The 66,224-nt window shown below is 52.3% G+C and overlaps 1 protein-coding gene and 2 pseudogenes across 2 annotated transcripts; all 3 read right to left on the bottom strand.

Moving 5' to 3' along the window:
* Positions 1 to 21,890: 21,890 nt before the first annotated feature.
* On the bottom strand, positions 21,891 to 22,763 carry LOC149338715 (uncharacterized). The gene has a single exon (XM_089550782.1). It carries the CDS (start codon positions 22,761 to 22,763, stop codon positions 21,891 to 21,893), a length of 873 nt encoding a protein of 290 aa, XP_089406908.1.
* Positions 22,764 to 24,139: 1,376 nt separating this feature from the next.
* LOC149338714 (uncharacterized) lies at positions 24,140 to 27,624 on the bottom strand (annotated as a pseudogene). The gene is made up of 2 exons (XR_016283450.1): positions 27,123 to 27,624; positions 24,140 to 26,952 (listed from the first exon to the last, which is right to left on the bottom strand). The product of XR_016283450.1 is annotated as an uncharacterized LOC149338714 (transcript).
* A 16,068-nt stretch (positions 27,625 to 43,692) lies between these two features.
* LOC149338713 (uncharacterized) lies at positions 43,693 to 44,644 on the bottom strand (annotated as a pseudogene).
* Positions 44,645 to 66,224: the final 21,580 nt, after the last annotated feature.

Genomic DNA, 66,224 nt, shown 5'->3' with positions numbered 1-66,224 from the left:
TGCTTCGGGACATTTTAAAGGGTAATGAGCGGCTGAAAAAAGAAGAGATGGCCTCCCTATAGTCGGAAGGACCATAAATAGTACTGCCGGGGCGAGAACGGATCGCTATGCGGCAGCACAACCCAGCGTAGGGCCGAGCCCCCGCACAGCGCTTACGGTCCGAAGCGTCATCGCCAGCCGCGGGGGGGTTAGCCCCAGGTAGGAAAGCTGGCGAGGATCGGACGGATCGCTATGCGGGGGAACACGGTCCACCCAAGGGTCGCGACGCCGCACAGCTTACGGTCCGGGACACGTCGGCAGCACAGGCTGGCAGTCAAGGCGTGGCGCCCGGCAAGGGCGTTCCCAAGCCGGGACACTCAGGCCAAGGGCGTGCACCAGCCTTCCCCAAACCCTAAAGGTCGCTCCGCATGAACCACCTTTAAAAGAACAGATACCAAACTAACTAAGCTCGCTCATCCCGTCCCTCTGGAGAACCGGTTCGACTCATAGTGTAGCCATTACCAGCCTCAAAGTGTAGAATTAACTACACCTTGATCTTAGCCAAAAGGCCGATACTACACAAAGAGAAGTTTATTCACATACTTCACTTGAAATACATCGCTGTCAGACATACCATCTGATCACAGCAACACAAATGCATCTTGTATAACAAATGCGTCAATAACGCAACAAAATAGCAACAATAGCGCAACAAAAGGATCTTCAAACCAATCACAGGCCGAGAGCCCAAATTGCTCTCTACAACAAACGAACAGAGAAACAATTGTACAACACTGTTACATCAAAGCTGTGAAAGGCCAGAAATGGAGGGGGGGGGGGGGGTACAGGCTAATAAGGCAGAGCCTTCAGTTCCAGCCTGCCGTTGGCCACAACAAAGAATCTCGTGTGCCAGCGCCGCAGGAACAGCGGCTCTCCATTATTTGCTAACTGGTCAGACAAGTATTCCCAGATGACGACGCGCAGGTTCTGCAGAGCTGGATACATGGCGCGGGCAGGGGTTCGACGAGCCTCTGCGAGACACCGTCGTCTCCACAGCACAAACATGGTGGCGGCCACCACTAAACGAGCGAAGCGGCCGCGTGTACGCCTGTCTCCTCGACCACTGCTCACCTGAAACATGCGCTGGATAAGGCGCACATTGTTTGAGCGACAACACTGATAGAAAACATGTTGCACAGTTTCCTGGGCGCCACAGTTGCCGCACAGCACGATGCCCCATGTTGCCAGGCGCTGGCGTGTGGGAAGGACACCCCAACCCCTGTGCCAATCAAAATCCCGAACCTCACTTGGGAGCCTGGCGGACGCCTAGGCCCTCCATTTGGACACAGAGGTCCTGAGCTGATCGTCACGAGTGAGGCAGCTGCAGCCAATCATCTCACTCAGCCTAGAGGCGGGCGTTTCACGCAGATCGACGTCTGGAGCGTCGGTGCCCAGAGCCAAATTTAAACCCGCCACCGCCCTGTAATATGGAGCGGGCCGCTCAGCTTGCGAACCCGTATACCGGACAGGCGAAAAGGCGCTACGAGCCGTGCCCATCCAGTACAGCAAGAGAACCCGACCTGGATAGGTCTCTGACTCCAGAAGGCTGGAAACGAGCCTAGCACCAAGTGCCCGAGCGACTGTCGGAATGCATGGGTGGCCAGCCTCCCTTACTGGGCGGGAGTTCAAGAAAGCGGCGGGCGACAAGCTCTGGGCCGCCGTCCCACACAAAGGTAACGATGAGGAATGCGAGGCGCCCCGCGGTACGGTGCGTGATTGTCACAACCCGCGCGACATAAAAAGCAAAAGCGCAAACACAGGTCTTAACCGCGACAGCTTTCGAGCTGAGGGAGAGGGGGTAGGGCGTGGCTTCCGCGAGAGCTCGCGTCGCCTGCGACAGAACCTCCTCCAAGGCGCGGGGCGAGACACCACCGGGTTCGAAGAGGACCCCGAGTACCCGGACGGCATCCACGAAGGGCACCGCGGCGGGCAGGGGACCACGAAAGCAGCCGAACGTGAGGGCGCGGCTCTTGGTTGGGTTCAGCTCCGCACCCGAGAGCGAAGCACACTCCTCAAACTTACGCAAGAAAGCTAGGAAGCTGTCTGCATCCCGGACAAAGAGAGAAATGTCATCCGCAGAGGCAGAGACGACAACAGTTTCCTGGGCGACCATCGGGAAACCGCGGATGCGGTGGTCCGAAGCAGTGGGTCGAGTGACAGGACAAACAGGGCCGGCGAGAGCGGACACCCCTGCCGCACTCCCCGCGTCGCAGAAAACTCGCCGGCGACCGCGCCGTTCAGACAAAGCTGGCTTGTCGGGCCACTGTAAAGCTCCAGGATAACTGCCACAAACTCTGCAGGCAGGCCAAAGCAGCACAGCACGGCGAAAAGGTAGTCGTGCTCTATGCTGTCGAACGCTTTGGTCTGGTCAACCAAAACAAATGCTCCACTGACCTGTTTCGCGCACGTGTCAGCGTGAGCGAGGCGAAAACAGATCGCCCCGATACGGCTCAAGACTGAAATGGGCTGACCAAGTCGCCTAGGAAAGCCTGCAACCGCCTGACAAGTAGTGTGGCGACCAGCTTGTAGTCGCTGTTGAGGAGAGTGATGGGCCTCCAGTACCCGGGCTGCAATGGTGACATGCCGTCCTTCAACAACAACACAATCCGGCCCACACTGAAAGAGGCCGGTTTCTGCCGTGACACCAAGAGTCCGTTCACCAGCCGGAGCAGCAGGCTCCCGAGGGTGTCAAAGAAAACGGAATAAAAACCTGCCACTAGACTGTCAGGACCCGGGGCGGTGGACTAATCCATAGCCCGCAGGGCTTCACGGACTTCCTCCAACATCGCCAGAGAATAAAGTGCACTGCAGGCCTCGTCTGAGAGCTGTGAAAGCGGACGGCAGAAAGCTGCGACCGCATCTTCAAAGTCGCCACGCGCTGCCAAGCTGCGTGTCGACCAAAGGGCCGCAAAGTGCGAAACGAAAACGCGCCAGACCTCGGAAGGCACCGTAGAAGACACTTCCTCGATACGAGGCGGCCGGCCGTTCCTCTCATTAAGCGAGCGTGCGTAGCCAAGATCAGCGGCATCATCAAGTGAGATGCTCTCGCTAAACGCGATGGGCGCGCGCTCTCCTGTAACACGCGGTGATACCTGACCTGCAATGTGTCGAGGTACTCGCGCATTGCAAAGGTCAACTCGCCTCCCTCCTTTACTATGCACATACAGCGCATTATGTCTTTGAGCGCACCGGTCAAGCAGACACGGCGCGCTTTCCCTGCACTGATAAGCACCTCGCGCCATGAAACCTTCAACGCGTTCCACACTCCAGGAGAAAAGTCTCTAATACCAGCAACAGAAGCCGCCAGTTGGACACAGACTTCTGCGAGGCACAAGTCATCGTGCAACACGGAGAGGTTCATGCACCACGTGAGGGGCGCATGGGCCACGTGACTTCCTCTGTCCTGCAGAGAAACTTCATTCCGCGACCCCCAAACATGACGGTAGACGACTTGTCGTCACTGTCCTCCTCCGCATCCGGGGAGAGCTCCACAGGACCGCCAGGCGCCTCAGGGTTCTCACGCGGCCCGGGTTCCTCACCAGGGCCCTACGACGACTTGGCAGCCACGGACGCAGCGGCCGCCGCGTATGACCGTGGCCCCACGCAGTCCGCCGTGGAGTGGCCTCCCCTGCAGCGCTTGCAAACGGGCCGGCAGCTCGCGGCGTCGTGCCCGTAGGCGCCGCACTTGGTGTAGCGCACCGCCGTGCAGGTTGCCCCGAAGTGCCCCTCCGCACTGCACTTCGAGAAGACGCGCCGCATGCCGCGGTACTCGAGCATAGCCCGAGTCCCGGCCACCACGAGGAAGTTCGGGGGAGGGCGGGTCATTTCCAGCTTCACCAGGCGGGTCCCATTTCCAATATGCTTCTTGCACTGGAAGGCCACCTCGGTAATCGAGTGTACCTTTCCATACGGCGAAAATGCAGCGGCGAGGGCATCGTCGCTCACGCACGGCGGAAGACGGTAGACCGTCACTTAAACCAAGGGAGCTCCTATCTGCTCCAAAGTACTTCTTTTCCGGCGATCAGCAGGGTGCCTCTCGCCACCAACTTGTTCGCGTGGGCCATGGAGGACACGGCTGCCAGGAACCGCACACCACCGAGGTGCTACAAATAGGACAGCCCCCCGACTCCGACCACCTCCTCGAGCAAGTCGATCAGGTGGTCAGCCGGAACAGGTTCCGGCACGTTGAATGTGAAGCACTGCGCCTTGGTAGGGCGCCCTGCAGGGCAGGGTCGCTCCATGCTTGCGACGGGGCCCGGGACATCGCGGCAGGAACCTGGCGCCTGGGCAGCACGACGGCAGGCAGGACCTCCGGGAACGCTGGAACACGAGGCGGTGGCCGAAAGCGGGGCGCCCGCCGGGACCAGCACACACGAAGATAACTATCGCGAGCGGAGCAGCAGCGCGATACAACCGCTCAGCCAAAAGGCCGAGAAGTAAGCCCAGGCCTGAAAACCCTCTGGATTGGCAGCAGAAGTGGCGCCACATCCCGGCGGACACCGAAACAGCAAGTTCTGTGGCAAGTGCGGGTGGCATCGAGGGCCGTCTGTCACGCCTGCTGGAAGATGTAGCTTGGCAGGAAGTACTTTCATAGATAACACTCATTATCTTCCTAACACCAGCTTAAACCCATGCTTTCCAAAATATTCACACATGCTTTTATTGATACTGTAGCATTCTGAAAGTGGTTTGGCCACGGATCACAGAGTTGCCACGGCCGCAAAACTTGCGCAAAATGCGCGTCAAAGGACCACCATTCTGAGGAATGCGACGCAGCTCTACGCTGCGCTAATTGTGAAGGAGACCACGCTGCGTACTCCAGGGCGTGTCCGTCCTGGAAGAAGGAAAAAGAAATAATCACCATAAAGACAAAGGAAAATATATCATTTCGAGAAGCAAGAAAGCGGTTCGCACTCACGAACACTTTCTCTTTCACAGCAAAATCCAACTTCGCTGACGTGGTGCGCAGGGGCGGTGCACCACGCAGCACTCCGGCACCTGCCGCGGCCACTTCCACCGCGCCTGTGGCAGGGCCATCCACGCCCCAGGCAGGGACAGCGAAGGCTGCTCTGCCAACCCCAAAGCAGGGAATGCCGGCCCATGGGCCAGCATCCCGCAGGACTTCCCCCCGTCGGGGGAGGCCTGAAACCCACACGCCCGTGGCTTCACCGCGGTCTTCCAGCGCCTCTGACGAGGTGATGGATTTAACCCCCAGCCTGCCTGCTTTACAGCGGCGGAACAGCTCTCTTGAGCGAAAAAAAGATAGGGCCCTTATAACGGGTCCAGAAAATAAGTAAACCCCAAACATAAACATGGCTTTTCTAGTTCAATGGAACTGTAGAGGACTGTTGAAGAATTACAATGATATAACAGTTATTTTAGCGTCAATGTTGCCGGTAGCTCTATGTCTACAGGAAACAAATCTTGGTCCACAACACATGAATATCCTGAAACATTATAAAACATTTAGACGAGATCGCGAGCTGGCAAATAGACTCTCAGGAGGCGTCGCGATTGTCGTTCAACGCGGCGTCCCTGCTCAAGAGATCAGACTCAAAACAAAACTGGAGGCAGTTGCGGTCAGCATTGTCAGCTACAAAACTATAACTATCTGTTCTGTATATCTTCCTCCACATATAACATTAACAGTCCGTGACCTACAGGAACTCATCAATGAACTGCCAGAACCATACCTTGTAGTCGGGGATTTTAACGCTCACTCCCCTTTTTGGGGCAGCGAACGCTGTGACGCTAGGGGTCAGATGATCGAAGATTTTATTCTCACAAATAATATGTCTTTTAAATACAGAAAAGGCTACGTACTATTCCCCAACGTCTGGAAGAATGAGCTGTTTAGACTTGTCTTTTAGTTCACCATCTGTTTTTAACGATTTTAAATGGGATGTTTTAGACAACCCGTATGGGAGTGATCACCTACCAGTTTTTATTAGCCTATCATCCTCACCTGCCATCCTCCCATCTAAACCACGACGATGGAAGCTCCATTTAGCTGACTGGGCATTATTCAGCGAAAAAGTCAGTTTACAAAGCATTTTCGCAAAGACACTTAGCGTAGACGAACTGAATGAAATTCTCACGAAGTGTATCATCGAAGCTGCACGCCTAGCTATTCCCCAGTCCACAGGAATGGTGCGCCAGAACCACAAGGCTTGGTGGACTCAAGAATGTAGGATAGCGAAAAAACATCAAAAAAAGCCTGGGGTGTTTTTCGAAGGTATCCAAGTCACGAGAATCTCGTCAGTTTCAAAAAGGCAAAAGCTAAAGCCCGATACATACGTCTTAACGCTGAAAAAACTTCTTGGCAAAGTTACGTGTCCTCCATAAACAGCACAATAACATCTAAAAAAATGTGGGAGCAGGTTAGAAAAATAAATGGCACCTACTCCCCATTCACAGTTCCTCTTCTAACAGACCCCTCTGTACAGACGAGCATTAAAGAACAAGCAGACATTATGGGCCAACATTTTTCAACAGTTTCCAGTTCGTCACATTACACACAGTCATTCTTAGCGTACAAAAACGCAATCGAAAAACAAAGGCTCCCTACGGCAGGCAGCACAAAGGAACCCTACAATGATTTGATTACACTTCAGGAAATTCAGAGAGTACTGTCTATAGGTAAACAAACTGCACCAGGTCCCGATGAAATTCATTATGAAATGCTGTCTCATCTATCTGGACCCTCTGTAGAAGTTCTGCTACAATTTTTTAACAAAATATGGGTGGAAGGAAAAATACCAGCAGCTTGGAAAAAAGCTATTGTTGTTCCATTCCTAAAAGCAGGAAAACCACCAACCTCCCCTGGCAGCTACAGGCCAATAACTCTTACAAGCTGTCTAGCCAAATCTTTTGAAAGTGTTCTCAATATTAGGTTAATGTTTATTTTAGAATCTCGTGAGCTTCTTGATGTCCACCAGTGCGGTTTTAGAAAAGCTTGCTCCACAGTTGATCATCTCGTCCGCCTTGAAAACACGGTCCGAGAGGCGTTTATACACAGACAACACTGCCTTGCTGTCTTCTTCGATATGGAGAAGGCATATGACACAACATGGAGGTTCGGGATTCTTCGTGACTTGGCAGAGCTTGGCATGCGCGGGAGAATGCTAAAATGTTTAAGCGACTTTGTGTCGAACCGTTCATTCCAAGTTCGTCTCGGTTCTACCCTCTCGAAGAATTTCATCCAGGAGAATGGAGTGCCTCAGGGATGCATTTTAAGTACTACATTGTTCATAGTAAAGATGAATTCTTTATCCAAAATAATTCCACAGTCCATTATGTACTCAGTCTACGTCGATGACCTCCAAATTTCGTGCACATCATCTAGTTTATCAACTTGTGAAAGACAAATACAGCTTACCATAAACAAATTAGCAATCTGGGCTGACAGAAATGGTTTTAGGTTTTCCCCGCAAAAAACAGTTGCCGTTCTTTTCTCACTCCAAAGAGGACTGCAGATTGATCCCACCCTCCGCTTAAATGGAGCCGTACTTCCAGTAAAACAAGAACACAAATTTTTAGGCCTAACTTTCGACAAAAAGCTCACGTTCCTACCGCACATAAACACCCTAAAAAAAGAAAGCAACGCAATCCCTGAATATACTTAAAGTGCTGTCACGAAAACGCTGGGGTTCTGATAGGATGTGCCTATTGCACATCTATCGGTCAGTAGTGCGCTCGTCCTTAGACTATGGATGTATAGTATACGGGTCTGCGAGGCCATCGTACCTTAAAAAGCTAGATCCAGTACAGAACCTTGGTTTGCGCCTCGCAACTGGGGCGTACAGAACATCCCCTGTAAATAGTCTTCATGTAGAAGCAAATGAGCCACCCCTCAACATAAGGAGAACAATGCTTACCTGTGCTTATGTACTTAAAATAAGGTCGTTGCCAAAGCATCTGTGTTACGCCATAGTTACCAAATGCCCATCCAGAATACTCTTTACCAATAAACCTCAAGTTGTCAGACCACTCCTGCTCCGCTTCGAGGAAAAATGTCAAGAAATAAACATACTAGACGCACTTCCCGATCCTGCATGGAGACCTGAGCCGTTGCCACCTTGGTACACATTTCCTGATGTATGCGATTTCACACTAACACACATTCACAAGAGGCATACCCCACAGGAATACATACAGCAAGAGTTTTGTGCAGTACAAGAAAAATACAGGAATTATGCCGATTTCTACACGGACGGTTCTAAAACAGCACTATATGTAGGGAGTTCGATAGTACAAGGTAAATGGGAGAAAGTAGTCAGGCTGCCCCAGTGCGCTTCAATTTTCACAGCAGAATGCTTCGCCATTGCTGTAGCAGTAGATCACATAATCAAGAAAAACATAAAGAACAGTGTTATCTACACTGACTCCCTCAGCGCAATTACAGCAATAAACCCCAAGAATGCAGTCGAACCCATAATAGGAAACATAATACACAATACGATAAAAGCTCACACACAAGAACGTACAATAAAGCTCTGCTGGGTTCCTAGTCACGTCGGAATCAGCGGAAACGAGAGAGCTGATGCATGTGCCGCACTTGCCTGCAATCGTGAAATAAAACAAGTAAACATACCGCATAGGGACTGCATGAGGTTGGTTCTAAATAAACTTAGAGGGAAATGGCAAGCTTCATGGGACAACGAGGTTAACAACAAGCTGCACTTGGTAAAGCCCGTCTTGTGTGAATGGAAGACCTGCAGGCACCAGGAACGGTTTATGGAAATAATTTTATGTCGTCTCCGCATTGGTCACACACACATTACACATAATTTCTTACTAACGAAACAAGACAAACCACTCTGTGAAAGATGTGGAGGCGAGCTCACAATAAATCATATTTTACTCTCATGTTCATACCTCGGAAAACTAAGGAAAAAACACTTTATTAAGTTTTATAAAGAATGCATTCCTTTACACCCTGCGTTGCTCTTAGGTGAAACTGCCATTGTTAACCCGTCTTGTGTTTTTAGCTTTTTAAAAGAAGCAGGTCTTCTTGAGAAACTGTAAATTTTAATCGATTGTTTCGCTTTTTATACAATACACTTCAGCCTTGTTCTCTTCCTCGAGAAGAAGTCTGAGGTCTTTATTTGATTGGCTGGGAACCTCAATTTCCTTGCCCAGCCAAGGACCGCTGATGAGGTTACCCGGCCTCCTTAAAAGCTTTTACTTGTAGATCTAAAATTTCTTCTCTCTCTTATTACTCGGTACAAGAAGAAATATCCTATACCTTGAGCTTGGCGCATGATAGCCTTAGCTGCTTATGCGCCATTAAACCCAACACAACACAACATACTTATGCGTGTGACTTCTATATATTCAGGATAGTGTTAACAGGACTGCTGGTTCATCTTAAACACCAAAGCTGTCAACTTTAAGTTACAGTATAGAGATGCCAGAAATGACAAAAGCCATCACTGCTTTTCTGTTTTCCTTCGGCATTCTTCGGCCTAACTTCAGATTGGTCTTTTCCAAATTTCTGTTGCCGGTCAATGCCTCAGTTAATTTCTTTCTTTGAAAGCAGACTGGCAGTGATGTAGGTATGTTTTACTGAACATGTTGATAGTCAGCAACAAATAGCACTCTAAAATTCAGCATAAGCTGAGTGGTATGAACATCAGTTAACTGTTAGCAATGCTCACTTTTGCTTGCTACCTTGGGAACTGGTCGTCGTTACATTCAGTTATCCTACATTTTACTTATCAGTGAAAATAACTTCAGACATTGCTTTAAAGGGTCAGTCTACTCACCGAGATGAGTGTATAAATAATGGCATATTCTGATAGTTGGCACCCTATAACATCAATAACGAGGGGTCTGCGCCCGGTTTAGGCAGGAATTTATATTTTATTTCGGCGTTAAAAGTCGCGTAAAAAAGCATGGTGGCGACCCCAGATGTTCATTTTGTTCAAGAAAGTGGTAGTCTTTTTTTGTAGAAGCATAAGTGAATATACTACGTACCATTTTTATGCCCCAATGTCAGAGAAACGCAAGTTTTTTTCTAGTAAACTGTAGAAGGCGTACCGCTCGCTTTTTCTGTAAATCACATGAATATTTATAGTTGCACGTACGCAAAACGCAGGCACATTCCCACTTTTAGTTCAGCGTATGCTAGCAGAGACGCAAAAATAAACAGCCTATAGTGGCGCCATCTGGTCGTCAGGACGGGAACCATTGCTGTAAACAAACCGACTCTCCACTTAAGCCTAGAAGGGGCAGAATCGTCACTCTAATTATTAAAATAAAGCAAATTTATCTCTTATATGTTTTCTTATAGGCGAGATGAGACGAAGCGAAAGACAGGCGCCCCATTTATGGCCAGTGAACGCACTGAAAAAGGCAGCAACAACGAGAATTCAGTCCGAAGCGAGAGGTCCGGCTTCGACGGGCGCCGCCATGTTTGTCGCCGCGCGGCGGGAATCCAGATGGTTGCCAGATGAGACTACCATCTCATACAGATGTGTTCCCACATTAATAAATTCTATTTTAAAATGTTCTACCGCTCTCCTTGGCACCACAGCTGGCTAAACGGTAATTTGAGTAAAGAGCTATGGGTTGCCGCAAAGAAAATATGGTCGATAAAATTCAGTAGACTGACCCTTTAAGGCTGTATCAGAGAACATATGCATTTATAACTGTCACACACTTAAACGGCTTATTTTTAATTTCATTTTATTGCACGACATCATAGCTCCTTACTAGAAATTCAATTTTACAAATTTTGCTTGAGATGTTAGCATTTGCTCGAGATAAAAGCCGGGAGCCGTGGCCATGTAAACCCTCCAAATTGGTTCTTGCATTTACTCTGCCTGTAATCCAGTTTACTGGCTCCGATATCTCATTATATTTATATTAATGAGAATGGCATGTACAGGCTTTTATGCAATACAAAGGCACCCACTTTGTTTTGTATTCACAGCAATATTTGAGAATGCTTTGGAGTTGCACAGAGTATATGCCAGCTTGTTTTGTACATGGCAACAATGACATGGCCTTCAGGAGAACTTCCCATGCTTGTTTTCAACGCTGCATTCTGGCTTGTGCAACTGCAATATGAGCTCAGGAAGGAATGCTAAACCACACCTTGATGGCCCGCTGTCACTGTGCAGAACAAAGCCATGCACTTTTAGCCCAGTGATTCACGTCTTAAGCCCCTTTGTAGCCACATAGTGCTTTTTCTATTTTGGCTTTAATAATGGCCTGAAAAACATAACAAAAATAAATCGCTATTGTTGCATTTTTACTGTTCTGTGAAATGCAGAACTGCTTTAATTACAACTGATTTTACCTGTTCCAATTAACTGGAGACATAATTTCTCATGTCCATTAGCATTTGTGTTTGACAGCTGTGTTGTGCTAAATTGTGAATGTTAAATGCATGCACAATTCACACACATGCCTTATATATTGAAGAGGTAAGCATGCCTTTTGCAATAACAGTATGGGAGCCAAGGAGAAAGCCGTTTACATATTACAGTGACTGTGCAAAATTCTTGAGAACAGCTGGAAGTCCAATTATTGCTCGCTTTCAGTCCAAGCGGACTGAAAGCGAGCAGTCCGCTCGCTGGCGGATCCGCCCAAAAAACGGTCATACAACGGCCTTAACACGCCCAGAGCGAGCGAGCCAAGGACGAAAGAGAGAGAGGGAGAGGGGCAGCTGCCAGGGGCGGTAGAGTAAAGTAGGTCGAGGAGAGAGTCTCGTCGGACAGAGCGCCCGGTGAGACGAGAAGAAAGGAGGGACGGTGAAAAAGGTGACAAAAAAATTACATGCACACTTCTCGTCGGAAAGGACGAGCCAAATAAAGACAAACCCCAAAAAATAAAATATATCATGCACACTTCTCGTCAAGCGACAAGCCAAATGAGGAAAGAGAAAAAGACACAGAACAATAGCATGCACACTTGATCATGCAACAATAAGCATGCAGCATGCAACGATGGTCCGCGCAGGCAGCACGAACCGTATCGCCAGGTGACGGCCAACCTCGCAAAGAACCAGCGAGTCCTCGGCGGGCCCAGTCAGGCTGCACCCGGCAACGACTAAAAAAACATACAAAAAATGCAAAAAAACACAACAAAAGGCGCAGCACGAAGAACAGATACGCAAAAGTGCAGCCTGGCGTGCACCCAGACTACACTTTGATCTTTACTGCATACATAAAGGGAAGTTTATTGTAACGCCAAACATTACACAAACAAATGAGACATTGCAATTCGAAACAAACAGCAAAGAGCCATAAAAACCTCCCGATACAAGTACACTCGAGTAAAATCGAAAACTACACATAAGCACATATACACATACCGGGTATCCCTGTCACCAAGTAAACTATGAAGCTAACAAATAGTAATTAAATGGGGGGGGGGGGTTCGGCCCCCTAAACTATGTCTTGGTTAAACATCACATCAGCGGGGGAAAGAGAGCTCGGCATGAGACCTCTTGTCCCTGGTACAAGCATCGTGGCACAAAACAAACAAGCATTACTCTAATAAAGCAGAGCTGGCAGGCCAACTCTGCCATCTCGTACAACATAAAACCTTGTATGCCAGCGCTGCAGAAACCGCTCCTCTCCGTCTAGTGCGAGTCGGTCAGACAAGTATTGCCACAAGAGGAGGCGGAGGTTCTGCAGCGCTGAATACATTGCTCTCGCCTACATTGCCTGCGGGCTTTGGCCAGGCAGCGACGTCGCCACAGCACAAACAATGCGCAAACAAATACCAACTTGCCAAAGTGGCTCCGCGGTTGTCGGACCCCTGGGCCGACCCGTACAGAAAACATTCGCTGCATCAGCCGCCACATTACTTTGGCGACTGGGCACTGGAAGAAAGTGTGGCGCGCCGTTTCAGGGGCGCCATAGTTCGGACAACGGTTGTCCGGCACGACCCCCCAGGAAGCGAGTCGCGATCGGGTGGGCCACTCATAGGCGCAGACCTGCGCGGGCAGTCGACTTGTAGGCCACGTTCGCCACTTGCTTACTGCTGTGTGGCGTTGGTCGTCGGGACCCAGCCTCGCGCAGGCGGTTAGCTCACTGAGGCTCGACGGGGATGTCTCCATGAGGTCTACGTCGGGCAGGTCGGCCTCGACTGCCCTCTTGAAACCGGCCGCGGCTCTGTATAAAGGTAGCGGTCGCTCTGCTTGCGGGCCTGAATGGTGACCCGGGGTGAAAGCGCGTCGCGCTGTGCTGAGCCAGTACAGCAACAGCGAATGCCCCGGGTACGCCTTGTCGTCAACGAGCGCTGCGACTAACTTGGCACTGAAAGCGCGGGCGACTGTCGCCACGCAAGGTAGCCCCAGTCCGCCCCGAGACATTGGGAGTTGGCAGAGGTTGCGGGCGACCTGTGTGGTGCCGCCGTCCCAGATGAAAGCGTCCACAAGGGTCGCGAGGCGGGCCGCTGTGCAGCGCGGCATGTCCACGATGCGCGCAACATAATAGGTGTAAGCGCAGGCCTGGCTTTTAACTAAGGCTAGCTTCGCCTCCATCGAGAGATCGAAGCGCGCGGCCCTCGAAAGTGCCTGTGTTGTCCGATGTACCGCCTCGTCCCACGTCCGAGGCGATACCCCACCGCTGTCAAAGAGAGCGCCCAGAACACGGACGCCGTCCACAAAGGGAATGCGAACTGGGAGCGGGTCCAGAAAATGTCCAAAGCGAAGACCATGGCTCTTCTCGGCGTTAAGCTGGGCGCCTGACAAAGACGCGTAGCCGTCGAAAGTAGCGAGGAAGCATGCCAGGCTCGACGTGTCCCGCAGAAACAAAGAAATGTCGTCGGCGTAAGCCGAGACGACAACCGTCTCTTGCCCTGCCATGGGGAAGCCACAGATGCGATGGTTAGTGGCCACGCTTCGCGGCAACGGGTCCAGCGAGAGAGCGAACAGCGCCGGAGACAAGGGGCACCCCTGGCGCACACCGCGTGTCACCTGCAAAGGTGCGCAAACTGAGCTGTTCACCACGAGCTCCGCGGTGAGGCCCGAGTACATATCCTCCACCCTGGCAACAAAGTTGCTCAGCAACCCAAAACAACGCAACACGGAAAACAAGTACTGTTGCTCCACCCGGTCAAATGCCTTGGCTTGATCTAACGAGATAAACACCCCGCCAGTCCCCTTCGCGTGTGCGTAGGCAAAGGCGTCTCGCGTGAGTCTTAGAGACGTGAAGACCGAACGGCCCGGCGCAGCGCAAGACTGGTAGGGGCTGACGAGATGCGGCAGGACAGGACGCAAGCGTCGGAACAAGAGCGATGCAACCAGCTTGTAGTCCGTGTTCAGCAGGGTAATTGGGCGCCATGCCGACGGGCACGCCGACGTCATCCCCCGCTTGGGCACCAACACAATGCGACCCCCGGCAAAGGAAGCCAGTTTAACACCTTCACCGAGAAAGGTGTTGACCATCTCGGTGAGAAGGTCGCCTAGCACGTCAAAAAGGCATGGTAGAAGCCGGCGACCAGTCCATCTGGCCCCGGCGCCGACGTGTGATTCATAGCGCTTAAGACGCATAATACCTCCTCCTTAGTCGCCGCTTGACACAGATCGGCTTCTGCCTTGTCGGGAGGGTGCGGAAGGGAGCCGCAGAAGGCGGCGACATCTTCATGAAAACTGACTCGTTCACACGTGCCTTGCGACGCGGAGGCGCTCGCGAAATGGTCTCGGGAGACGATTCCAATCGCGCGAGGTTCATCGGAAACTACGCCGTCTGGCATGGTGACGCTTTCGATACGGGGTGCCTATTCGTTCTTATGGCTTCTGCTGTTGGCATGTCTCATGTCGGCGGAGTCCTCTGAAGGCAAGCGGAGGTCCGCCGCAATACGGGAAGCCTGGGACCCTTCCTCGGGAATGCGCTGATAGCGAACACGCAGGGTCTCGAGATACTCCCTCATCGCGAAGGTGAGTTCACCCGCCTGCCTGACAATGTGCATACGACGCAACACGTCGTTGAGCGCCGCCGTGTTTCGCCTGCGTCTCTCTTTTCCTGCTCGAACAAGCATATCGCGCCATTGCGCCTTGAGGTCGTCCCACATTGCTGGAGAGACCTCCTCGATCTCCGCAATGGAGCTAGCCAACTCCGCGCGGATGTCGCGAACGCTGATAGCATCGTTGCGAAGCGATGCGTCCATCCGCCAAATTGCGGAGGTCGCCGGTCGCCCAGGGGCACACCTCAAAGCTGTGCTGACGGGAAAGTGGTCGCTAAGACTCCCCGACACGGTGACGACGTTGCACGACACCAGGGCGTGGACGAGAACGCCCGGCAGGTGGACACGATCTAAGCGACTGGCGCTGCGGCCCCTGACGTGCGTGGCCGCGAAAAGGTCGCCGTGCATCAAAACCAACGCGTCGTTGAGGTTAAGCTTAGAGTGACTGGAAAAAATTTCAGAGTATCGCAAAGGTCGGAATTTGACTGGCAACACTGAGCGGCCACTGCGATTTACCTTCCAAGCCGACTGCGTCGCAGGCAGGTCGCCGTGTTGGAAGAGCTTGATAATCGGCGACGTATCGGGTTGAGTGTTCACTGAAGCGCAAATACTTCGTGCTCGGAGACAATGGTTGCTCAGAAGAGAAAAATATTGTTATTTTGTGCGAAGTAATTCAGCCGGCGGTTGTTTTGCTCCGCGGTTGCGTTTGCTGCAGGAACTGTGCTATGATTGTGAGCAGCATCTTAGCGCTGCTATCGGGAGCTTGTGCACGCCTTTTTTCCCCTTCCGCGGAGCAAGCCATGAAGGAAACATTTCGCCACTCCGAGCAGCAAAGAGACAAGCTCGTGCTTTTGGGCAGTGAGCATCGTGGACCGCCATAGGACTGCCGTCTCGTTCAAGCAGGACGAAACTACTTGACATTAGCTTCTTCTTCCCATCCACTCTAGGCTTCTCGAAGTCTTCAGCACAAAAGTGGGCCTGCAAATGTTTGTTCTTCAGTTAAAGAGATGCTGGTCACCTGTATGCTGGGTTGCCAAAGTAGGCTCCCAGGACTATTTCGAGTGAAGCCCTGTTTCAAATATGTGGAACAAGAAAAACATGGAAGATAGCTTTAACAATAAGTTGAAACACCCAAATAAAGAGGCGAAGAAAAAGAATACGTTATAAAGGTTTCTATGTTTACGCAGTGGCACTTAAAATAGCTCATTTTGGACGTAAACACGCATGTCACTGCAAACACGGAGCTTCAAGGATTGCTATCATTTGACCCATTTCTATTTTTCTACCAGTCCCAACACAACTGAATAGAAAGCGGCCGTTATGTGAACGTAAGACATGCCCGACCATGCTTTTATTGACCGCGATCGTCACGGTCCGCGAAAAACAAGTGCGATGGGTCGAATGACTCGAGGCGCGGAAAGATCGTGCGAGTGCTTGGTGCACGTTAGGACGTGGAATTCTCGCGCGATAAATGTGCCTTTGCGTGCCACAAGCACGGAATAGTCGGAAGAGCCGCTTTTGTTGAGTAACAAGCGCGTACACGTGTACCCGCGTCAAGCAGGCAAGCCGCGAACGATCCCTGCGCGACATGCGCGACGGTCTTGGTGTGAACTCCTATTTTCTTAGCGTCCTATCGCTAACACCGCGTGCACTGCGCTTACCTTCTAAAACAGCCCCAAAAAGCACTAGCAAGGTGCAATTACCTCGCACAAGCGTGTGTTTTTTGAAGGCTTGAAGTTCTCCCGGCCGATTCTGTGCAACCACGCAGAACGACGCTCTCGGTCATTTTTCCCGGTCGGAATCGAGAAAAAAGTCTTTCCGGACTCGGCTCGGTTGCTGCATCAGAAGGCGCAGCAGCCAGGCATGATTTCTTCAGTATCAAACACGAGAGCGACAGTTGCAACGCGAGAAACGTTGGGAACCTGCGCTCTTCTCAGCCGGCCCGACCGGCGCTTGGAAGGTATATGGCACCCCAAGATCACGTGGTACGGTTGGGCCAATGACCGCGTCGGCGGCGCGGAGAAAAGAAATGCGGTACTCTGAAATTTTTTCCAGTGACTCTAGTTAAGCTGCCAGACCAGCTTGCCTAATTCTTTTGCATCATAGTTCGACTCTCCTCTGCCCGGGCTCTCGATGTCGCGCAAGGTATCCAGGACGCAGTTGAAGTCGCCCAACAACACATGTGGCGCATCCTCAAGAAGGTGCGTGGCGACTGAGTGGAAAAAGTCATTCGTGAGTGCACGCGTTACAGGCGTTAGGTTCACGAAACGGGTCTTCCGCCCGTCCAGCCAGAGGTCGACGACCAACACGGCCATCGTGTCTCAAAAGTACAGTGCGCTCCCGTTCAGAACGCCGGGTTAAGGAAAACGGCACCCATGCCACAACACTGTGAGGTGCAAGCCACTCGCCGCCTGGAACAGCCAAACTCATAAGTGGCCTGGCAACCCTGACTGTCTCCGTGCGTTCCCTCTCGGAGTGCCGAGGCGGGGAGAGAGCCTTCAGCCGCGAGCGGAGACGCTGCCGTCTGTATTTGAAGCCTTTTGTTTGTAACTGTTCGACGGTAGAATAAATACATCCGTGCTCACATATGGCGCAGTCGACGTCCCGAACCTCGGTGTAGCCCGCCCATTCGAAGCCGCAAGCCACTTCACCGAAAGCCAGAGTCAACGTGTGTCGAGCACCAGCAGCCGAAGCCCAACGCCCGTCTCACCGCCGCCGCCGCCGCCATGCCGCTCATAAACTGGGAGGAAGCCACCGCCTCGGACCTCGCTGGTTTTAGAATGGACTTCTTGCGAGATGAACTATCGCAACGTAATTTGGACAATACTGGTTCCAAGGACGAACTTATTTCTCGCATCCTTGCTGACACTGCCGCAAAACGAGTCCTGCTACCGGAAACAACTGGATCAGTCACCGAGACGCAGCCCGCTCCAACTCAAGGTGACCAGTTTTTCCAGCCTATGCCAGTGTTCAGCGCCGACCCCGTACAGAATATGCAGATTTTGACCGCCTACCTTCAAAATCAACTAGCTTTGTCACTGTCACAAGCCTCTACGAGAGCAGTGCACGTAACAACTTTGCCGGACTTGTCATCAACGCTTCCGACATTCAGTGGCGACGGAGGGTTATCCGTAACCCGATGGATAGACGATCTCGAGCGCACCCAACAGCTTGCCTCTTGGGAACCCGCTACCCTGCTAGCCATCGCCCTCTCAAAACTTCGTGGCCCAGCCGCTGACTGGAAGGAAATCACTGGCCACCAGCTAAAAACTTGGTCAGAGTGGAAGGAAGCGCTTATAGCGCAGTTCGGCGAGCGACTGTCGCTTATACAGTGGCAGGAACTTGTCGGTGCGCGTGAGCAAAGCCCCGGTGAGAGCCTGGTTACCTATACTTTCGCCAAGCTCAAGATAATTGGAAGGTGCCCGCTTTCATTGACTGACAAAGAGCGCATCGAATATTTAATTCAGGGCATCCGTGATGAGCAAGTGGCTACAGCGATCGTCGTTCAACGCCCGAAGACTGTCCAGGATTTCGTCAGCATCGCTTCAGAAGTTGATCGTGCCATGGACCACTCTCGCATGACTAGACTGACAAAGCCATCCGCGCCAATTTCAAGTCGACAGCCGCGTCCTGTCACCTCCAGTGCTACAGCCACGACCGAGAGCACTGCAGACATCCGCCAGCCTTCCCAACCTATAAATAGCACCTACCAGCAACCAAACCGTGCAAGGCTGCCGCCCTCAAGAATATCCAACCTGCCACCTGCTGACCAAGAACATCGGTACGAGGCAATCTCTTCCAAGTATGGTGCACCTGCCTACAGACGAGGGCAAGACCTAAGCGAAGCAGTATGTTATAGCTGCAAGGAAAAGGGCCATCTGGCTAGCAACTGCACTAAGAAAGGACAGCCCTCCCGAGACAAGACGCAAACAATCCCTAAAACGCCAACAGCTTGTGTTGGCCGCACTGAGGACCCTTTGCTTGGATCCATGCTCAGGTGTGCGGTTATCACTGCTCACGTCAAGGGCCTTGGAGAGATCAATGCCTTCCCAGACAGTGGTTCTAACGTCACTATCCTCGCTGCCAGCCTAGCTGAAAACCTCAGCATAGAGCCGTGGACAAAGCCACCCCTTCTCGTCGTAGGAGGAGCCTCCGTCGCGCCTCAGGGATCTGTCTTCTTGCAAATCAGCGTAGGCCCCCTCTCTGCAATTGTGGAAGCAGCAGTCCTTCAGAGAAATGCCCTTCCCCTTATCCTGGGAGAGGACTGGTTTTATGCTGCTCAAGCGGAACTTCATTTCAGACCACCACACCTTCCTGTTATCTGCCAGCCCTCTACAAACACTGTCGTGCTGTGCAAAGAGGAACTGTTACCGCGTATGTCCAATGCAGTGATACTTAAAACATCAACTTTGTCTCGCTTTGACCCACCGCATACCACCAGCGAACCCCTACAAGTGGATTTTGAACCAGACGAACACGAGCCCGTGTGGAGCAAGCTCAACAAGGCAGCCCAGTCTCAAACTCAGCCAGCAGACTACAAGAGCCCAGCCCAGCCAGCCTCATGCAGCGTATTTCCTTCTGAGCCATGTTCATCCACGCCCAACAGTTTCCCTGATATCATCATCGGGACCCAACTCAAGCCCGAAGAGCAGCAAGCAGTGAAGAAAATAGTGCACCGCCACTCACGTCTCCTTGCTACCAGCCCTGATGACATTGGCCTGTATGAAGGCATCGAGCACGAGATCAACTTACTGCCGGATGCAAAGCCTTATTGGAAGTTCCTCGAAGCCCAAACGGCATCTCTTCTTCAAAATGACATCATCCGTTCTTCATCTAGACCTTGGGGATTTCCTGCCATTGTCGTGACGCAGAAAGACAAAAAGAGCCGCTTCATCCCGAACTTCTCGAAAGTTGCCGCACCTCTGCAAGCTGTCATCCGAAAGGCTGACTTCGAGTGGACAGTTGAGTGTCAACAATCCTTTGAAGCCCTTCGTGCCGCACTTACAACAGCACCTATACTGGGACACTTCCACAATGAAACTGCTGTGCCTACAACCTCTACAAAAGATGCCTTGAAACATCTCCACTCAGTGTTTTACAGGTTCGGTGCTCCTGACCATTGTTTGTGTGACCATGCCAAGTCATTTGAATCACACCTGTTCAAGAACTTCATGCATATGCATGGTGTGAACATACACTTCGCAGTAGCTTACAGGGCAGCTAGCAACGGACTGGTGGAACGTGTCAATGCCACACTTGTGACCGTCCTCCGAAAACTGTGCAACAATGATCAGGCACTGTGGGTCTCCAAACTCGACCCAGTGCTAGTGGAGCCCACATGCGAAGCCGTGCAACCTATCCCGAGTCCTGATGAAGACAATGCCGAGCAAATGCCACCTGTGACCAATGAGCCGGATCAGCCAACTGGTTCAGCGAGTCAGCGACCTCAGCGTCACCGTGCACCACCCAGGCGACTGCTTGACTACGACTTTGCCAAAGTAGACTAATGTTCCTGTCCAAGAGGACTTGGACTTGCAGGCGGGGTGGGATGTGAGGTGCAAGCCACTCGCCGCCTGGAACAGCCAAACTCATAAGTGGCCTGGCAACCCTGACTGTCTCCGTGCGTTCCCTCTCGGAGTGCCGAGGCGGGGAGAGAGCCTTCAGCCGCGAGCGGAGACGCTGCCGTCTGTATTTGAAGCCTTTTGTTTGTAACTGTTCGACGGTAGAATAAATACATCCGTGCTCACAACACCACGAGTCCGTCAAAGAAAAGAATGCATCTACATAAAAACGGGAATGGAAAGCAATAACGTCTGCAGGGGTGCGGAAATTGCATTCCTGCAGAAACAAAACATCAACGTGTAACGCACGCGCAAGGTGGAGCACCTCCCGCTGCTTGTCAGGAGAGCGGAAACCTTGCACGTTAAAAGAAAGAAAACGAAACTGAGCCATCATAAAACTAAAGGGGGAAACAATACAACAAAGCTATACAACAGAGCAAGTGAACAAAACAAAACGTTGACGGACTCACGGCACAGTTCTGTGGGCAGAGTTTGTGGGTGCGTCCTTTCCTGGGCGTTGACAGGGCACACTCCGGCGGGGTGGCGTCCTGAAGTCCTGCAGGCATCCTGGTCGGCGGCGACGGGGCGACGATGCCAAAGGGGTGCAAGCGGCTGTGCAGCGGAAAAGTCCGGTCGATGCACGCGGCTGCGGAAAACACACACAGTCACACGCGCACCAACACATTCCACCACACAGACACCGTCCATCGTTCGCACACTGCGCCGGCGAGGCCAGCACGCCGACGAGATAAGGGCGCCGGGTGCGCGCCGCAAGTGCGGCGCCCGAGACGCCGCTGGGCAGGGAAGGAGGAGGGCCGTTAAGGCCAGGGGCCTCAGCGGAAGTCGCCATGGCTCCTATGTGGAGTCGTGCGCGATGTCCATCGCGCCTCCCTTCGTGTCATCTTTCTTGACCCGCTCCTTCGGGGCCGCAGACGACGAAGCGGCCACTGCGCTGTCCGACAAGGACATGGCGCGCTTGGTTTCTTCAGCGCCAAATGGTTGGGAAGCTTTGCGGCCTCCCTTACATGCCGGAGTCGCGGCACCAGTGCGCCTCTTGGGCAGGGCGGCAGGGGCACTGCCGGGCAGCAGTCGCGTCACGCTAACGTTGTCGCAGGCCTGGCTCAGGTCCTCCGAAGAGGTCGGCAGGTCGGTCTCCGACGAGCGGGTGCCGAATGAGTCGGCGCTCGGTTCGGACTGCTGGGGCTGACCCGCGGGCGGCAGGTCCTCGAACAACGCCGCCTCCAGGGACGGCATCACGGTCAGGTCCTTCGGGAGGCCTGAAGCACACGACGTGTCCGAGGAAGACAAGTCGTGTGCGTCGGAGGAGCACCCACACGACGTGTCTTCCTCGGACGTCGCATCGGTGCTCTACGGTGACGCGAGGGTCACCGTAGAGTTCGAGACGTCGTCGGCGTCGTCACGACGCGATTCAGCCTCATGCGGCAGGCTCGTGGGCTCGCATTCGGGGTCTAGAGGCTCCTTCGGAGGGTCCGGGGGTTCGCCCGGCACGCCAGGGGGGTCGTTGGTAGCCGCCGCCTCAATTTTATCCTGCGGGCTGGCAGCAGCACCTGCAGCAGCAGCGGCGTAAGAATGGGGGAGGACGCAGTCAGACGTCGCGTGGTGACCGCTGCAGCGCTTGCACGTCGCGCTGCACGACTCCGACTCATGTCTGAAAGCGGAGCAGCGCCCGCACTTCACCGCCTTGCAGGCTGCTCCGAGATGGCCCTCCGCTCCGCACAGCGAGCACACGCGCTTCATTCCTCGATATTCGAGCATAGCACGGTGACCCGCGACGGAGAGGAAGTTGGGCAGCTGACGTTGCATGTCCAGCTTGACGAGGCGGCATCCGTTCCGGATATGACCCCGGCTCTTGAAAACGGGCTCCGTGATTGCCCACACCTTGCCGTAGGGAGCCAGGGCTGCAGAAAGGGCGTCTTCGGTGAAAGACGGCGGCAGACGGAAAACCGTCACGAAAACCACTGGTGCGGCCATCTGCACCAGCGGCACTTCTTTACCGGCGACGGAGAAGCACCCCGCCGCCACCATCTTCGAGGCTTGCGACATCGTGCTTACAGCACACAGGTAATGGGTTCCGCCGAGGTGCTGCAGATACTGCAGCCCCCCGACACCGACGACCGCCTCGAGCGAGTTGATCAGGTCGTCTGCCGGAACAGGCTCTGGCACCACGAAGTTAAAGCATTGCGGCTTTGTGGGGCGCGTTGCGGGTGGCGGGAGATCCATGGCCACGCCCTGGGCGCCGCGGCAGCAGGCCAGGCGCTGGGGCACGGATGGCTGTACCTCCGGGAATGCTGGAGCACGGGGTGGCGGCCGAGAACGGGGCGCCCGCCGGGACCAGCACACACACGGAAAAACGATCGCTAGCGGATTTAAGAGAAATTTATTGGACCCCAATATATACACGAAAAAGGGACCACAGTCCCTCACAAAAAACGAAAATACAGCGCAGCGACTAGTGTCGCCCTATAGAACTAGGCACTGAAATAATACAATAAAGCGACAATAGTCGCCATGCATACACAAAATGTTCACAGCACAAGGGTCCACAGAGTTCGAAGTGTCCAAGCGTCGCGGGGGAAGCACGCAGTAAAACTACCTAACTACCACCGCGCACAGCACACATTTAGTAAGGCAGGAGCTGCACCGTCACGCGGCCCCTGTCGACGGCGATGAAGCGGGTGCTCCAACGCCGAAGAAACTCTTCCTCGGGGAGCATGACTCGGTCCAGGCACGCCTGCTGGAAGAGGCGCGCCCGAACCCGCTGCAGCAGAGGGAACATGGCTCGCTGCGGTCGGCCCTGGAGAGACGCGACGCCACGCTGGCGCCACAACACAAAAGCGCCCACACAAAGAAGCAGGCGAAGGAAAAAATCGCGCGGCCTAGTGCGCGCGTCAAGTGTAACATAAAACATGCGTGAGAGGAGGCGCCAAAAAGTATGCGCCACTACACACTCGAAGAGCGCATGCTCGAGGGTCTCGGTCGCACCACACTGGGGACACCGCGAAAAAGGAGCGATGCCCCACGCGGCGATGCGGACCCCCGTCGGAAGGACACTCCAGCCTCGCAGCCAGCCGAAGTCGCGGACGTCTGGTGGTAACGAATGCGACGTCAAGTCCCGCCACCGCACCTGCCTGCTCCGCTGTAGCTGGTCTGGTGTAGCCTCCTGGATGGCAAGGAGCTCGCAAACGCGGGGGGCCTGCGTCTCAGAGACGTCGACCTCGGGCAGGGTGGCGGTGAGGGACTCGGCCGTCCGGCAGACATACCGGAAGAACCCCGGCTGCTGTTCGGCTGAAGGACCTGTGCAATTACTAAAAAATAGGCGCCGCGAAGTCCCGAGCAGGTAGGCGAGGAGCCCTCTGCCTGGGTAGTCGGTGGAGTTGACTAGGTCGCGGACGCCTCTAACAGCCAGCACGCTGCACATAGTGCGCAGGTTGGGCAGGCTAAACCAACACCACCTAGACGAACTTAAGGGCTCAGTGCTCCTCCAGTGACGTCACAGGGATGGGGCCTCACCGGTTTTTCCGAGGAGCATGCATGTTTCTTTTTTACTGCACGAAGATATGAGGCGGCAGCACAGTTGGCTGCAAAAGATTGTTTTTACTCAAGTTGAGACATCATGGAGAGATTTACAGGTACAAAACATTTATTTACATTTCGATTATTGTAATACTGTTCTTGATGCGGAATAATATATACATTTAAAAGTCACCAGCAACAAACAAACAGCTTTTCACTTCCTTGAAAGCGTTGCAGCTTTTCTTTCCTTAGCCTTAGCATTTGCATCGGCTACATCATCGTTGAGCTTGCGGCAGAAGTTTTTGAGCAGAATGTTAGTACTGCTCCACAACACATGCTTCAACAGAAGCTCAACTGTGTGCCCATCTTCGCAGGTGTCAAAATCTGATGACTCTTGTTCTGCAAGCAGCTGTAATGTGAGTTCGGTGACTAGACGGCGCTGGTTCGGGCTCCTCAAGAACTCCGCTTTCTTGGACACTTGTTCTACAGCAACATAGTTGTGGGTTACAGCATTTGCAGTAAACAACGCTGGGAAAATGAGGCCACCTCGGTCTATATCTTTCACCAAGTGATAGTACTTTTCAGCTGCAGAGACAGTGATAGTCTTGCCGACTGTCAATGCTGCCCGAGATTTCATGCAGTTTAATTTCTTAAGAGTCGCGTAGACTGCATATCCTGCCACTTACACCAGGACGGGGATAATGTCTTGTATTTTTGACAAGGCATCTCTCGTAACTACAACGTTGCAGTTAGGATGCGGTGTTTCTATCTGCTTTCGCAGATCTTCCCATTGCTAATCGAAGGAGCTATTCGTTCCGCAAGCACTTGCGATTGTGGGCAAAGTATTTTGCAGCCATAACTTAGTTTCGCTCTCGTAAACTTGCCTAATAGAAACATGATATTGGGAGCCAGCAAGTTCCCTGTATTTCCCGAAGCGGTCCTGTAAGCTGTCTGTCTGGAACTTGCCGAGCAGGACGCATGAAAGCTGCAGTTCATCGAAGCAATACCTGCTGACTTCAACCAGTGCATGGGTTGTTTGATGCAGAGAAGCATGGGTTTCCTTTGTGAGCACCCCGCTGTCGAGATTCTTCTCTTTCCAAGAATCAAGCCAGTCCAAAATTTTGTAGAGGAAAGCCACCTTCATGTCATCCTCCGAAGGAAAAACTGGCTCTTGAAATCGGTCATTCAGTCGTTTTCCTTTCCATGGGGTTTTAACATTCACAACCTTCCACCACTTCGCTATAACTTCAATGAAACTCGCTGTATCTTCAGGAAAGAGTAAGCTGTGTTTTTCTCCAAGAGCACGAAGCGCTGGTGGTAGGGAGTCATTAAAAATCTGCAAGGCGAACTTCACATTCTGCCGCTCAAGGCTAGACGGGTACAAGGCTTTTCTAGAGAGTGAGTAACCGTACCTCAAAAGCTGATCACTCTCCAGCTTGTAAGCTTCTCTGATTGTAGCAAACGATGCTGTGCGCATGCGTGGAGGCTGGTGTGAATTTTCATTGAAGTCAGGAAAATAAAAGCATAGTTGGTCGTTTTTTTGGTTGAGCCAATTATTTCGGATGCATTTGAGTATATGCACTGGATGAATTACAAAAAAGAGAGGTCTCGATGGGTCAGAGGGTTGCGGATATAAAATTGCATTTGTTGGCGGCGTTGTAAACTGAGACATTGCCTTTCTGTTCACAGAATGATTGTCACTGACTACACATAAAACTCTGTAGCCAATGTTTTCTAGCCCACATATCACATCTTTCAGTAAATTGTGCAGAAACTCGCCATCGGCTTTGTGCACTGGCACAATGTGGGCCACTTCCTTGAAAGGGCATGCGACGCTCTGTATCATGAAGACGAAAGCACTGGTAGCGACTTCCGATGAATTCGGTGCTGCACCAGTTATATTGCCCCCTTTGTAATCAAAATAAGGTTTAATATGGACTTCATCGACCATCAAGGTAACGAAGCGCTGGCGATCATCGAGTTCCGAGATCCTCTTTGTAACATAACTCAGGAACGTCGGACCATGATGTTCCAGACTTGGGTTCATACCAAATGACGAACATATCGACCGTATGGTCATAGGGTGGGGCAGGGTGACATATCCATAGCTGCGGATGTATTTATATGCGTGCGGTGATACCGTAAAAAGAATGCAGCAATAAACCATGAATTCAACGGAGTACCGTCTCCGCTCCTTCAAAAAAAGCAGGTTCAGCTGCTCGCTCAGGAATTCTATTGCTTTGGCTTTGTCGTCGGCTGGTGTCGTGGAAAACTTGTTCAGCAGCAGACGAATAGTGTCGCCGATATCTTCGTTTGCATCGCCAGAATTTGAATTTAAGCCCTTGTCCCAATTCTCAACGTTTTGGAGGAGTTCTATTATTTCTCTTTTGCTTCTGGCTGCACTCGGAATAGGCAAGTTAGGGCCCAGTCTTGTGAGGGGCTTCTTCACAAAGAACAATGTGATACTGAGGTCTGATTTTATTACAGTTGAATATTTAATCCATGGAGCTTCGTCCTCTATGATGTGCACCAACATGAGACGCTCACTGGCCTCAATTACATGCCAGAACTGTGACTTATGGCTTCTGACTTCGCTAGCAAGGTCCCTTAAGGTGGTGATTTTGTCCGCTTCCTCGGCATTGCGAAATGTCTGAATTGACTCAGAAATTCCTCTTTGCATTGAAGCAGCTTCCAGGCGTGTTCGCTTCGCCTCTGGCTCCTCTGTTAAAGTCTTTGTGCTTGATAGGTAACTAGGGCAGCCTGGAAATAATGATGGAATTGCACCTGACCGAAGGCGCAGATGCGATAACTCTGCTGTCGTCACTCGACCTATATCATCGTCGACATATGACGCCTCTCGCACGATGTCATCGTCTGTGAAGTGATGCTCACAGACCTAAAAAAGAAATATTTGTCTAATATAAGTAACAGCCTGCTACAAATAAGAACCCGTGATCAAATATTAAATACACATTTAGAAGGTACCCAAAACGTTTTGCAAGTTTGGCGGTGCTACAATTAAAAGCTACAAAAGAGGACGAATGGAAAAATTTATTCATCTCTTACCCTGGAATGCTCAGAAGGGACGAAGTTTTTCCGTGGAATGGCACGTATCCATGATTGCTGCAGCGCTTTATCTTGTGGGAACTTAAACACATGAACCTTTGGTCCCGTTTTATAGTTACCTCGGCACTGAGGCACACAACATTTGTTCGGCATTTTTGCGTTAATGTCGAAGCGTCATCACAGCACTCGCGCACAGAAGAAATAGACGGCAGCCAAATAAGCCGTGAACACACCATCGGACACGAAAGGCAACTGACCGCTCCTGCCGGAGCCACGTGCAGTGGATTCCCGATTCCCGTCTAGGAATTCAAGGAAGGCATGCTTGGGGCAGACCGGTTTCTCGCGCCCCGTCGCGACTTCCACGGCTAGGGTGCCTCGATGCGCGCCCGCTCTAGAGGAGCAGAGCCGCGTCGCGACACCGGCCTCATCCTTGTGACGTTGCTGTGACGTCAGCTCTCAGCGCAGAGGCCTTAAGTTCGTCTAGGTGGTGTTGGCTAAACCCGCCCATGCGCGTGGGAAGACGGAGGAGTGCGCGAGCGACGGTCTCCCTCTTTCCTGCCCAGAAAAAACTGCCGCAAAGGGTGGCTAATGCCGCGCTGAATGCCGAACGGGTCGCTCAACGCACCGTTAAAAAGCAAGCGGGCTGTGAGGTCTGAATAGAGCCGCTCCAACCACTCTACGAACTCGGGCGGGAAGCCGAAAGCCCCGAGAACGCCAAAAAGGTATCGGTGCTGGACGCGATTGAAGGCTTTAGCCTGATCGAGCGAGACGAAACAACCCGGAATTCCCGTTCTCAAGGTGAACGTGAACAAGTCACGCGTTAGTGCGAGAGACGAGAAAACCGAGCATCCGGGCACACTGCAGGTCTGCGCAGGGCTTACAAGCACCGATAAAACCTTACTCAACCTTTTAGACAGCAGCGACGCCATGATCTTGTAGTCTGTGTTAAGCTGAGTGATCGAGCGCCACGCCTGCGGGTCAGATGGGCACCCGCCGAGCTTCAGGATGAGCACGACACGGCTCTCTCTAAAAGACTCCGGCCTCTCGCCGTCCCTGAGAAAGGCGTTCACCATCCGGACAAGGTGGGGCTCCAGTACGGTGAAAAACCTAGCATAAAAGCTAGTGGAAATGCCGTCAGGGCCTGGAGCTGAGGCGGCGTTCGTACTCTGAACGGTCGCGAACAGCTCGTCGGAACTAACCGGAGCGCTAAGCTGCGCGCCTAAAACGTCCGGCACCTGTGGCAACGTAGCGCAAAAACTATGGAGGGCATCCGTAAAAGCGCCGTTGCCCCGCCGTTCGGTCCCAGAAGCAAACAGCAGCGAAAAATGACGCGTAAAGGCGTCACGGATGACTGTTGCGCTGCTGCTCCTGGTCCCGTCCGGTAAAACGACCTCGTCGACGCGGACCTGACGCGTATCGTCGAGGCTACCCGCCCGTACTTGACGTAGCACGGTGGGGTCCGACACGGACCTACCCTGTGCTAAAGCCTGGGTCGCGGCTCGTGATGATTGGCGAAGAAGCGTGCGGTAGCGCGATTTCAGAAGATTAAGATAGTCGCGCATCGCGAAGATGAGCGGCGCGCCTTGCTGGACGGCGCGTATACGGGCGAGGGTGGTGTTTATCTCGCCCGTGATGCGCTTCGTTCGCTCTCTCCCTTCGCGAACTAAAACAAACCGCCACGCTTCTTTCCTCTCGTCCCAGGAGAGGGGACTCTCGTCGCCTACACCCGGGTCGCCCAGCGCTTGCTCAATCGCTACCATGCTCGACCAATCTCTCAGCAGACATGGATCCATACGCCACGCGTCTACACGTGGGGCGCACCCGCCGATGTCCAGTACTGCTGACAGCGGTCGATGGTCGCTAATGCGTGGGGTGCCTGGGGGAAACGCAAGCATGTCACAAGAGAGAATGAGACTCCAATTCTCGGGGAAACAAAAACTTGTCCAGACGACTGGCTGACCTGCCCCGCTCCCATGTAGCACCAAAAACATCACCGTGTAGCTTCACCCACGCGTCGGTTAAACTAAATTGCACACAAAGATCACGGAGTGAGCGAGCCCCGGCGTAAGGTCTGCCTTGGCCGGGGCCGCGAACATCACGAACAGGGTCAAGAACACAATTGAAATCGCCAACCAAAAAACAGGGATAACAATCTAACAAAAAGGAGTCTAATAAATCAAAGAAACTAGAATCGGAGCGGCGGGCTGGCGCGTAAACCACCAATGCTCTGACGCGCATTCCACCCAGGAAGAAGTCGACCGCAAGGGTGCGGCCGTCGACGCCTTAGGTGCAATGCGCGAAAGAGCGGAGGGAACTGTTGACAAAAACGACGCCAACACCGCACGAAATAGAACAGGTTAACGAGAAGAAAGCTTCAACACAAAAAGTAGACTTGGAAGTGGTGACTTCGCGTGGGGAGCGGAAGTTAGTTTCCTGTAAACACAGGATGTCGACGCCCTGTGAACAGGCGAAGTGCGGCGTTTTTTATTTTTTATTTATTTATTTACATAATACTGCAGACCTCATGTGGTCCAAGCAGGAAGGGCAGATAAGGCATAATTACAAACGCCATAAGTTATTACATAGGCAAAAGGTTTACACATCACACAAATGAGGAAATACACAATTCAAAGGAAATACATTACACATCAATCTGCACACAAGAATTCATTTCTAAGATTATTTTCAAATTTATCACTTGATACAATCTGTTCGGACAGTGCATTCCAATCGTTTATTGTGCGCGGAAAGTAAGAATATTTAAACGAGTTTGTTATTGCAGAATATTCGAGCACACCTTGCGCACGCCTCGGTAGTCGCACAGGATGCGATGTCCCAACACGTTGACGAAGTTGGGGACGGGCTTCCGCATTTCCATGCGCACGAGGCGCTGCCCGTTGCCGACGTGCCGCCGGCCCTTGAGAACGGGGTGGCCCACCTCGAGCACTTTCCCGTAAGGGTTTAGTGCCGAGGCGATCGAGGTGTCGCCCACGAACAGCGACAGTCGGAAGATGGTGATGTTGACCACCGCTGGTCCAACGCAGGCGACCGGGACAGGAGTGCCGTTCACGGAGAAGGCCCCCTGTGCAAGCAATTTCTGAGCCGCCGCAGCCGAGGCTACGGCGACGCAAAACATAAATCCCCCTTGGTTCTGGAGGGATTCCAGCATCTTGGGGCCAACAACAGCTTCAATGCCGTCGACAATATTGTCGGCCGAGGCCTCTACCTTCACTTCGAAAGTGAAGCAATGCGCCTTCGGGGGAGGCACGCGGAAGTTCGGTCCTCCTGGGGGACGGGATGAAGCCATGGTGGTGCCGGGCCGGGCACCGGGTTCAGCAGGCTGGTGGCTGGTGGGGGGTGGGGGGCTGCGGGCAGCACCTCCACCGGGTTCCTGGGACGACGGGGGCGGCAGCAGGAATTCCCGGCCAGCCGGGCGCCGGGGCGGCGATCCTCCTGGGGGGGTTGGTAAATCTAGAAGGATGCTGAACTGCTTTAAGGATTCTCTGTCTCAGCGTTCATTTCATGTACTCATAGGTTCTACCCTTTCCAAAAAATACATTCGGAAAAATGAGGTACCGCAGGAGTGTATCTTAAGCACCACCCTCATTGTCGTGAAAATTAATTCCGTAGCTAACATCCAAGGTCCATTATGTATTCTCTATATGTTGATGGCCTGCAAATAACGTGCATATCAAGTACAAATGACACAATTTGTGGTTTGGCCAGACATAAATGGTTTTAAATTCTCCTTACAAAAAAGTGTGTTCTTTTTTCACTTAAAAACGCTTTGAAATTTGATCCCGCCTTCTACTTAAATGGAATTATACTTCCAGGTAAATGAAGATGAATTTTTGGAAATAACATTTGACAAATATCTCACATTACTGCCACACATAAACAAAGTAATGTCTCGAAAACGCTGGGTATCTGACAGAACATGTCTTTTACAGATATACCAGTCTGTACTACGTTCTACCCTAGACTACGGATGTCTTATGTATGGATCTGCGAGGCCATCTAAAGCGACTGAACTCAGTGCATAACCTTGGTTTACGTCTCTCAAATGCGCATGCAGAATATCCCCCATAGAGAGTCTGTATATCGAAGTCAGTGCACCCCGTCTTACGGACAGAAGAACTATGCCCACATACACATATGTCCATAAACTTTTTAGGCCCTTTACACCGCCGTTCATTTAGACTTTTGTACAACATCTTATATAAAACAATTTTCTACACCCTGAGCTTGGCGTATGATCGCCTTTGTCGCTTATGCGCCATTAAACCCAATACAACACACATATGTCTTGAAAATGCGTTCCCTGCCGAGCACGTCTGTTATTCCATAGGTACAAGGTGCACCTCCATAACAGTGTTCAACAACAAACCTCAGTCAATCAGACCTCTGCTTTGAGGATATTTGCCAAAGCTTGGAAATGCTGGATACCTTTCCTGGTGTCGCCTCAAGGCACAACCCACTGTTCCCATGGTACACCCTTCCCACTGTATGTGACTTCACATTAACACACTTCGCAAAAAAAAAACATTACATGGACACATATTACAGCAGTACCGTACATTACAAGAAAAATATGTGAACTACATAGAATTTTACAGTGATGGCTAAAAAAGAGCAGGATACAAACACCACATGGGCACATATTACATGAGTACTGAGCACTACAAGAAAAATGTGAACTACACAGAATTTTACAGTGATGGCTCAAAAACAGCAGAATACAAACACCACACACACATATTTCTGGAATACCGGGCACTACAGGAAAAATATGTGAATTACGCAGATTTTTAAAGTGACGGCTCAAAAGCATCAGAATACAAACATCAAACAGACATATATTACAGGAGTACCGGACACTACAAGAAAAATATGTGAACTACATATAATTTTACAGTGACGGCTCAAAAACAGCAGAATACAAACTTCACACACACACACTTATTACAGGAGTACGGGGCACTACAAGAAAAATGTGAACTACACAGAATTTTACAGTGACGGCTCAAAAACAGCAGAATACAAACACCACATGGACACCTCAGCTACTTTCTCATTCCTGAGAAGGCTTAGGTGTCACTTTCATTGGTTGGGAGCCTAGATATCTTTACCCCTCAAGGTTGGCCGCTGAGGTGTCTTGACCTTCTTTAAAACTTTTAGCATTACCCATTTCAGAAATTTTTCCCCTTTACCTGCACTACGTGGTATGAAATAACTTTCTAGGTCTTATACACCACGGTTGTTTTTAGTTTTTTTCATAAACTCCTGCTCAAAACAATTTTTCTACACCTTGTGTTTGGCTCATGATAGCCTTAGATGCTTATGTGCCACTAAACCCAACACAATACAACCAAAGTGCAATGGACGAGGCTTAGTGAGTTTTCTCTCTACTCGTGCACGCATGGTACCCGCTCAGGAAGCCCCGAACCTATCGCAAAAGGTGCCCGCTCACACCGGTCCCTTCAAGCACTGCGAGAATTGGTGTGTGCTGAACGTTGTCAGAAGATCCCGCAACGGCCAGCAGCAACAGCAGCGCAACCTGATCGGGCCCCTGGCATGCTCCGGTCCTGTGGCAGAGTCCGATATGGAATCAGCCGTGCACTGCAGCCCATGGAAACCTGTCTGCCGCTCGTCAAACAAATCCACCTCCGCAGCTCGCTCATTCAGACGCTGCAACGCCATGTGCTCCATGAGCTTAGTTTCCACCGTTGGAAAATTGCGTTTTTTAAGCTTTTTGCAAAATATTGTTGCGTTTCGCCCGTGACCGAAACTGAACGACAATGCTCGTTTTTTCGGGCTTGCTTGTGGGAACGCAATGGCAGACTTCAAGATCAATTTCTACGATGGGTTCAGGCTGTTCCGAGTTTGGCTAAGATGTCGATGACTGATTTATCCTCTGTCTTTTTCCCGCCCTGTATGTCGATGTTGTTTTTCCTAGAATACTGTTGCGACTAACAACCCTACCTTCAACATCATCATGCAGCCTAGTGCGAAGTGCCTCATTTTCAGTTGCAAGTTGAGCGCTGTTGGGACTGGGGCATCCCACCGCTGCCACCACTGTTGGGTCTGGGTGTCCGAGCCAGGAAACGGTCGAGGCGACGGTGAGTCAAATAACTTTTATGTACAGTATGTACAAGGGCTTTTACATGATACAAGGGTCAAGAGCACCACGGGCTAGCACAAAGAAGAAGAGCGGCTCCGGCGGCGAGCGTAGCTCCGGCGTGATGGCTCTTCTGCTGCCCGTCTGCTGCTCGGGTTCAGCGCGGCTCCGCTTTTAAAGCCGCTGGTAACGGTTACGGCAGCCAGCCGTTCAAATCCTCCAATCAGGTCACGGCACTGGCCACCGTTCAAATTAGACCAATGGTCGAGAGGCGATGGCCGGCGGCGCTTCGGAGGAGCCCGCACCGACGGAGAGGAGGGGAGGAGGAAGCGTCCGTGTCGGCGCCGGCGTGGCTGGATGAGTCACGCTGCACGTCGCGACATGCCCGAGAGGGTCTGGGCCTGCTTTGAGCGACAGCGGGCGCGCAGCGCTTGTTTTCAGAGAAGCCAGCCAGCGAAATGTGGGCTCCGGCACTACAGCGCTTACAGCCATGTCATCACTCAGTTTCTTGTTGATTTCCTCAATTGTTGTATGGTCTTATTCAAGACTGTTGGTCAGGGACCTTTGCTCATTTCGAAGCTCGCGAATTTCGTTGCGCAAGTCTCTCTCCATTGCCTCCCGAAGCGCTTTATGCTCTAGCTTTATTTTGTCCTTCACTCTTGTCAACTCGGCCCTCATCTCTTCCTTCAACTTAACCAAATCCTTAGCCATGTTCGTAGTGGTCATTCTGCAGCGGCTAACAATCACTGCATGCAGACCGCAGACATGAACAACAGTACTTTATCTATACAGAGTTAAAAAAAAGCACAACGTGCAGCAGCGACGAAGCATAGGAATTGAAATTTTAACTATGTGAGCAAATAGCTCTCCAAGCTAACTTGCGATGAGAGTGGAAAATCTTTAGGGGTGGCACTGCAAGGCTCGGTCCCTACTGCCAAGTGAGCCCGGCCGAGCTTTCAGGGCTCCTTTTGTACTCCCAGGCTTTGACGCCGTGCGACGCAAGTGCAGCTCTGGTGCCAGGTTGATAAGCAGCAGATGATGATGCTGTCCGTTTTTCTTTCTTGCTAGCCACACCCGTTCGCCAGTCAACCAACGCTGATGTGGAAACAGCGGTGAAAACAGAACATCTTTAGGGGTGGCACTGCAAGGCTCCGTGGCGGCCACTGCCACATTTTGGCCACGTCCTTCGTTCCCCACTCCCTGTGTTGCCCCTGTGCTCCTTCCCAGCTGTTCATTGCTTTTCCTTATGGCGCACTTGACTCTGAATGGAAAGAGGGGGCGGTGGCAGAGAGGTAGTACCATACAAAAGCCCGAACTATTCCGCTAAGGATCAGCTCTAACCCTCATTTTTCATATTCCAGAAGGCTGTGGTGTACAGCGCCTGATAGCATCTTTTTTTAAACTTCCCAGGGTGCAGGAAATGCTAAAAAAGTATGTGCTAGCCGCCACATGAATGTTTTTATATCTCTAAATGGATACAATCACTGTCTGTTTTGAAATGTAGAAGATTGTGGTGTGCGACGCTTGATCATGCCGCTGGGCCCTTTTTTCTACGCTTTAAACAGCTACTTGTGGACAGTTTATGAGAAAAAAAGTGTTACGTTTTGAAACATTCCACAGTGAAGCTGATGCTTAACAAGCCAGGAAATGCAGGAAAAGAGGTGTTTGCACTGTTTAGTGTATCATACTTTTGCCGTTGACTAGAAATCTCCGACTTCGGACAAGCCAAGAGGGGAAGCAAACCTTGAGTTACGATATTGCCTGCTCTGCAATATGCCTGCTGAGTGACGTGTGTTCTTCTGCGTCCTGCTACCTGTATGTCCGGCGTGGTTGGGGCACCAAACAGCCAATTTTGGTGGGCTTTGGCCCTGCCCCTGTCGCCCGAGCATAAGAGTATGGCTTCCCGTAGAAGTACGGAAGTTTATGGCAGGTTTTTACTGCGTTATAATTTTTTAACATGGCAAAACAACCAGTTGGAACAATTAATAGTTGGAATGGCAATGCTGTCGCTCTTGAAGACTCGATCTTGAAGACACATGGCGTACTTGCGCTAGGAAAAATTTTAGGCTTACCTTTATCAACGCCAGAAGACAAGAAAATCTATCCCGAAATGGTGATCCGGGAGGTTTCAATTGCCGGGGACACGTTCAGCTAAATACCCCAAAAGGACTCTTGCAAAACGTTGTCGCAAAACTTCGCAGATCACACAGGCGACAACGAAGCAGCTGCAGAGACGGCACTGACCGCTATGACAGAAGTATCACGTGCGGCGCGCCCGGCGGACGAATACAAAATCATGCTGACAACAAACTTTTTTAGGCCAAGTTTACATGTACAGATTGCAATTATCTGTGGAAAATAAGTTGATGTTATATTTAATTGCAATATTCGCTCAGATACAGATGGTTTCCACATTACGACTGAATTTTTTTTAGAACTATTTCTTTCATCGGCGTTCTCGCAGGCCACGCGTCCGTCCGACCAACACGAAGCATGCGCCGGAATGACGTGTGCGATAGTGGCGACAAAAGAAAAATGATGCAGACAGGCACAGGCCCTCACAGCATAATTAATATTAAGGCGAAAGCATTTAATAGCTCATACTGCCGGCCAAGACGAGTCATACAAGTCACAAGTCATGACTAACTAGTCATTAACCATATGTCATCAGCCATATAATTAGTCATGACTAACTAGTCATTAGCCAGTCATCGACTAATTAGTGGTAATTAGTAACAACTATTTAGTCATTAGTCAACTGGTTAGTGATTAAACAGTCATGACTAGTCAGTCACGGAAAGCCTTTTGCCTCACGCTCTTTAGATCGTCAGTGCCCCATGAATTTTTTTAGCCGGGGTGTGTTATACGAATATTCAGCGAATTCAGAACGGATCGTGCACGGTGGCCAAAGAGTTGCCAAGCAATATGACCAATGGTCGTCCTATTCAATTGCATTCAGCACGGTGTCCAAGTTATTTCCTACCAAGGAAACAGGGTGTTGGCCAAGTATGATGGCCACCAAGAGAATTCCAAGACGTGCCCAATGAAAGGCCATCGGCCAGTGCTACTTGGGGTGGCTGGTCTCCGCTTCCTCTTCTCCTTGCGTTGGGCCGTCCTCTTCTTCCGGGAAGGTGGGTGCAGGTGATTCTTCTCGGTCGCTCTGCGTCGAGATGCGCTGCTCGTTGCTGGCTGGTGCAGGGCTTGCTGGTTCGTCTTCGCTGTCCGAGTTTCCTGTGGAGAAAAGAGAAGGCGATGAAGGTGGAGGGGGCGACCACGATGACTCGCTGCTCGGTGGAGGTGAGTCCGTCGGTTCAGTTTCCGATGCGGCGTCTTCGGACGGTACTGGAGAGCGGCGGGTCCTAGGGCGAAGCGTTCTGGACGGCACGGGGCAGGACGGAGGCGAGTGCGGTGGTTCCGTTTCCGACGAGGTGTCCTCCGACGAGGCTGGAGAGCGGCGAGTCCTCGGGCGACGAGACACGGACGGCACGGGGCGGGGCGGCTGAGCCTCTGAGGCCGCTTTCCTGCGGTGCCACAAGTGGTGGTTGTCCAGTCCCTTCTTGGTAGTAAAGGTTAACGGACAGACAGAGAACTCGTGGCGGTTCTCCGCAGCAGCGGCCTCCTCGAACCTCCCTCCGGCAAGGCATCCGTGAACAGTCGGTCGGATCCCGATGTCCTCGTTGCACAGGGCGCAGAGGTTCACGATCCGACGAATGCGCACGCCATGGTTGCCCTCCAGGTGCCGAACGAGGGACTGCCGCCTGGACGTCCACACGACCGGGGCATACTCCTTAGAGCATCCCTCTTCTGTGCATCGGAACGTGCTTGCCAGAGGGAAACACAATGTTAATGTGCTTCCATCGCAGCGCGGCTGCAATCCGGGTCGGCTTGGGCTAGATGCGGTGCTGGTCGGGGGGACGCCATTCTGCTGAAAATAAAGGGAGAGAAATAGAGAAGTCGCGACGAATTTCGCCGATTACATGCAGCGAGGGATTTCCCTCAGTGCAAGCGCACGGGGAAGCGACTTCAAAGCGCGTGGCGCGATGCCTCCGGGCTATCTACGGCGGCGCCAGCGAGACGCGCCGGCGGGCTGTCAGCGGCGGCCGAGCTGGTGCGAGTAGGAGCGGAGGAAGCAGGAGACAGAGAAAGCGAGCGGCCCGGACGGGCGCAGAGGCAGAGACAGGCCTGAGCGGACGCGCCTGGTGCTAGCGAGTGTGCGAACGCACAGACAGAGGGAGGGGGAAAACGGAGACAATAGGTTGCGCGCACGTGCTGCGAGCAGCGAGCGAACGAACAGCGAGGGGGAGAGAGAGGGGCCGAGCGCGGCACAAAGCGAGCGAGCACAGAGAGAGAAAAACAGGTGGCCCTAACACGCCCAGAGCGAGCGAGCGATCCAAGGACGAAAGAGAGGGAGAGACATCTGCCAGGGGCGGTAGAGTAAAGTAGGTCGAGGAGAGAGTCGCGTCGGACGGAGCGTCCAGCGAGATGAGAAGAAAGGAGGGAGGGTGAAAAACGTGACAAAAAAATTACACGCACACTTCTTGTCACAAAGGACGAGCCAAATGAAAATACACACAAAATAAATAATTCATGCACACTTCTCGTAAAGCGACGAGCCAAATGAAAGAGAAAAAGACACAGAACAATAGCGTGCGCACTTGTTCATGCAACAATAAGCATGCAGCATGCAACGATGATGATCCGCCCAGGCAGCAGGAACCGTGTCGCCAGGTGACGGTTAAGCTCGCAGAGAACCAGCGCACAGCGAGTCCTCGGCGGGCCCAGTCAGGCTGCACCCGGCAGCGACTGAAAAAACATACACACAGAGTACAAAAACACACAAAAAAAGTCGCAGCACGAAGAACAGATAAGCAAAAGTGCAGCGTGGCCTGCCGCCAGACTACACAAAGAGAAGTTTATTTATATACTTCACTTGAAATACATCGCTGTCAGACATACCATCAGTTCAGAGCAACGCAAATGCATCTTGTGTAAGAAATGCGTCAATAACGCAACAAAATAGCACCAACAATGCTAGCAACACCAATAACAGCAACAATAGCGCAACAAAAGGATCTTCAAACCAATCACAGGCCGAGAGCCCAAATTGCTCTCTACAACAAACCAGCAGAGAAACAATTGTACAACACTGTTACATCAAAGCTGAGAAAGGCCAGAAATGGAGGGGGGGGGGTACAGGCTAATAAGGCAGAGCCTTCAGTTCCAGCCTGCCGTTTGCCACAACAAAGAATCTCGTGTGCCAGCGCCGCAGGAACAGCGGCTCTCCATCATTTGCTAACCGGGCAGACAAGTATTCCCAGATGACGAGGCGCAGGTTCTGAAGCGCTGGATACATGGCTCGGGCAGGGGTTCGACGAGCCTCTGCGAGACATCGTCGTCGCCACAGCACAAACATGGTAAACGCGCGAAGGGGCCGCGTGTGCGCCTGTCCCCTCGGCCACCGCGCACCTGGAACATTCGGTACACAAGGCGCCACATCGTTCGCGCAACCATACATGCATAGAATACATGTGACAGTTTCCTGTGCGCCGCAGTTCGCGCACTGCTCATTAGGGACAATGCCCCATGCTGCCAGGCGCTGACGCGTTGGAAGGACGCCCCAGCGCCTGTGCCACTCGAAATCCTTCACCTCACTTGGGAGCCTGACGGACGCCCAGGCCCTCCATTTGGACGCACAGGTGTTCTGCTGATCGTCTCAAGTGAGACGGCTGCAGCAGATCATCTCACTCAGCCTCGAGGCGGGAGTTTCACACAAGTCAATGTCAGGAGCGTCGGCGTTCAGCGCCAACTTTAAACCCGCCACCGTCCTGTAATAGGGGGATGGCCGCTCGGCTCGTGGACCCGTGTACCAGACACGAAAAGGCGCGACGCGCCGTGCCCATCTAATACAACAGGAGATCCCGACCTGGATAGGTCTCCGACTCCCAGACTACACAAAGAGAATTTATTGTGTACGAACAGAACGAGTACAATGCATAATAAATACATATGGACACTAAGAAGCCAGCTCCGTACAATGATAAACAAAAAAAACGAACATATTAATCGCACCAAGCCCGTACCTGACGAGTCCATACAAATATCGCTTGATGGGCGGGAACATATCCCACTACATAGAAAAGCGTTAATGGCACAGTGCGTGGCCTAAGAATAGCCACCGTGCGTACTGACACACATATTCACAAAAAAAGGCACTAAAAGCACTTTGCCAAAGGTGGAGGGGGAGGGGGAGGGGAAAGGGGCTAGTACCGCAGCACCGGCATCTCAAGCTTGCCCCCCGTACCACAAAGAACCTTGTGTGCCGCCAGCGCAGGAACCTGGCCTCGCCATCTTTGTCTAGCTGGTCAGACAGGTACTTAAACATGACGAGGCGGAGGTTCTGCAGTGCCGGGTACATTGTGCGCGCCGGAGTACGGCGCGCCTCAGCGAGGCAGCGCCGCCGCCACAAGACGAACATAGTAGCCGCCATGACCAATTAGGCAAACAAGCCACGTTAGCGTCCAGAAACGGGGTTGGGTCGAACGCTGTACATACGGTATACCAAGCGCCACATGGTGCGCGCGTGCACACAACTGAAAAACGCATGTTCTGTCGTCTCTGACGACCCGCAGTTAGCGCACTGGTCATCAGGGACAATTCTCCAGGCGGATAGGCGCTGGCGTGTGGGCAGGACACCCCAGCGCCTATGCCACTCAAAGTGCCACTCAAGCGACCGGTGGCCCAATCGGCCCACTCGGACGCGGCTGTCCTATGCGCGTCATCCTCGGAGAGGCGGGCGCACGCGATCTGTTGGCTTACAGTCTTAACCGTGACAGCTTTTGAGCTGAGCGAGAGGGGGTAGGGCGCGGCTTCCGCGAGAGCTCGCGTCGCCCGCGACAGAACCTCCTCCCAGGCGCGGGGCGAGACACCACCGGGTTCGAAGAGGACTCCGAGTACCCGGACGGCATCCACGAAGGGCACCGGGGCAGGCAGGGGACCACGAAAGCAGCCGAACGCGAGTGCGCGGCTCTTGGTCGGGTTCAGCTCCGCACCCGAGAGCGAAGCATACTCCTCAAAATTACACAAGAAAGCTAGGAAGCTGTCCACATCCCGCACAAAGAGAGAAATGTCATCTGCATAGGCGGAGACAACAACGGTTTCCTGGGCGACCATGGGGAAACCGCGGATGCGGCGGTCCGAAGCCGCCCGCGCAGCAGTGGTTCGTGTGACAGGACAAAGAGGGCCGGCGAGAGCGGACACCCCTGCCGCACTCCCCGCGTCACAGAAAACTCCCCGGCGACCGCGCCGTTCAGACAAAGCTGGCTTGTCGGGCCACTGTAAAGCTCCAGGATAACTGCCACAAACTCTGCAGGCAGGCCAAACCAGCACAGCACGGCGAAAAGGTAGTCGTGGTCTACGCTGTCCAACGCTTTGGCGTGGTCGACCGACACAAATGCTGCACTGACCTGTTTCGCGCACGCGTCAGCGTGCGCGAGGCGAAAACAGATCGCCCCGATACGGCGCAAGACTGAAATTTCATTTCATTTCATTTTATTACCTTAAAGACCCACGAGGGGTATTACATAAGGGGTGGGTACATATATTTTGGTGAGCAAGTGTTAACACAAAGAAACATGACTGGTAACATTATTAGCAAAGTTGGATGAGCACATGATGGCTGCGATTTTGTTGGGTAGGTCGTTCCAGTCTGCTGCAGTACGGGAAAAAAATGATGCGGCAAAGGTGGTAGTACGGGCACGAGGTCTGGAAACTTGAAAAGGATGACGAGTGCGATGAAATATGCGGGCTGGAGGGACGATGTAGGGTGCATGGCCTAGTGAATTATGGAAAAATTTATGAAACAAGCAAAGGCTGGCAATGCAGCGACGAAGCGATAAGGGCAATAAGTCGGATTCAGCTTTGAACGCTGATACACTGATGTTGTAAGAATACGATGAATGGATGAATCTGGCTGCTCTGTTTTGGACTGATTCGAGTGTATTTATAAGGTAAGCTTGGTGCGGTCCCAAATGGGTGAAGCATATTCTAATTTTGGTCTAACAAGAGATTTGTATGCTAATAACTTTACATGTCTAGGGGCTAGGCGGAGATGACGTCTTAAAAATCCAAGTGTTTTATTAGCAGATGAAATTATGTTCGTAACGTGTGTGCTCCAGGACAAGTCGCTACACAAGGTAAGGCCTAAATACTTGTACGATAAAACCGGGTGTACAGGGACGTTAGCTATTACGTATGGGAAATGAAGCGGGTTGCGGCGACGCGTGAAGGACAAGATTTTACATTTATGAGGGTTAAGTTCCATTAACCAATTAGCACACCATTCTTGAATGCGGTTAAGGTCGTCCTGAAGAGATTTTTGGTCAGATGCGTTATTAACTTGGCGATAAATTACACAATCATCGGCGAACATCCGAATATTACTGCATACATTCGTTGGTAAATCGTTAATATAAATTAAAAACAGAAGCGGACCGAGGACAGACCCTTGCGGGACACCTGACGTTACTGGAATAGGACAAGAGTTGTGGCTGTTAACGATGACGCACTGTGAGCGGTTAGTCAGGAATTCTTCTATCCATTTAAAGATATTAGAGGGGAGGTTCAAATATGAAAGTTTCAGTAGTAAGCGTTTGTGGGGAACCTTATCAAACGCTTTCGCATAGTCTAGAAAAACAGCATCGGTCTGTAGGTTAGAGTCAAGATTAGCTTGCAAATCATGGATAAAAATGGCCAGCTGTGTTTCGCATGACAAACCTTTTCGAAAACCATGTTGCGCAGGATGAAAAAAGTTGTGACAGTCGAGGAAGCTCATGACACTGGAGTAGATGACGTGTTCCATGAGTTTGCAGGGTACACTGGTAAGGGAAATAGGACGGTAGTTAAGCGGCGAATTTTTTTTACCCGATTTGAAGACTGGAACGACCTTACCGCTCTTCCAATTGTGTGGTAGTTGACTTGTTAACAGTGACTGTGAAAAAAAGTAGGCATAAAAATTGCGCACAAATATCCTTGGTATTTTTCAAAAGCTTTGAGTTAATGTTGTCAATACCGGATGAAGATGAAAGTTTCATGTTTTCAATTAGGGACCAAATGCCAGATGACGTGAAGACAACTGGTGGCATAGCATCACTTATTATCGACGGTGGTGCTGAAAAAGATGATGATATTTCAGTTTCTTTTGTAAATACGGATGAGAAGGCAGAGTTAAACATAGCGGCGCACTCAGCATCAGTCAAAACTGTGCCTGACTCATCTGTCAGGGTTATTTCTGGTGCATGATGCGGATTGATGACTTCCCAGAACTTTCTGGGGTTATTTGTGAGCATATTCGGCAAGTCCGAGTGGAAAAAGGTATGCTTGGCATTAGAAATAACAATGATATATGATTTTTCAGCTTCGTCATATTTTACCCATGCGCTATGCGTCCCCTGAGACCTGGCTGAACGGTAAAGACGCTTCTTTTTGTTCTCCAAACGTTTCAGTGTTTTAGTAAACCATGGCTTTTGTGAATTAGAGCGAAAACTAATTTGGGGGATGAATCTATTGGTTAGACTTTCTAGTTTGTCTCTGAACAGTAACCAATTTTCTTGAATACTGCGGGAATGAAAACGTGACGAGAAGACTTGAAGGAACGCATTAAGTTCATTATTTATGGCGTTATAATTCCCTTTGTCATAAAGACGAATGGTTTTATGGCATTTGCGGCGCCGGTTTGGCGTAAGGACAAGGTTAGCGTGGATAACTTTGTGATCGCTTATTTCAGGTAGGTATGTAACGGGCTGTACGCTGTCCGGGTGATTGGTTAATAAGAGATCTAAAATATTGGCACAGTTCTGTGTTGCGCGGGTAGGTTCAAGTATTACCTGAGTAAGATTGAGGTTGTTGCAAAATTCTAAGAATTCCCTTGTTTCTCCGTTGTTAGCTATAGGTGTGGGCTGGTTATGCCAGTCAATATTCGGAAAATTAAAATCGCCGAAGAGAAAGATTTCTGAATTAGGATGCTTTGTGGACAGATCACTTAGTACGTTATTAAGCTGACGGGAAAAATCGTGACTACTGTGTGGCGGCCTGTAACAAACGCCGAGTAAAACTGTGTTAGGTGCTGCGTTTAAGATTAGCCACAACATTTCGAGGTCGGATGAATCTTGTATTAGGGAACGTGATAAATCTTGGCTGACTGCAATGAGTACACCCCCTCCTCGTGAATCGTTACGGTCTTTCCGAAAAACCTGAAAGTTTGGTAGATCAGTAAGTACTTCGTTATCTGTTATGTCACCGCTCAGCCAAGTCTCAGTTAGTATAAGTAGGTTGCTATTTGATGACGAAACAAGGCTGGAAATAAGTTCACGCTTAGGAATAAAACTACGGATGTTAGTGTATATAGCGGAGAGCGAGAGGCTAGATAAAGAAGCTTTCGTGGTACGGTTTCTAGACGGTTCAAGATGAGGTGATTGCTAATCTGATTGTGAGGGACGAGTTACTATTTCCTTGACTGTTTTCGTGGTTTCGTCGAACACGTAGCGCCTGGGACCAATATGCAATGTCTTGAAATTCAAAGCAAATTTCGTTGTCTTTTCTTTTGCGAACGCGACTAGGTGCTTTCGTGCATTTCGGACTCTGAGGGAAAAGTCCTCGCCGACGCTGAAGTTAGTATCCTTAAACTTATGACCATTCGATAATATGACATCTTTAATTTTAGATGAAGTAAACTTGACGATGATTGGACGAGTGTGGTTAGATTTGTAACGGCCAAGGCGATGGGCGCGTTCGATGTTCTCAGGGTCAGTTGTTACGCTCAAGTTCTGAAGGCAATGGTTGATGACTATTTCCTCAGAGCCTGCAAAATTTTCGGATGCGTTAGTATCGGGTATGCCATAGAATATGAGGTTATTGCGACGCGAGCGGTTTTCTGAATCTTCTATTCGAGCCTCTAGAATGTCGATCTGTCGGGCCATCCCAGCACTCTCAGATTTCATTGCTTCAAAGTCAGTTTGAAGATCCGAAAGAGCTTGGAAATGGGCCTCCAGATCGGTCATTCGCTTTTAGTCAAGCTGGTTATGGCAACTTCAGTGCTATTTATCTGGGTTTTGAGGCCCTGTATTTCGGAAATGAGTGTTGTTTGACCGGCAGATAGATTTTTTAGTTCAACGAGCACATCCTCGATAGTATTAGGGCCTGGGTTGGATTCTACATCTCCTGCCAAGAGCAGCAAGGCACGCAAAACATCACTGCAGTCAGCAACAATGAAAACAAAGCACTGCGGGCTCGGCAGCTGCACTAAGAAATAATTGCTAGTTTTTTTTGCAAACAGAGAATACTTGTCACCAACCTGCATGATGAACAGCAGAGGATTAGTGACTCGTGCGGGAGCACAGCCACCGAGCCCACAGAGCGGCGACGGAGGTTGCAGCACTTTTGTATCGGTGGGTGATGACACTGGCGATGAGGCTTTCAATTGATCATGAAGGAACACTGATCTCCATTAGGTGGCTGGATGCCGCATTCCCGCTTTCCGAGACGAGCGCGAGTGAAGCCACCGGAAGTTGGACCGCTTGTCCCGGAAGTCGGGTGTCTGCTGTGTATTTCAATGCAAAAAGTCGCGATTTTCGCCCTTTCGTTCCCAGTTTTTTGCGCTGTTCTCGAATAATGTCTGCTGTTATATGAAAGGAACAAGCAAGCTGAATGCGAGAAATGTGAGCATTGTGTCCAGAACCCTGTAATTTCTGCGAAAGCGAAGAAAATCGTCATGCAGGTCTCACCCTGCCTCGGCAAAGGGGTACGTGCATTAAGCACTATGTTCTTGCCTGGTTCCTGTCTTCCGAGCGTAAAGGAGAAGTTGTGGAATGACGATGAGGCTAGGTCATCTTAAAACCGAATTTTCGTGCAGGAAAGAAAAGGCACAGCGCGAGAGGAACGACTGACAAGAAAGACGAATGCTGCAGTGCGCGTGAGAAGCGCTGTTAGGAGTCAACTGCACCAAGCACCACGAATTAAAACCCATTCACGTTTAACTTCCTCCAATACGAAATAGTACATGACATGCTCCGTTGAAAAAACAGTGCCATACCTTTTGGAGGCGCTAATGTGAACCAACCGAACACCGTCGACACCTCACACGATAAGTAGCCTAGCCCTCGCTCCCTCGCTAAATATAATTCGGTAAAATGGTCGCTGCGAAGTAACGAAGTAACTGCCTGGTGAATGTTTCAACCTATTCTTTCTTATATTTATCCCCCATTGATAGCATAACTTGGGCTTGCGCGTGGGAACAAGCATCACAGTAAAGAGCAGAGTTGGCGAAGCTAGGCAAACGGGACGACACCGAGCCTAGTAGACGAGGCTCCATACTTGCTGCGTGTAGCGACGTCCTGTCGTCTGCTAGTGTAGTCCCATTGAGATGCAATGGGCCCTTACTTTTGAAACGTCTTTCGCGAAGACTTCGCTGGTCTCCTCGCTCAGTTGATGGCGCAACAGGTAGGCATTGTCATGTAAAAAGACGAGAACGACGAAAAGACGAAATGCTAAGTAGGAAAACAAAACGAACTGAAAAACCGTGCTGAGGTCCGATTTCATGCACTGCCAAAGGCTGACTTCCGGGACAAGGCCACTTACTTCCGGTGGCTTCACTTTCGGGTGCCCGATGCGGCATCCAGCTCCCCTAGTGGAGATCAGTGTGAAGGAACAAAAAACCGGGAAGTGGCGCTGTCGGACAGGATGAAGCGGTGATGTCAGGCGGAAGCAGCAATATGATGCCGTTATCACAGCAGCTTGGTGCTGTGGTCGACACAGTAGGGGGGGGGGAAGGGCCAGCAGAGCAGCGAAGAGCGCATTGGCAGCGATGGCGAACACTGCACGATGCTTGCATTCATCCGCTGCAGCTCTACCCATAGGTTCCAGGCCAGCCAGCTTCCTCTGAACCACGTCCAGGGTGTCCTGCAACTGTCTCCTTGCTGTGAGTGCCTCGTGCTGGTACTTAATCGCCTGCGCCAGTTCCTTCTCGGTGACGGTGTGAAAGGAACCTGGAGCACACCGTATGGTGGTCCATAGCCCGGTCCTTATACGACAGGGGACCCTACAACGATAGGTGGTCCGACCACCACAGGTGGCTGGTACACCGTAGGCTGGTACACAGGCGGCGGCTGAGCCACGGGGGGCGGAGGCCGAGGTGCTGGAGGCCCAACTGGTGGAGGTGGCGTGTAAGCTGGAGGTGGTCGCCTTGTCGGAGGTCTCGGCGGTCCGGGTGGTCTGCCGACCGGAGGAGGAGGAGACCTTGGCGCTGGAGGACCAGGAGGTGGCGGTGGCCTTGCAACGGGAAGTGGGGAAGGAGGACGAGGAGGAGGAGGACCAGGAGGTTGCGCCACTGGTGGCCTCAACGGAGGTGGCAGAGGCGTTGCAGGGTGAGGTGGCGGAGGTGGTCTTCCAGCTGGGAGCAGGGGAGGCCGGTACACTGGCGGTGGACGCGTGGGAGGGCCAGGTGGTCGCACCACAGGTGGCGGGGGCTGGTAGAGAGGGCCAGGGGGGCGGGTGCTCTGGCAACAGGAGGAGGAGGAGGCTGGTAAGGAGGACCAGGAGGCGGAGGTCTCGCCACTGGAGGGGGCCCTGGTGGAGGCCTTTGTGGGGGAGGAGGAGGTGGTGGTCGGGCCACCGGCGGTGGAGGCTGGTAGGCAGGAGGGGGCCGAGATGGTGGGCGTGTGGGTGGTGGTCTCGCCACAGGTGGCGGAGGCTGGAACGGGGGACCAGGGGGTGGTGGCCTGGCAACGGGGTGGTCCCGGGGGAGGCCTTGGGGCAGGAGCCGGAGGCTGGTAAGGGGGACCAGGAGGCGGAGGTCTCGCCACCGGAGGGGGTCCGGGTGGAGGCCTTTGTGGAGGTGGTGGCGGTGGCCTTGACACAGAAGGTGGAGGTTGGTAGGCCGGAGGTGGTCGAGAGGGAGGACGGGTCGGTGGTGGTCTCGCCACAGGTGGCGGGGGTTGGAACGGGGGACCAGGAGGGGGTGGTCTTGCAACAGGGGGTGGTCCCGGGGGAGGCCTTGGGGCCGGAGGTGGTGGTGGTGGTCTGGGTACAGGAGTAGGAGACTGGTAAGGGGGACGAGGAGGCGGAGGTCTCGCCACCGGAGGGGGTCCCGGTGGAGGTCTTTGTGGGGGAGGAGGTGGCGGCGGCCTCGAGACAGGAGGTGGAGGCAGGTAGGCAGGAGGCGGTCGAGACGGAGGGCGAAGAGGAGGTGGTCTTGCAACAGGTGGCGGGGGCGGGAACGTAGGACCAGGGGGCGGTGGCCTCGCAACTGGCGGTGGTCCAGGAGGAGGCCTCGGGAAAGATGGAGGTGGTGGTGGTGTGGGTACGGGAGAAGGAGGCTGGTAGGGGGGACCAGGAGGCGGTGGTCTGCCAACTGGAGGGGGTACCGGCGGAGGCCTTTGTGGAGGGGGTGTAGGCGGTGGCCTGGACACAGGAGGTGGAGGCAGGTAGGCAGGAGGGGGTCGAGATGGAGGGCGGGTGGGTCTTTTGGTTAAGTAGAAGTGCATTGCGCTCCTGTGCCTTGCGGCACTCATGGAAATTGAGATCCATGCTCCGCAATGATGCCGCCCGCGAGCGCGGTGGACGACGGTGATTCCTTTTCAAAAAGAGGTCCATGGGCGCCGCCATATTGTGCCTAAATGGGCGGACCATGTCGCCTAGGAAAGCCTGCAACCGCCTGACTAGTAGTGTGGCGACCAGCTTGTAGTCGCTGTTGAGGAGAGTGATGGGCCTCCAGGACCCGGGCTGCGATGGTGACATGCCGTCCTTCAACAACAACAGAATCCGGCCCACACTGAAAGAGGCCGGTTTCTCCCGTGACTCCAAGAGGCCGTTCACCAGCCGGAGCAGCAGGCTCCCGAGGGTGTCAAAGAAAACGGAATAAAAAACCTGCCACTAGACTTTCAGGACCCAGGGCGGTCGACTGATTCATAGCCCGCAGGGCATCACGGGTTTCCTCCAGTGTGGCCGGAGAACAAAGCGCGTTGCAGGCCTCGTCTCAGAGCTGTGGAAGCGGACGGCAGAAAGCTGCGACCGCCTCTTCAAAGTCGCCACGCGCTGCCAAGCCGCGCGTCGAACAAAGGGCCGCAAAGTGCAAAACGAAAACGCGCTGGACATCGGAAGGCGCCGTAGAAGTGGAGCCGTCTGTGAGAGACACTTCCTCGATGCGAGGCGGCCGGCCATTCCTCTCATTAAGCGAGCGTGTGTAGCCGAGATCAGTGGCATCATCAAGTGGAAGCTGAAATGCTTTCGTTAAACGCGTCGCGCGCGCGCTCTCCTGTAACACGCGGTGATACCTGATCTGCAAAGTGTTGAGGTACTCGCGCATTGCGAAGGTCAACTCGCCTCCCTCCTTTACTATGCGCATACGGCGCATTATGTCATTGAGCGCACCGGTCAAGCGGACAAGGCGCGCTTTCCCTGCACTGATAAGCACCTCACGCCATGAAGCCTTCAACGCGTCCCACACTGCAGGAGAAAAGTCTTTAATACCAGCAACAGAAGCCGCCAGTTGGACACGGACTTCCGCGAGGCACAAGTCATCGTGCAACACTTAGAGGTCCATGCGCCCCTCACGTGGCGCATGGGCCACGTGACTTCCTCTGCCCTGCAGAGGAACTTCATTCGGCGACCCCCAAACATGACGGTAGACGACTTGTCGTCACCGTCCTCCTCCGCATCCGGGGGGAGCTCTGCAGGACCGCCAGGCGCCTCAGGGTTCTCACGCGGCCCGGGTTCCTGACCAGGCCCCTGCGACGACTTGGCAGCCGCCGAAGCAGCGGCCGCCGCGTATGACCGTGGCACCACGCAGTCCGCCGTGGAGTGGCCTCCCCCGCAGCGCTAGCAAACGGGCCGGCAGCTGGCGGCGTCGTGCCCGTAGGCGCCGCACTTGGCGCAGCGCACCGGCGTGCAGGTTGCCCCGAAGTGCCCCTCCGCACTGCACCTTGAGCAGACGCGCCGCATGCCGCGGTACTGGAGCATAGCCCGAGTCCCGGCCACCACGAGGAAGTTGGGGGGAGGGCGCGTCATTTCCAGCTTCACCAGGCGGGTCCCATTTCCAACATGCTTCTTGCACCGGAAAGCCACCTCGGTAATCGAGCGCACCTTTGCATACGGCGAAAATGCAGCGGCGAGGGCATCGTCGCTCACGCACGGCGGAAGACTGAAAACCGTCACGTAAACCAAGGGAGCTTCTTTTCCGGCGATCAGCAGGGAGCCTCTCGCCGCGAGCTTGTTCGCCTGGGCCATGGAGGAAACGGCCGCCAGGAACCGCACACCACCGAGGTGCTGCAAATAAGACAGCCCCCCGACTCCGACCACCTCCTTGAGCAGGTTGATCAGGTGGTCAGCCAGAACAGGTTCCGGCACGTTGAACGTGAAGCACTGTGCTGGTAGGGCGGACTGCAGGGCAGGGTCGCTCCATGGATGCGACGGGGCCTGGGACACCACGGCAGAAACGCGGCGCCTGGGCAGCACGACGGCAGGCAGGACCTCCGGGAACGCTGGAGCACGGGGCGGTGGCCGAAAGCGGGGCGCATGCCGGGACCAGCACACACGAAGAAAACTATCGCGAGCGGAGCAGCAGCGCAACACAACCGCTCAGCCAAAAGGCCGAGAAGTAAGCCCAGGCTTGAAAACCCTCTGGATAGGCAGCAGAAGTGGCGCCACATCCCGGTGGACACCGAAGCAGCAAGTTCTGTGGCAAGTGCGGGTGGCATCGAGGGCCGTCCGTCATGCCTGCTGGAGGATGTAGCTTGGCACTTTCATACATAACACTCATTATCTTCCAAACACCAGCTTACACCCATGCTTTCCGAAATATTCACACATGCTTTTATTGATACTGTCGCATTCCGAAAGTGGTGCATACAAAAGAAATTTTTCAATCAAAAGCTTGAATAGCGGCCGCATTTTGTCAAATCTGCCATTCTGAGGCAGGCTGTTGTCCCCAACATGGAAGTAAGAAATTATTGCTTCGAAACTGTTACGCCTCATTGAGTTCGCGGCAAGTTCGCTGTGGCATTCATTGGAGATTTCTCATAACATTCTTCAGCGATGTACAGGGACGTACCTGCTATAAAGAAGCACACCTATGACACTCCTAATTTCTTCTTCTTTAACCCCTACGGTCCGATTTTTTTTGCTCCGCATAACGGTTAGTTTCCTGCTCGAAAAATGTGACGTTGTTTTCAAAGAATTTTTCAAACGATTCTGCCAGAGAAAGGAAACTTTCATCCTCTTGGTCGTTCAACCACTCACTATGAGGTAATTTTGTATGGAAGTTCCTCTTTTTCCATTTAGTGCTAGATCTGTTAACCTCTTTGGCTGGCTCACCTTCGTCATCGTCTTCACTGGACGTATTGTTGAGGTCCACAATTTCGTCTCAAAGGACGCTTCCAGGCACAACGAGCCATGTCAGTCATTTTCATTACCGTTTTCTGCGTCAGTCACAGTGGTTGCAAAATTTTCAGTGGGCAATGTTGCCAGTGTTGAGGTCACGCTGCCTCCAGCGTCAACTATGTCTAGCACAAAACAAGATCAGCTCGTATTCAGATTCTCGACTTAGTGTAAATGCTTGAGAGTATTTTATTTTGTAGTTACAGATGCAAGCTATGCAGTGCAGCGGGAAAAAAAGAACGGCGCTCCAACAACCGCGTCTGTTGAAAACCTTTTTCATCTAGTCCCGAAAGGGACCTTTGAGGAATAATAAATAAATAAATAAATAGCCGCCAGAGGAACACAAACTATAAAAAATTGTATTATGCACATGATGACGTAACGTGTCCACGAGCGGTGCGTGAGTAAGCAGCACCATGCTTGTCCATGTGGTATAATTACGTATCGCTTCCTTCGGACGGCTGGGCTTACTGCATCATAACTTGTGATTTCCTATCATTTGAACAACACTACTGATTCCGGTTAATTTCTCAACTCTTTTGAGCGGTCGAAAAAGTCTTGCAATTATTCGATAACAAAGAAAGTGTCACAACTGCTTTTTCCTGCTGCTTGATGACGTCTTTCGTACAGAGTATGTGTTCACCTGGAAGAAACAGTCCGCACGTCAAAATAGGAAGGGTAGGCAATGTGTAGGCTTGCAAAAATTGACACAGGCCTGCTTGATTCACTATAGGTCGCGCTAGTCTTCAGTCAAAGAAATAGTGATATTAGATTGCATGAAAGAAGCGTACTACGTATAGGACACTGTGCATATATGGGTTAACATAAAATTAACGTTTGACCTTGAAGCTCGCGAACTTCTCGACATTCATCAATGTGGTTTTAAAAATACATGCTCAGCAACTGACCATCTAGTCAGAGAAGTCAGCAGAGAAGCATTCATAAATAAACAACACTGTCTAGCAGTTTTCTTTGATATGGAGAAGGCTTATGATACCGCCTGGAGATCTGGGATTCTTTGCGACCTAGGTTCCTTGGTATATGTAGAAGGATGCTGAACTGCTGAAAGGATTTTCTGTCTGAGCGTTCAGTTCATGTAAGCCTAGGCTCTACCCTTTCCAAAAAATACATTGAGTAAAATGGGGTTTCGCAGGAGTGTATTTTAAGTACCACCCTTTTTGTTGTGAAAATGAGTTCCATAGCTAAGATCCAAGGTCCGTTATGTTTTCTCTGTTTATTGATGGCGTGCAAATAACATGCAAATCAAATACAAATACAAATGAAACAACTGGCGGTTTGGCCAGACGTAAATGGCTGTAAATTCTCTTTACTAAAAACAGTTGCTGTTCTTTTCTCACTTAAAAGCGGTTTGCAAACTGATCTCACCCTCTACTTAAATGGAATTATACTTGCAGTTAAACGAACATGAATTTTTTGAAATAACATTTGACAAAAGTCTCACATTACTGTCACACATTAACATCGTCAACAAGAAAGCGTCCCAATCCCTGAATATGCTCAAAGTAGTCTCGTGAAAATGCTTGGTATCTGATAGAACATGTCTTTTACAGATATACCGGTCTATGCTGCATTGTGCCCTAGACTATGGATGTGTTATGTACGGGTCTGCGAGGCCATCTAAAGTGACTGGACTCAGTGGTTTGCGTCTCTCAAATGCGAATACAGAACATCCCCCATAAAGAGTCTGTATGTCGAAGTCAGTGAACCCTCTCTTACAGACACAAGAACTATGCCACATGCACATACGTCTTGAAAATGCGTTCCCTGCTGAAACACCTCCGTTATCCCATAGTTACAAGTGCTCCTCCATAACACTGTTCAACGGCAAGCCCCAGTCAATCAGACCTCTGCTTCGAGGATATTTACCAAAGCTTGGAAATACTGGATACCTTTCCTGATGTTGCCTCAAGGCACAACCCACTGTTCCCATGGTACACCCTTCCCACTTTATGTGACTTCACATTAACACACTTCCGAAAAAAAGGGAAACATCACACGGACACATATTACAGGAATACCGGATACTACAAGAAAAATATGTGAACTACATAGAATTTTACAGTGAATACTGGACACTACAAGAAAAATATGTGAACTGCACAGAATTTTAATGACTGCTCCAAAACATCAGAGTACAAACACCACACAGAAACATATTACAGGAGTACCGGGCACTACAAGAAAAATATGTGAACTACACAGAATTTTACAGTGACGGTTCGAAAACAGCAGAATACAAACACCACATGGACACCTCAGCCACTTTCTCATTCCTGAGAAGAAGGCTGAGGTGTCCATCGGAGCGTTCGAACCATCCGTCTCGTCCGCCAGCAGCAAAGTGATTGTACAACACCATTCTGCCCCACGCCCGGGCGGAGGCTGAAAGCGAGCGGTCCGCTCGCTGGCGGATCCGCCCAAAAAACGATGATACAACGGCCTTAACACGCCCAGAGCGAGCGAGCCCAAGACGAAAAAGAGAGAGGGAGAGGGGCAGCTGCCAGGGGCGGTAGAGTAAAGTAGGTCAGGGAGGGAGTCCCGTCGGACGGAGCGCCCAGTGAGACAAGAAGAATGGAAAAGGGAGGGTGAAAAAGGTGACAAAAAATTACATGCACACTTCTCGTCGCAAAGGACGAGCCAAATAAAGACAAACCCCAAAAAATAAAAAAATAAATCATGTACACTTCTCGTCAAGTGACGAGCCAAATGAGGAAAGAGAAAAAGACACAGAACAATAGCATGCACACTTGTCCATCCAACAATAAGCATGCAGCATGCAACGATGATGGTCTGCCCAGGCAGCAGGAACCGTATCGCCAGGTGATGGCCAACCTCGCAGAGAACCAGCGACCAGCAAGTCCTCGGCGGGCCCAGTCAGGCTGCACCCGGCAGCAACTGAAAAAAAAAAAACAGATCCAAAAAATACAAAAAAAGTCGCAGCACGAAGAACAGATACAGAAAAGTGCAGCATGGCGTGCCCCCAGACTACATAAAGGGAAGTTTATTTTAACACCGAAACTTTACAGTGACAAAATGAACATAGAGGTACTGTCGGAAAACTTCGCAACACGGCAGTAATCAGAAAACACTGCACGCACACAAGTACATAGCAAGTAGGTACCGTCGAGAAATGTCACGACACAGTAGTAATCAGACAACACTGCGGACACACAAGCATATAGCAAAACACTGACCGGGTATCCCTGTCACCCAGAAAAAAACTCCAACAACAAAGGGGAGGAAGGGGGGGGGGCAGCTCGGCCCCTTAGCCTATACACAAGTCATACTTCACACTCACTCCAGGGGGAGAGTTTCGGGGGGACTTGGCGCGAGACGTCTCGCCACTACTGCATACAGTAAACCAACAAGAAACACAAAGGCACTAATAGGCACTAATAAAGCAGAGATGGCAGACCAACTCTGCCGCCCCGCACGACATAAAACCTTGTATGCCAGCGCTGCAGAAACCGCTCCTCTCCGTCTAGTGCGAGTCGGTCAGACAAGTATTGCCACAAGAGGAGGCGGAGGTTCTGCAGCGTGGGTACATCGCTCTCGCCGGCTGCCTGCGGGCTTCGGCTAGGCAGCGGCGCCACCACAAAACAAACGAAGTGCAAACAAAAACAAGCTTGCCAAAGTGGCTGCGCGGCAGTTGAACACCTGGCCCGACCCCCACAGAAAACATTCGCTGCACCAGCCGCCTCATAACTTTGGCGACCGTGGGCTCGCCGTTGCCGTCGGGGTCTGGGGGCTCCTTCGGTGAATCCAGGGGCTCGCCCGGCACGCCAGGGGGCTCGTTGGTCGCCACCCCGTTGATGTTGTCCTGCGGGCGGGCAGCGGCACCTGCAGCAGCGGGAGCGTAAGAATGGGGGAGGACGCAGTCAGACGTCGCATGGTGACCGCCGCAGCGCTTGCACGTCGCGCTGCGCGACTCCGACTAATGCCCGGAAGCGGAGCAGCGCCTGCACTTCACCGCCTTGCAGGCCGCTCCGAGATGGCCCTCCGCTCCGCACCGCGAGCACACGCGCTTCATTCCTCCATATTCGAGCATAGTGCGGTGACCCGCGACGGAGAAGAAGTTGGGCGGCTGACGTTGCATGTCCAACTTGACGAGGCGGCACCCATTCCGGATATGACCCCAGCTCTTGAAAACAGGCCCCGTGATAGCCCGCACCTTGCCGTAGGGAGCCAGGGCTGCAGCAAGGGCGTCGTCGGTGACGGACGGCGGCAGACGGAAAACCCTCACGAAAACCACTGGTGCGGCCATCTGCACCAGCGGCACTTGTTTACCGGCGACGGAGAAGCACCCCGCCGCCACCATCTTCGAGGCTTGCGACATCGTGTTTACAGCACACAGGAAACGGGTTCCGCCGAGGTGCTGCAGATATTGCAGCCCCCCGGCACCGACGACCGCCTCAAGCGAGTCGATCAGGTCGTCCGCCGGAACAGGCTCTGGCACCACGAAGTTAAAGCATTGCGCCTTTGTGGGGCGCGTTGCGGGCGGCGAGAGATCCATGGCCATGCCCTGGGCACCGTGGCACGGACGGCTGGACCTCCGGGAACGCTGCAGCACGGGGCGGCGGCCGAGAACGGGGCGCCCACCGGGACCAGCACACACACGGAAAAACGATCGCGAGCGGATGAAAGAGAATTTTATTGGAGCCAAAGATGCGTACAAGGGATCGCGGTCCCTCAAATAAAGCCAGAGATGCAACACGGCGACTTACGTCGCCCCAATAACACAATATCGCGACAACAAAAAGGCGAGAACATTCGCTATGTACAAACACGCCACAAGTGTCCACAGTGTCCAGAAATGTCCGACACACGTGGGGGAAGCACGCACTAGATCTACCACCGCGCACAATATACACTTAGTATGGCAGGAGCCGCACCGTCACGCGACCCCTGTCCACGGCGATGAAGCGGGTGCTCCACCGCCGGAGGAATTCTTCAGGGAGCGTGACTCGGTCCAGGCACGCCTGTTGGAAGAGGCGCGCCCGAACCCGCTGGAGAAGGGGGAACATTGCCCGCTGCGGCCGGCCCTGTAAAGACGCGACGCCACGCTGGCGCCACAAAACAAAGGCGCCCACGCAAAGAAGGAGGCGCACAAAAAAATCGCGCGGCCTAGTGCGCGCGTCTAAAGAAACAAAAAACATGCGGGACATGAGTCTCCAGAAAGTGCGCGCCACGACGCATTCGAGCATGGCGTGCTCGAGGGTCTCGGTCGCACCGCACTGGGGACACCGCGAAGAAGGAGAGATGCCCCACACGGCGATGCGGACCCCCGTCGGTAGGACACTCCAGCCTCGCAGCATGGCGAGCATGGCGTGGTCGCACCGCACTGGGGACACCGCGAAGAAGGAGCGATACCCCACGCGGCGATGCGGACCTCCGTCGGTAGGACACTCCAGCCTCGCAGCCAGCCGAAGTCGCGGACGTCTGGTGGTAACGAATGCGACGTCAAGTCCCGCCACCGCACCTGCCTGCTCCGCTGAAGCTGGTCTGGTGTAGCCTCCTGGATGGCAAGGAGCTCGCAAACGCGGGAGGCCTGCGTCTCAGAGACGTCGACCTCGGGCAGGGTGGCGGTGAGGGACTCGGCCGTCCGGCAGACATACCGGAAGAACCCCGGCTGCTGTTCGGCTGAAGGTCCTGTGCAGTTGCTAAAAAATAGGCGCCGCGAAGTCCCGAGCAGGTATGAGAGAAGCCCTCTGCCCGGGTAGTCGGTGGAGTTAACCAAGTCGCGGACGCCTCTAACAGCGAGGACGCTGCACATGGTGCGCAGGTTGGGCAGGCTAAACCCGCCCATGCGCGTGGGAAGACGGAGGAGCGCGCGAGCGACGGTCTCCGTCTTTCCCGCCCAGAAAAAACTGCCGCAAAGGGTGGCTAAGCGGCGCGTGAAGGTGCGCGGCGGGCAAGCGACGCGAGCTACGTAATAGAGCGACGCGCACACGGAGGATCGGATGACGAACGCGCGCTCCGACAGCGAGAGGTGGAAATTCGCTGCCACTGCGAGACGGCGCTCCGCGGTCGCTCGTAACTCGCTCCACGTTTCGCGAGCTACCTCCCCGGAGGAGAGGAAGACGACGCCTAGCACCTTGCATGCTGGTACCCACTCCACCTCGCCTAGCAGGTCGGACGCGAAGGCCCCAAAGCGCAGAGCCTTGCTCTTGCCCCTGTTGAGCAGGGCGCCGGACAGCTCGCTGTAACAAGAAAATAGCCGACAAAACGCTACGAAGCTGTCCTCGTCCCGCAAGAACAGGGACACGTCGTCAGCTTACGCTGACACCTTCACCTGGCCCTGGCCAGGCAAAGGGAAGCCGCGAATAGAGGGAGACTCTGCTACGCGGCTTAGGAGGGGGTCGATACACAACACAAACAGCAACGGCGATAGGGGACAGCCCTGTCGAATGCCGCGCTGGATGCCGAACGAGTCGCTCAACGCGCCGTTAAAGAGCAAGCGGGCTGTGAGATCGGAGTACAGCCGCTCCAACCGCTCCACGAACTCGGGCGGGAAGCCGTAAGCCCCGAGAACGCCAAAAAGGTATCGGTGCTCGACCCGATCGAAGGCTTTAGCCTGATCGAGCGAGACGAAACAACCCGGAATTCCCGTTCTCGAGGTGAACGTGAACAAGTCACGCGTTAGTGCGAGAGACGAGAAAACCGAGCGTCCGGGCACACTGCAGGTCTGCGCAGGGCTTACAAGCACCGATAAAACCTTACTCAACCTTTTAGCCAGCAGTGACGCCACGATCTTGTAGTCTGCGTTAAGCAGAGTGATCGGGCGCCACGCCTGCGGGTCAGATGGGCACCCGCCGGTCTTCAGGATGAGCACGACACGGCTCTCTCTAAAAGACTCCGGCCTCTCGCCGTCCCTGACAAAGGCGTTCACCATCCGGAGAAGGTGGGGCTCCAGGACGGTGAAAAACCTAGCGTAAAAGCTAGTGGGGATGCCGTCAGGGCCTGGAGCTGAGGCGGCGTTCATGCCCTTAACGGTCGCGAACAGCTCGTCGGGGCTAACCGGGGCGCTAAGCTGCGCGCCTAAGTCGTCCGGCACCTGCGGCAACGTTGCGCAAAAGCTACGGACGGCGTCCGTAAAAGCGCCGTTGCCCCGCCGTTCGGTCCCAGAAGCAAACAGCAGCGAAAAATGACGCGTGAAGGCGTCGCGGATCACTGTCGCGCTGCTGCTCCTGGTTCCGTCCGGCAAAACAACCTCGTCGACGCGGGCCTGACGCGCATCGTCGAGGCTACCTGCCCGTACCTGGCGTAGCACGGTGGGGTCCGACACGGGCCTACCCTGAACTAAGGCCTGGGATGCTGCCCGCGATGATTGGCGGAGAAGCGTGTGGTAGCGCGCTTTCAACAGGTTGAGATAGTCGCTCATCGCGAAGGTGAGCGGCGCGCCTCGCTGGACGGCGCGTATACGGGCGAGGGTGGTGTTTATCTCGCCCGTGATGCGCTTCCTTCGCTCTCTCCCTTCGCGAACTAAAATAACCCGCCACGCTTCTTTCCGCTCGTCCCAGGAGAGGGGACTCTCGTCGCCTCCGCCTGGGTCGCCCAGCGCTCGCTCAATCGCTACCACGCTCGACCAATCTGTCAGCAGACATGGGTCCATACGCCACGCGTCAACTCGTGGGGCGCACCCGTCGATGTCCAGTACTGCTGACAGCGGTCGATGGTCGCTAATGCGTGGGGTGCCCGGCGGAAACGCGAGCACATCACATGATACAATAAGACGCTCGAGTTCTCGCGGGAAGAGAAACTTGTCCAACCGACTGGCTGACCTACCCCGCTCCCATGTGGCTCCAAACACCTTACCGTGTAGCTTCACCCACGCGTCGGTTAAACTAAATTGTACACAAAGATCACGGAGTGAGCGGGCCCCGGCGTAAGGCCTTCCTTGGCCGGGGCCGCGAACATCACGAACAGGGTCAAGAACACAATTAAAGTCGCCAACCAAAAAACAGGGATAACAATCTAACAAAAAGGAGTCTAATAAATCAAAGAAACTAGAAGAATCGGAGCGGCGGGCTGGCGCGTAAACCACCAACGCTCTGACGCGCATTCCACCCAGGAAGAAGTCGACCGCGAGGGTGCGGCCGTCGACGCCGTAGGTGCAATGCGCGCCAGAGCGGAGGGAACTGTTGACAAAAACGACGCCAACACCGCACGAAACAGAACAGGTTAACGAGAAAAAAGCTTCAACACAAAAAGCTGACTTGAAAGCGGTAACTTCGCGTGGGGAGCGGAAGTTGGTTTCCTGTAAGAACAGGATGTCGACGCCCTGTGAGCGGGCGAAGTGCATAATCTCTCTCTGCTTGTCCGGTGATCGAAATCCCTGAACATTCAGGGAGAGGAGGTGCACTAGCGCCATGATGACAAGACAGGGCGCCGACGTACACGGGAAACATTTAAAGTGCCCCGCCATGGGCGGAGCTAGGGGCACACTTTTTCGCGTGGGGCGGGGCAGCGCCGTCTAGATTGTCGTCCGAACTATCCTGCCTAGCGTGCTTCCCCGCGAGCTTCCCCGTGTCCATCTCTTCGATGGGGTTGGCACGTAGGTCGATCGGCTGGCTCACCGACACTGTCGGAGGTGGTGTTCCGGGTGTCGCTGCGTCGGTCGGGCGGGTGTCAGGTCGCCCGTCCTCCTCCCTGGGCGGTGGGCGGCGTGGCGCGCGGCGGGGCACGCCCTGGTCGTTGGTGAGGGCCGTGCGCTGCTCGGGGGTCAGGTCGCCCGTGAGGCGCAGGATGGTGCCGCCATCGGAGAGCCCACCCTCCTCCGTGAAGGAGGTGGTGGACTCGGAGTCCCGGCTCGCCTCGTCAGCCGAACCGAAGGGTGGAAGCGGATCGGGGGAGAACGCCCCCGTCGTGTCGGAGACGGACGGGGACGAGGGCGAGCCGAACGCGAAGAGCTCTAGTGAGCCCTCCGCTGGCGCGTCGGCAGCCGGGGTGGTCGGGCTGCCGTCAGCAGGCTCTGCAGGCTCCTCCCCCTCACGGGTCTCGGCCGGGTGGTGCTCGGCCTGGGCCTCCTCGGTGGTCTCGACAGGGGGGCTCTCGACCCGGTCAACCTGCGCGGTGTCGTCGGCAGGACGGGGTTCGGCGGGGGGCTGCGGGGTCGCGGTCGCGCCTCCCTTGGGCGGCTCCGGACGGGGGGGCGCCGACTTCCGGGCGGCGGCGGCGTCCGCGTAAGAGCGCGGCCGCAGGCAGTCCGCTGCTGCGTGGGGGCCGCCGCATCGCCTGCACGCCGCCTGGCACCCGGCCGTTTCGTGGCCGAATGCGTCGCAGCGCGAGCACCGCGGCGTGCGGCACGTAGCGCCGACGTGGCCCTCCTGCCCGCAGCGCGAGCACACCTTGCGCACGCCCCTGTAGTCGCACAGGATGCGGTGCCCCAACACGTTGATAAAGTTGGGGACTGGTTTCCGCATCTCCATGCAGACGAGGCGCTGCCCGTTGCCGACGTGCCGCCGGCCCTTGAGAACGGGATGGCCCACCTCGAGCACTTTCCCGTACGGGCTGAGTGCCGCGGCGAGCGAGGCGTCGCCCACGAACAGCGGCAGCCGGAACACTGTAATGCTGACGACCGCTGGTCCGACGCAGGCGACCGGAACGCGGGTGCCATTCACGTAGAAGGCCCCCTCTGCGAGTAACTTTTGAGCCGCCGCAGCCGTGACTACGGCGACACAAAACTTAAAACCCCCTTGGTGCTGGAGGGTTTCCAGCATCTTGGGGCCGATAACGGCCTCAATGCCGTCGACGATGTCGTCGGCCGAGGCCTCTAACTTCGCTTCGAACGGGAAGCAATGCTCCTTTGGGGGAGGAGCGCGAAAGGTAGGTCCTCCGAGGGGACCGGATGGAGCCATGCTGGTGCCGGGGACCGCGTTCAGCAGGCTGGTGGGTGGTGGGGGGTGGGGGGTGGGGGGCCGCGGGCAGCACCTCCACCGGGTTCCTGGGACAGCAGGGGGACGGCAGCAGGCATTCCCGGGCAGCCGGCCGGCAGCCGGGCGGCGATCCTCCAGGGGGGTGGCGGCTCCTCCTCCTGGGGGCGGGGTCCAGGGGTCCGCTCCGCTCCGGGGGTGGTCTTGCTTCTCCAAAGACGGACAGCCTGACGGCCGCGATCTTAGCCAAAAGGCCGAGAAGCGATAATCCTGATAAGCCCAGGCTTGAAAACCCTCTGGATTGGCAGCACAAGTTGCACCACATACCGGAGGATGGAGAAGCAGCCGGCTGTGTGGCGACTACTGGCGGCGTCACAGGCCCTCTGTCATGCCAGCTGGAGGATCTAACTTGCTGGGAAGTACTGTCAGAGATAACGTTCATTATCGGGTAAGCACCAGCCAGTGTGAGTGATAGGTCAAAGAACAGGCCATGGGATGGCACTAAGCTTGCCCATACAATAATGGTGGTGTTTGTCATCTCTCCATGAGCAACCACTCCGAGATATGGCATGAGGAAGAACTGATAAACAAGTGCACCTTGAAATAATAAACGGTGAGGGGGGAGGGGCAGCAGGGCATAGTGGGCTAACCAGTCTCTAGTCAAGGCCGGGAAGAGATTTTTCAGCAATGTTTCTGGACATTTCCTAGTTCTTACCGGCATATCTGATTTTCGTTCGTTCCTTTTTATCAGAAGTCTTGTCTGTTAGCTTTATTCGCTCGTGTGTGGTGTGTGTGTACGAAATCTTCCAACTCCTGACTGCTGCGGTCCACCGAAGTGCAACACCCTCATTTAGCAGCCACGTGTGTGGAATAGACTTCGCGAAAAGCCGCGATGGTGTCGCTCACTGCCAGCATCTTAAAGAGGCGCAAGTAGCTTTTTCTACATAGACGTCTCATCACTTTGTCGTTGTTGGGGTCCCAAGAGCTGAGCGCTCCAACAACGACTGCCTCGATGCTCACCCGCTGGAATTTTCGCAGCAGGTTTCGCAACGGGTTCATACTTGGCGACCTTACTCTCCGATGCTGCATCAAAAGCAGTTTTGCGATTGTCAAAGGGGCAAGTGACGTCAATGACAATCGCCGACTCTCCTCGCGCCAGAACGAGGTCCGGCTTGAGGTTGGTCGTTCCCACGGGTTGGTCCTCGTGGGTGACGGTGAATTGCTTCTTCGCGGTCGTCTTCAGCCGGTTTACGATTTCATTGTGCCGGCTTTGGTAGGCGGCACTAGGACACATGCAGTGGCAGAGAACGTGGGGGAGGGTTTCCTGGCTGTGTCCGCATGCTCTGCACTGCTGGTCGCTTGTACGCACCCATCGCTTGGCAATGTTGAGTGGCAGCTGGTTCAGCCTTGCCCTGTGAACAAATCACCTGTCACAGAAACGGGTGAAAAGACCGGAACGCATGAAGTGAGAGCTGCTCGGATTGGCGGCGTCGCACTCCATGACCTTTTCCTGGCTGGGTTTCATTTAGGGAGAGAGGTCTCGTGCGCTCGTCGAGATCGCTTGCAGCTTCCTCACCACCTTTGTTCGGTGCTTCGACGGCCAAGTTACGTCGGCGCAGGTGATGTAGGGGGCACTGTCCCGCATCTCCCACGTAGCTTTGAGTCGCCGGAATGCTTTGCGTGCCTCCGTCGATACGGACTGCAGTTGCGTGGCCCACGCCCTTAAGTCCCCCTCCTTCTCCCCGCTGAGGTATGCTGCGACGTCCGCCTCGGTCACGTGTCGTCCTAGTCTTTTGGCCATGACCTCGGTGACTGCTCGCTGTCGCACTCTCCGCGTCACTGGGAAGTCAAGTCAAGTCAGTTTTATTTACATCATTATGATGTGGGCAGGCTCAGGCAAAAAGCGAACGATTTTCGCTTGAGGGCGCCCGAGCCCCCCTACATGGCGTACAGCAAGGGCAAAAAATTAAAAAAAAAGTACAAAATCCACACACGCTACCTAACAGAATATAATACAGGAATTTCAAAACAATCGATATAAACTCTTGGTACATGCTCATTAATACGCAATACATTGGCGTTAACATAGATGCAAAAGTCATTCGTGTCACACTTTTCACACAAAGGGAATACAGCGGCTTACAAAAAATGATTTCTTAGAGTTTGTGTACTAGATGTTTCAAGAGAAAAACGTTCAAAGATGAATTTGTTTAGTAACCTTGGAACTGCATGACGCATCATCTGTCGACCGTGTTCTGTACGGCAAAAGGGAATGGTCCAACGTTCATGTTTTCGAAACGAGTATGGCGTTGAGTTTGTTTCGAGGGATGACAATGCTGTCAAGAAGTTGTCACAGTGAGAAATGGATTTTTTATATCTTATGGCTAAGGAAAATTCGTATAGTTTATGAACGGGTATGATTTTGAATCTCTTAAACAGTTCTTCGGTATGTGCGAGGTAGTCAACATTTGCTATATGACGTACTGCTTTCTTTTGTAGCATGTACATCTTGTGCAGGTTAGTTTGAGTAGTAGAGCCCCAGACAAGGAAACAGTAGTTAACATACGACATGAATAATGTGTTGTATATTATTAATTTAATTGATACGGGTAGATAGGAGCGAAATTTCGCGAGCATTCCAACGCACTTTGATAAATTGGTTAAAGTGAAGCTAATGTGAGGGTCCCAGCTCATGTTCTTGTTAAAGAAAATTCCTAGCGTTTTTACTGTTTCTACCACCTCTATAATAGAGTTGTCTATTTTTAGCCTAAGATCTGATGTAACGACACTCTGCCGGTAATGAAAAAGTACCGCTTTTGTTTTTTTACTATTTATTATCAAGGAATTTGCTGCGCTCCATGATTTCAACTTTTCTAACACACTGTTTGTGTTTGAAATGAGCAATGGAATGTTATTGCCCCTAAATAAGAGACTGGTATCGTCTGCATACAGAAGATATTTTGGAAGGTTACTGATATTTGTTATGTCGTTTATGTATACAATAAACAGTAGCGGTCCTAAAATACTTCCCTGTGGAACTCCAGTGGTTATAGGTTGAAGAGTTGAAACATGCTGATCTATTGTTACACATTGATGTCGATGCTGTAGGTAGGACTTTAGTAGACAAGCTGCAGTGCCACGGATTCCATATTTTCTAGCTTCTTGAGTAGTATTTGATGGTTCAGGCGATCAAAAGCCTTCGAGAAATCCACAAAAACACCTATGCACATCTCCCTATTTTCAAGTGCCTCGAGGATTATCTCTTTTTGCATTAGTAAGGCTGTTTCAGTGGACCTGTTTGGGCGGAAACCATGCTGTGACGGATTAATGAGGTTAAGTTTATTGCAGAAGTTCATGAGTCTTTTATGAATTACTCTTTCTAGGCCCTTAGAAAAAATCGGCAGAATAGAAATCGGTCGATAGTTGGACATATCGTTTTTATCGCCACTCTTGAAAAGTACAATTACTCTGGAGATCTGCATTAATTTGGGAAAGCAACCTGTTGATAACGCCAGATTATATATATAAGTCAGTAGGGGGGCGATTACGTTCAGCACATATTTAACTGGAATAATTTGTATGCCATCAATATCGCGTGATTTGCTATTTTTCAACGAGTTGAATATATTGCGTACCTCGCGTTCATCTGTCGGATCAAAATAAATGCTGCGGCTATTCCTAGGAATTGTGCTGCTCAGAGATTGAGGGTTTTGAGAACTGCTGACAACATCTTTAAAAAATTTGTTAAATTCTTCGGCAAGTTCTGTACCATGTATGCGGCGGCCCTGAAAAACGAGATCTTTGATAACTGGCGACGATTGGGTTCTGTTTAGCAACTTGTTTAGTTTTTTCCATACGTCTGCACTATCTTTACAGGATTCCTGTTGGAACTCATGCTGCAGGAAACGGCGCTTTTCATTTCTCAGGAAGGAATTCAGCTTATTTCTATATTGCTTAAATATTTTTAAATGTAGAAGTGACCTCGTTTTGACAAACTTTTTATATAATGTAGCCTTCTTTTTTATTCGTCTTAAACATTCACGGCTGATCCAGGGCTTTCGGTTGTTATGATGTGGCTTTAAAATAATTTCTCTAAATTGTTCACAGTAAATTCGCTTAAAAATGCATATGAATGTTTCATACGCCTCATCTGCAGTGTCACAGTGGAATACACCATCCCAGTTTTCATTCACAAGACTCGAGTAGAAAGATTCCAAGGTTACAGGGGTGATGTTCTGGACAATTACTGGCGTCGAAGTTTGCGCATGCGTTCGTTTATCTTCACATTCAACGAAAAGGTATATGGGAAAGTGGTCGCTCATGTCGTTACATATAACTCCTGATATTACATTTTTTGCATCAATGTTGGTGATAAAAAGGTCTATCAAAGTTTCTGTGTGCATTGTAACACGTGTTGCAGTTTTAGTAAAGATAGCATGACCATTTGCTTCTACTGTCAAAAGAAAGGTCTCCTGCGCAGAGCAAGATTTTAGCACATCAATGTTGAAATCACCCGCAAGTAATAATTCCAAATTATTTACATTCACGTAGTTGAATAGCAATTCAATATGGGAAATGAAATTATTGAATTGACCGTTTGGTGGTCGGTAGATCACGCAGTAGATATAGTTTCTCGATTTCAAGCATAGGCATTCAAAATCCTCAGTCAACAGAGACAGTTCAGGAATGATTTCACATTCTAGATTGTTTTTGCTGAGGATTTCAATCCCCCCACCTTGTTTATTAGGTCTGCTTAGGAAGAAACTATTATATCCATCACGCCTGTAAACCTCTGTATCCGTTGAATACCACGTTTCGGTCAACATTATTACATCGAAGTCAAAAACAAATTCATTTAGAAGGATAGTAAGCTCATCTTCTTTATGCCTTGCTGATCTAATGTTCAGATGAAAGGAACTCAAGCCAATTTTTCTCGATGTATTAAACGTGGTGTTTATGTCGAACGGAGACTCAGCCATTTTACAGGCGAGAGGCCAAATGTAAACAAGTGAAGACGCTTAAACCATTTTTTCCACGTCCTGAGCATTGCGAAGGTACAGAATCGATGACGACTCTTCCTTCCTTGCAAGAACCCTACCATTGCTTGTCCAGACAAATTTCCACCCTTTTGCTTTCTTTTGTTCAATAGCCATGCCAAGTACTCGCTTTAGTGCTGGACAAAGATGCTCGTTGATGAAAAGGGGCGAGCTCGGTGAAAAACCCAGGTCCTCAGTTGACAAGCGCATTTTACGTGCTTTTTGGAGCACAGCGTCTCGCTTGGGAGGGCTTTTGAACTGCACAACGATATTCGGTACAGTGTGGGGGTTTTTTGCAGGGACGCGATGACAAATTTCAATGTCACCTTTCGCAATAGGCTCCTTTAAAACCTCCCCTATTTTATCAAGAGCATCAGGAAGGTTTTCATCTTCAGAGAAAGATATCCCTTTAATCTCAAGGTTCCGATTCCTTGAATACTGCTCCGAGAAAGTCACTCGATCCTCGAGCTGTACAACTTGCGTTTTGAGCGCTTCGCATTCTTCTAATAGCTTTTCATTAGCCGCTTGGAGCTCTTTGTTTACTTTTGCGAGCTCATCACGTTCTTGCTTGCTGTCCTCGAATTCTTTATTGAAAAATTCGAGACTTGCTTTTACTTCCCTCAGCTCTTTTCTT

The sequence above is a fragment of the Amblyomma mixtum genome, chromosome 6 (assembly GCF_055824585.1).
Source record: "Amblyomma mixtum isolate Tamu chromosome 6, ASM5582458v1, whole genome shotgun sequence".
Lineage (NCBI taxonomy): Eukaryota > Metazoa > Arthropoda > Arachnida > Ixodida > Ixodidae > Amblyomma > Amblyomma mixtum.
The sequence above is the reverse complement of the archived record's forward strand: the minus strand, read 5'-3'. Positions and strand labels throughout refer to the sequence as shown.

Excerpts from the sequence above, each read along its gene's own strand:
- LOC149338715 (XM_089550782.1), bottom strand. The coding sequence starts at position 22,763 with ATGGATCTCCCGCCACCCGCAACGCGCCCCACAAAGCCGCAATGCTTT.